We start from the raw sequence: 72089 nt of genomic DNA, 5'->3' as shown, positions 1-72089 counted from the left end.
ATTTCTTGTGCAAATTCAATATGATCAATGAAGTTTGATTTCATATTTTGTGTTCTGTTGCTTTTTGTTACAATAGATACTTAAAGAGCATTAACATGAAAAGTGAAAATACAATGTATTTCTTTCAATGAAAGAAAAAAAATCTGATCTAAGTTTTCTAATCACTCAAAAGGATAGATGTAGTTACTCTTTACTCATCTAAGCAGATGACTAGCGCAGCCAGAAATACCTTCTGGAGGGTTTTTTTTTTTTTTTTTTTTTTTTGATCAAAAATACCTTCTGAAGGGGTTTTTTCCTCCATCAAAACAGCCTTTTCATATGCATAAACTGCTGTATTATAATTTGCATTTTCATTAAAACCAATGCTTATGAGGGTTGTTTTCAGCCCCTCTCCCCCTTCGTCACGCCACTGAAGCACATATGAAGTAATATTTCTAAAATTTCTATTTTATGACATTTATAAAATGTGTAAAAAGAGTTTGGTACTTTCAAATTTAAAAAATTTTGGTATTTTTGTTTGGTATTCAAAATTCAAAGGAAAATGTTGCATTGTTCTGTAGAAATGTTTACAATAAATGCAATAAAAATAAATACTGCAGATAAAACACCTTATTTACATTCTTATTCAATAATAATAATTTCATCTTTCAAATGAAATTGCGAAATAAATAAAAAAATTAAAAATAAAATAGTAATAGAAATGTTTTCAATAAGAAAAGTGTATAAAAACATCTTTTGAAGAAGTAGTTTTGAAAATTTTTGGTGCGGATTTATTTCTAAAGTGGCTATTAAGCTAGAAATTTCTAAGCGTTGTTCTCCCTCTCCCCACCCCTGTAGTAGTAAGTATTGCCTTTGCTTTAAACTGGAAGACATTCTTGATTTGATTTTGAGTTTAACATTGATGATGGTGCCTGTTAGGTTTTTGCAATGTTAATGGCGTGGGAGGGGGGAGGGCAGATTCAGGAGAGGGTCTCTGTGACAGTAATTTGTTGTGATTGTTATTACTTCATTTTTTTCGATGTGAAAAATAGTACATGGAATGAATATTAACGTGTGTGTGTCCCCGTTCTGTAAGGTATTTCTTCTCAGGGCCTCATAATTCAAAGGAGTGACTGGGTTCGTTTACTGGGGTTATTGCTATTTTGAGTTTTCTAATTGTTCATTTTCAAAATAACAATCATGACTAATGAGTTCAACGGTTTTTTCAGAGCACTCTTCCACCTCAAACCACATGTGTGTCTATGCTTTTCCAATATTTTGTAAATTTAATGCCATATATTCAAAGCTTGTGGTAGCATGATCAGCCTATCTGCCAAAAGAAATATGACTTTTATGATGAAAATTTGAAAAAATATGATCTATGGTGCAGGTTGCGACATTGAAAAAAATAGGGGGTTGGTAGGGCATAATTGAAAGGATTTTGATCTCATTGGGTTAGGGGAGGGGGGGGGGGGGGGTGCCTTGTAGCATGTGAGGGGGTGCGCCATCATCCTTGGGGGATGGACTTAACTGATACTTTTTTACGTAGGTGGTACAACGTTCGACATTGAAACATGACTCCCTTTACAACAATTTCTGGATCCGCCCCTGTGAGAAGGGGGATGAATCTTTTGATTACTCATTTTACAGTGGGGACTAAAGGAATAGGACAATATTTTGACAAGCCAGGAATAAGAATTTTCTTAGTACAATAGCTTATAAAATCGCATGACTTTTTCCTGTATTGAGCAAGTAATGTTTTTCTTTATCTCCCCCCCCCCCCAACCCATTAATATTGTGCTGTCCTTTTTTGTGGTTTTTGAAAATATTCTGATTTTTTCTCTTCATTAATTCTTTTTCAGATGGTATTGGAAAAAACATGAAGGTAGCAGATGACCAAGGAAAAATGAAATCCTGGCTGAAGCATTCAGCAGACTAGCTGATAAGGGAAACAGCCAACAATTAAAGAAATCTATTGTATAAAATTTGTTAATAAAGGTGTTTCATTGTATTATTTTAGTACTGCTCTTTGTATCAAACTTCATGGAATCCATTAAATGAAATTCAGGTAAATTATATAAGAATGTTGTGCTACTTGTATTTCTTTTTTTCTTTTGCAAAACTAAGTCCTGGCTTAATGTATTTAATTATTTTCAGTTAGAATTTTATTGTGTATTGATAAGAACCAATTGTGCACTAGTTTTATCAACTTGGGGGGGGGGACTGTATTTCAGTTTAATATTGATTGCTTACATGCAGGGAATAAATTGAGAATAACTTGTTTAAATGTGAATGTTCATTTAGACAACTTTTTATATCGCGAATAAGAATTTTGAATTGTTTTTTAAATGGAAACAAAATTTGATTGCAATCTTAATATTATGTACTGGGCTAGAAGTTGTACTATGTATATTCAGGTTTTGGAAAGTTATTAAAAGGAATAAATAAAATACATGTGAAAATGTATAAGCAGTGCAGGAGCTGCTCCATTGTAGGCAAGATATTTTATTAACAGCTAGTTCAAGTAGTTCTAAATTGCATTACTAAGAGGATTTTTTCAAGCCACTTGCTATAAGAAAATTCAAAGCTGTTGCTTAAAACTTGAAAATCTCCAATTATATGTTTAATGAAAGGGCTACCTCTTTAAAGTTTTATCACAGTGAACTAAAATTTTGCATTTTAAATTCTTATAATAGCTATACTAAATTCTTATATTAGTAATTTTTTTAAAAAATGGAAAGTCATAAACATAAATAGACAAGTAAGAAGGTACATAAAATGATAATAAAAATTTTCATTCAAGGAATGCAATATGCCTAAACTGTATTTTTGTGTTTTTCAAGCTGCTTTAGGAAAATATTGTTGGACTTTCCATTCTCCAAAGAGCTTGGAAGAAATAATCAATAGAATACAATGCACCAAAACAATGAATGACAACTTTTTTAATTATCTGAGAGTGAAATTGATCTGAAAAAAAAAAACTGAAAGGCGTTCAATATATGTATTTTATAGTGATGATAAATATACTAAACTAAAATTGCTTTAATTGGCTTTTTTATTTTTTAATTTAATTTATATTTTTTAAAAATTAGTTTGCTTCATTTTGTCAAATAACATTGGGGCTGCAAACCTGATGAATTTTTAAGGGAAAAAAAATAATTGTAATAATAAAAATTTTCGTAGCTAAATGAGCTACAAAATGAAGTAAACTGAATTTTAAAAAAATAATAAGTTGAAATAAAAAATAAAATAGTCAAATAAAGCTCACTCTACACAATATAAAGCACTATAAACGGTCACCCGACGCCGAAGGGTGTGTCTGTGGACGACCCTAGGGCGCCGTGAGACCGTCGCTTTAATGTGGGTTAGTCCGCCCTAAGGCGATCCTGAGATGTCTCTGCGTCGTCCCTTAATAGTCGCAGTTCGTCTCCCGGACGGCAGAAGGTGCCCTTCTGGGGACGTCTGCAGACCGTTATTGAACCCGGACATGGGGGCAGACTTAGGACGCCGGGGAGTGGCGTTGCCAGGACGCTTCTATCGTCAGCAGATGACGTTCCAGTGACACCTGGGCGACGACATTATGCTGAGTGGGTGGTGACAGAATGAAGTCCTTGCCCCACCTCGAACAAAATAAGAAGATTAGGGCACTGTTGCTCCCCACTCACCTAAAAAATTGAAATTCCAAAAAAAAAGTGGAGGGGGGGAGCTAATCTTGGTCGTATGGGCCCCCTCCAAAATAAAAATATATATACGCCACTGATCAGTGGTTGGAAGTAGCGACGCTACTGTAGTAGCTACATTTTTTAGTAGTTTGTAGTGTAGCGCACTACTTTTTTAAAGAAGTAGAGTAGCGAGTAGTTCGCTACAAAAAAAAGTAGTTTGTAGCAATTTCTGGAAACTTCTTTTGAATAAAGTTTCAAAAAAAAGAAAAAAAAACGCATTTTCAAATGAATCTGACTGGTGCAAGTCTTACGCGAATAAAACTTGCACCAATCAGATTCGTACGAGCTGACCTCTGACATATAATTTTGACGCCATATGTTGTATCTGTTTGACGCCATTAGTTTGTTTAGCATAGAAACTTTCACGTTTTCCCAATATTCGCCTTGAATAGAGCATGGCTTAGAAAGAAAGAAACGTTTTTTTTTCCGTTTCATGCAAACTTTGCCCGTTAAGCAAAAAGCTTTCGGTATCAATGCCATTTGCATGTGCAGTCGAACTAATATTTAGTACCCAAGAAAGAATGTGATATAAGCCCTGCGCTTCCGCTCTGAAAATTTTCGTGTAGCGGGTAAGGAATTCGCTTCAGCTGCAAAATTCGTTTCTCGAGTAAAACTCGCTCTATAGACATTTCGCGTTAGTCGAATTGCCTTGTAGCCCGAGTGCACTGTTGTTAAAAATTGCACATTGAAGTAAAGTAAGTATTTTTAGTCATGTTTTGGATAATTAGTAGTACCATTTGGGATATTTTTCCCATTTCTTTATTTTGTCTTTTTTACTGATTGAGTGTTGATATATTAACAAATTAAAAGTCAATTATTAAATGTTGTGAGTTTTTAAGGTTGTTTGGTAAAATAGAAAAATGCTTTTATTTCATTTTATCAGGGGCGTAAGAAAAGAGATGGTGTCCAGGTCCGGAACCCTAGCTTGAAGCTCAAAAGCAATCAATTTCTATGAAATATAAGTTCCTTTAAAATTAACTCATATAATGAAAATTTAAGTTTTTCTCTTTTGTTTTAAAAGATGCATTTCACCATCTAAATCAATTTTATGTATCTGTATGTGTAGTCTATGTAAAATTTAAATCAAATTACGACTGGATTTATCTCAGTTTCAAGTAGCCGAGTTGCACTTCTTGAATGAAATACTATTTACTGTCAGGAAAGGATTAAAAATTTGAAGGTTGAATTCCTTTCACGTTTAAATTCTTTCTTGCAGGAAATATTCGTGCAAATGGTAAAAAATGTTTGGATTGCCGAATCGTTTCAATCGAATCGTTTAAAGGAAAGAAAGAATAAATAATTTATAGCAATATTCCATGTTCAAATGAGCCAATATATCAATCTGAACAATTTTTTTTAATTTTTTCATTCAATCTCAAACGGTGTGTATGTGTATGTTATTTATTTATTTATTTTTTAAAAAGTAGCGAAGTCTCTGCTGGTTTTGTCTTTCAAAGTCAACCAATTTTTCTGTTCTGTAACTGGAGTGTAATGAATGACATTAGGCAGTCACATTACAGTGACATTTGGTGATTATCCATCCCTCGGAAAAGCAGAAATGTTTCTTTTATGACCATACAAAACAACTGAAACAAACTTCACCCTTTCCCCTCTGAAATGGAGCGACATCCCTTTCAATTTTTTTCTGGCTACGCCAATGTTACAAGGACTTTATTTCTTGACAGTCGAAAAATTCAAACTGCAGTGAATGATGATAGCAGATCATTATCATTATCCCGCAGATTGTTTTTTGCTAAGCAATTTTCAATCTGTTGCGAGAACCCTCAGTTTTCTTGAATTTAATGTGGCTTATGTTTAGGCGAGCCAGATTTTTGTACTGTTCAAACGGAACATCGAAAAACTCCCCCCACCCTTCAGCGTAGCAAGTATTCAAAAGGGTAGGGATTTGTCGTTCATGAACAAACGAGTCAAAAAGAACGCACCCTTAAGGCCATATCACACGTAACGAAATTCGCTCAACCTACCCGTTCAACTTCAAGCTTTCATTCAACTTTCTCTTGGAGAAGTTGAACAGGGTTTCCAGGCTCTCAAATGAAGGGTTGATCCTAAACGTGGCTTCTGTCTACCACTTTAGGCGACTTAGCACAATGTACTCTGAGCGATGTTTTTTGGATTTAATGGGTTTTTTTTTCTCAATTTATTTCAAAACTGTAAATAAATTTCAGTTTTGAAAGTTGCAATCATTCGAAATTATGAAAAAGTGATTTATAAACATGTTAATTTTACTAGCTCAATACAGCGATAACAGCCCTTTTACCTAAAAACAATGAGTAAAAGCAGGCCTGGATCTGTAAGTTTTGATCCCCCCCTTCCCCGATAAGAATTGATTAAAACCATGGAAGCTTTTCTTCACTATTTTTTTTTTAAATTCAATATTATTATTTGTTTATGTTTTAAACGGCTATTTTAATTATCAGACAAAGTTTTTTTTTTTTTTTTTTGACTTATTTTGTTTTTGAGGGAGTTTGAAATTCTTAACTCCTGATTTTTTTTCCTCTCATTTTACGTATAAGTTCATTACAAAATCAATGGACCATAAGAAACTTTTTACAATAAAAAATTTTGTTTTATCCATCTTTCTGGGTCTTAGCAAGTTTTTTTTTTTTGCAAATGTAGGTAACTCTTATGTAACTATTACGTTTTTTACACTTTGATTAGTCTTGCTGCTTTTCATAATATATTTAAAGGTTTTTTTTAATAATTTTATTTGAAACGGACATTTTCGTGGCTCATATTAAGGTAATTCTATGTATTTATTTCACATTTGCTGATTTTCCCAAATAAAATCTTTTAATTATCCTGATACTTTACAGAAATTCCCAAATGTGTTTGCAACGTTGAAGGTTTAAGTGTATTCGTTTATCTAAAAAGTTTTCCAATTTCTCGGGTCGTTGCCCTGACCCCCCAACTGCGGGCATGTAGATCTGGACCTGAGTAAGAGTCGATGTTTATAAATAACTTGTCTAATTATGTAAAAGCTGTGATTTTTAAACCAGTAAACTTGTCTACCACTTTAAAATATGTGACAAAATTTAATAACAGCAATTATAAATCAAGTAAATGGACATTTCTGAGTTATTACTTTTAAACACTTATCTGCCCAAAACCTGACTAAAAAATTTGTATTTAGTATGAAATTGCTACAACAAATGATTCTCAGTTTAAAGTATTTTGATTTCATACACTAGAGGAAACTTTTCGACTCTTTTGGATTAAAAAAAATATATGTTTAGTAAAAAATCCCAAACAGAATGTTGATTCAACAAGCTGCTTGCCTGTAGAATGAGAGAGATGAATAAAAGAGCTACTATTAGTATAGGATAACAAGTAATGGAAATAGCAGTATATTGAATAGTAACAATAATAATGACTATTTATTCCTTAATTTTTTTTAAAGTTGAAAGTGAAAGGCAATGCATACATTTGTCTAGTTTAATTTTCAAACTTTAATAAAATTTGGATCTTTAGTCAACATTTACATTTATTCCCACTCTAAATCTTTTCTCCTCAAAGCATGCAGTGATAAAATACTAATTTCAAATCCTTTTGCACACCATGTCTATTTCTAAGTTTGGAATGGATCAATTCAAAACTGGAGAATATCCTCTCTATTGATGCTGAACAGGGGTATATTGTTTTGTCTAAAACTTTCCCATCATACTTTTGCTGGGACATCCTGAATTGAGAGATAACCGCTACAAAAGCTATTAGAGTTGGTATTTAAGTTTTTGACATTTATGTCTTTGGTTGTATCAAGCAACTATTAGTTCCTCTATAAACAGAGAATATTTATATTAGAGAAAAAATTAATAACATAAAAAAAAGTAAATATCACCATTCAAAATATTTAGATACTATTATACTTAACTATTGAGTTCTGATCAACTTAGTTTCATTTTTACTCAAAAGAAAAGAGACATTGCATAAATCCTTTCCCAGAAAGCCTTTTTGATTGATAAAATTAATTGTATCTAATTGTTACAAATGAATTAAGTTATTAAAAAGTTTAAAACAAAACTACTTTGAAAACAAGCTGTAACTGTTATCCATAACTACTTTTACAGTGTAACAAATTTACAAGAAAATTTATCAATTAATTTTAATCAAACTTATTAATTAAACTATTAATTTTAATGATATAATGTGAAATAATTTTTCAGCATCAGGAAACCATATGTGTTTATAAAAACTATCAATGTCAGTATTGGAGTTTTTAACAGGTCATTTCAAAAACAGTTTTTTTTTTTTTTGTCAAAAACCCAACCTCGTCTAAGTATTATTATTTTGCTATTGAATGTACACCAAGTTTAGTTGTTAAAATAGAAATCTTTTTAGCAATGCACAAAAAGTGGAATAACAAAATTTTCTACTTTTATATATACATGCTACTGTTTTTATATGAAACCTCTGTACATGACCCATTCTATTTTATCTTTCCAACACACGCACATAAAATTTATTACTTTTAAAAAAAATCAAAACTTAAATTTTTAAATAGTGAAGAGTATAAAGTACTTATTGCATAGATTACAAGTTACATAGAACGCAAGAATACCAACTTTTCTACTGATTTAGGCAGGTTTGTACTACTTTTCATAGTTTGAAAAATTGGACTTAAAATGGTTCTATTGATTTAATTGAGTCATGCAGGTACATTCAATTAAGTAAGAAATTGTGAGTTGTTTTACTTTTGTTCTCTGAGAAGAACAATGCTTCATAGATGTTTTTACAAAGCATACTGAAGGAACATTATCTTTTATAATATATACCAAGAAAGAAAAAAAAATTAAAAAAGTTCATTTTTTTCTAGTATTCTTTAGAGAAACTGACACATAAAATTTATACATAAACTTTATTTACAATAAATTCCATACACACACACACACTCATATGTATTAATACATAATTTCAATTACATTTCAAAGTTCAACAATAATTAACTTCGCCCTGAACAAACAGTTTTTGACTGCAACCTCTATAACTGCATCTGTAAACAATAACTTGAAATTCTTTCTCACATAATCTAAAATTAAGAAAACAAATTAGACAAGTATATATAACATGAATATTATACAGGGAGGAGGACAGGCAAAGTACCCCCTAGCTTTTATGAAATGTAAAATCAATGTATTTCGTAAAGTATAGGCATGGTGTGTGTGCTGTTTTTAAACAATCCACATGTTATACCAGACAGCCCGATTATCATATCCAGAGACTACAGTTTCGTTTTTATTGGAACTCATCAGTCCGGAAGAGCGAATAACCGAGCTGGAGGCAGATGTCATCTCAGCGATAACATCTGCCTCCAGCCTCTGAATGTGATAACCGGGTGTCTGGTATTTTACATACAGAAGAAAACTTAAGTAAAAGATGACAAATTGTAGCAAAAAAAAAAAAAATGTGTTGTTATTAATAACAATTGATTTATGATGTGTATATACTTAAATGTTTAGGACAAAGGAGCTAAACATTTATTTCATTTATTCATTTGCTTATTTTTTGTGCATAATTCTATTGCATGAATTTAATTTGCTAAAGAAGATGAACTTTTGTTTCTATTAAATGTTTGGAAAGTGAAGCTTATCTATGAATTAATATTTAACTTTGTGTATGTGTAATGCAATATTTGGCCAATTTTGATGCACTATAACTCTGACACCAGTTGAATCTCAGTCACCAAATTGTAATCATAGGTTCATATAATAAAACGGTGCTACCTGCTACCTGTATCAATTTCATTGTTTTTCACTCGTTCCCACTTGAAATAATTTGCTTTAAACTTTGCGAAAATGCAATATTTGGCCAACTTTAATGCTCTATAACTCTAGTACCAGTTGAGTCTCAGTCATCAAATTGTAATCATATTTTCATGTCATAAAAAAGGTGTTACCTGTATCAATTTCATAATTTTTCACTAGTCCCTTTTGAGATATTTTACTTTAAACTTAGTCAAAATTCGATTTTTTCAATTTTTGAAAAAGTTTGCAAAAAAAAAAAAAAAAAAGGACAAAGTTCTTAAGTTTAAAATTCCTACAACAAGTAGTCCTATATTATATCTACAGAAGAAAAAAAATATAGCTGAGACTCTCCTCCTTTTACTAATTTTGTTGCACTAAAACTCGTATTTTATGCTAATTTTCAGTTTGTAATTGTTATTTTTTTTCTTCACCTTTCTCACCATTTAAATAATATTTTGCAAGCAAATCGTATCTGGGGCATCCTTCTGGTGATGGATTTTGTTTTGTCCTGATAACTGTAAAATTGACCGAGTTAGATGCATTTACGTAAAACTTGTTTTTGGTCCAAAAACGGCAACTAAGCAAACTTAAAGTGGTGGGTTAAAAAAAAGTATGAGCTTAAAAAATTTTCTTTTAACACTTTTGAACTCACCTAGTAGTGAGAATTTACTAGTAAAAAAATTAGGAAAATCAAAAATGTCGAGCAACACGGCCTGGGTGATTTCTACGGATTGACCCATTACCGTTGCTCTTGCTTCAGATTGTTTATAAACATTCATTGATTTGGCAAGATTGCACACTACGAGATTGGCGAATTTGGCAAGGAAATTCTTACGACGACTTTGAACTAGAAATTAACCTTTTAACACAATAATAAGGTGGAGATTTATAAAATATTACGTTTTATATTTGTTTTTGACGAAAATATAGTACTAATAACTCACCTGAAGTTATTCTAGCAGTTTATTCCATTCCTTGCACACGCTGTTGATGTTGTTACAGGCGGCCATGTTGTATTTTGACGTAACAGGTCAGAGGATTGCTTCCTCCTGATTGGCTGAAAGTTGAGGTTGATCCAACTTTTTGGCCGAGAAGATAAAAAGTTGAATGGAATACGTTCAACCTCGGAAAGCATAGCACACGGGGATTTTCCGGTCGGAATTCGCTCTCGCGGTTGAGTCGAACCGAAGTTGATCGTCAGGTTGAACGAATTTCGCTACGTGTGATATGGCCTTTAAAATGAAAGATCCGTTCGTTAACTAAAAAATGAACAACCATTCCTTTGAACGGTGAGCATTTGGAAAATTTTATTGATGCACTTGTGATAAAATCGTATTTTTAAAAAAATACTTTCATCTTCAATTTTTTAATGGGCAATCAATTTCAAATTTCCTTTTTCTCAATGCAGTACAATATCTTCTTTTCGAACCTTTTTACTTTCTGCGTTATTCATCATTTTTCTTTAACCATTGCAGTTAATTTTCTATTTTCCAATGTAGTTAAATTTACATTAAGCAATGTTTTGTGTAACTGGTTTGGGCTACTAGCAAAATGTTTGGACATTCCACTTCTTGTCCCAAGCACCTGCTGAAATCCTTCTCACGCTTTCTGTCACCAAAGTTATTTCTAAAAATAATTTTTATCACTTTTCTAGTGATCATTTTATCTTCTATAACATTCCTATCAGCTACATTCTATATTGATTTTAATTTATTTTTAACTTGCTTGGCGATTTTGAAGTCGCTTATTTTACATTCAATATCCAGGGATTTTTAATAAAGATTGTCTAATTAGTCCCCCATTTAAAAAAGTGTTGTCTTTTTTTCTTCTGTTCTCATCGGTACTGTGGAATAATTTCGAAATTCTCTAATATTTAGGTGAGTACCTTTTTTTTAAATTAAGTTCTTCGGTACTCCGGCTGAGCTACCAATACATTTGTTGTTACTTTTTCGTTTCGGCAACTGAGACATGACTTACAAAAAAAAAAAAAACTATAATTGCTATATACATCTAAATCTGAATAAAAATTTTTGATCAATTTTTCATAGGCATTTTTTATTACTTTAAAATAATTTTAGTTATTTTTTCTTTAAGAATATTACTGATCTTATGAAACCTTTCGAGTCTAAGTGAGTATGTTGTGCAGAGATCATCTGCAATTTTTTCAAATGTACGAAGTAGTTCAAATGAACGAGTTGAATGAACAATCCTCTGATGTGTGTGTGTGTGAACAGAAATTAAATAGAATGACATTGCCCACCCCTGTTTTTTTTAAGAGTTTTAGAGGGTGGTTCATTCTCAATGCCAGGGGTGCCCATTCCCATCAAATTCAATGGCGCAAATTCCCCCCCCCCCCCCCCCCAATGTGACCAGACGTCCTGCTTTTTGTCTTAGCGGGAATGTCCCGCCAAAGTGTCTCGCTTTGTCGAAAAAGTCCTGCTTTTTTTGTTTAAATTCTGTCACACAAGAAATATAACATACAATCTAGATTTTTTAAATGCTTTTTCGATTTTTTGCTGTCAGTAAGCGTAAGAACGCCATGTAAAATGTTATTCTTTAATGTTTAATACGCTGCAAGTACAAATGAAAATAATTTTGATTAATAAATTTGTTGTGTGATGCAATATTCTTTACATCAATACTATTAAATTATTTTCAACTTGAGTTCTTTATTGGTACATTTGAGTTATTTCTTGGCATTTTTCTGTTACGTAAAATATTAAGCCTGTGGGAAAAAAAAGCTACTCAACCCCCCCCCCCCCATCATGTGTCCTGATATTTAACTTGAAAAATCTGGTCACATTCTCCCCCCCCCCCCCCAAATTTTCTCAACCCTCTTTCCCCCCTTTTTTTATTTTCTAGCTCTCTTTTTTATGTTTTATTTTTTAAAAATATGTTAATTTATTTTTTTAACATTTTTATTTAGTTGTTTATTTATTTTTAATCATTATTATCATCATTATTTTATTAGAAAAGTTCTGTGATATGCCAATGAAAACACACATACACATACAAACTAAATAAATAAATGAAATGAAATATAAACAAAATAAAATAAAATAAATAACTTGAATCAAAAATGAATCAATAAATAAATTTCAATAGAAAAATTAAAAAATCCCCTCCAAAAATTTTGATAGCGCAATTTGCGCCATAATCCCGCTCTGTGGGCACCCGTGCTCAATGCCATGAATAAATTGTAACTAATTTTAATGATAAATCAGGGGTAATAAATAATACATGATGCAATCAGATACATTTAAATATTTTATTTCCTACACGTTAATATTTTTAAGTTACTTTAGTAGGAAGGAAAGCTTTGAATGAGAAATAAAAATTTGAACGATATTTACGCATTCTTTGCATTGGCCAGGACTGTTTTAGAAAGTGTTTTTTGTTTTTAATCTCGCTGTAAAAATTCCTCACAAGCTAATCCAATATTAATTTTACAGGTCAACTTTACCTCAGAGCAAGACTAACTTATGTCCACAATCGCTACTTTATAGGAAAAAAAAAGGAACATTTGTCTGGATCATTCAAAGGATAAGGGGTGCCCTCTTTTAACACTGGTAAATAATTACAGTTGATTGTTTTTTTTTTTTAGAATTACGTTTGCATGACTCGATATGGACTAGGATTATACATACAATGCAGAAAATCGCAATTTATAGACTCGTGTCAGTCTGGCTCTGAGGTACAGAAATGAGTTTTTGGACTTTTTCGGTCATCTGTAATCAAATTTATCTTTTTCCGCTACGTGAAGTAAACCAGCCAGGACACCGAGATTTTGTTTGAAGACCGAGACTGTCATGGTCAAACCAGGACTTCTGGCAATCCTACTTATAGTCTACAATTTCACCATCCAATAATGACTTAACCTTCCGAAATGGCTACTGCATGATAGATTTTTCTGTATGTTGCAGTGTTATATTTTGTTGCTTTTATATTTTTCTTAAATCTTATAATACCACCAACTTTAATTTTAAAACTCATGAGTATTGGAAAATAAAAATCTGTTTATTGAAAACTAGTATTACATTAGTTTTTATGAATCATAAGGCAATCAAATGTAAAAATAGTACATGTCTGTATCATTTTATTGTTTAATAAAAATATTTGTTTGCATTTAATGAATTTATTTTTTCCATTTAAATCCATATTCACTTTAAAACAGCCTAGGCTGATACCACAAGAAGTTATGATTCATTAAGTTTGCTTCAGATATTGAACCAAAAGTGAAAACATATAAAATGCATTAAATTTGAACCGGAACAAAAGAGCTTAACTTTAAATTTACATTAATGTCATACTAAGTACTGGTTTCATTTCAATGTATATTGTGACTCTGATAAGTTTAAGCTTGACCTTGATAATGTTTATATTCTTTTGGGATATCAAGGAAGGGTAATTGGCACCAAATTGAGTTGGGTTGCTTTTGTAGAAGTTTCTCAAAAGTATTCCAACCCAAATCCATGCAGCAATTACACGTCCCTTTTTCATTGAAGTTCCCAAAAAGAAGTAGTCAAGGTCAAGCTTGCATTTATCAGAGCCACACTATAATTTTTCTTTCTCAACACCAACTTTTTAATTCATTTTATAACTTTTGATACTGGACCCAAAATTCATGATTTTTTGTATCATGATTTAATTTTTAATTGCATTAAAAAATTTAACTGCTACGTTACAGATTCATCATTTACACATATTACACATTTTATTTATTATTATATTTGAAAATTTTAATGTACTGAAAAAAGGTGGATAGGGCGGTTTTTCCCAGGGTGGACAAAATCTGACAACTTTGCCTTTCGGTGATATTCCGCATAGCTTTGAACCCGACATTTCTTTGAAGAAACTTCTCAAGATACCATTTAAGGATTTTTTTTCCTCTACTAAATGCTTTCACTTGATTCGTAGCATATTATAGGATTCTAATAGAGAATTTTATCAGTTTATATTGATTGTTTTCAGTTGTAAGACGTGAATTTTTTGATAAGTTGACCAAAAGTTTAAAAAGATGTGATATATGGAAATTCACTGTATAATATTGTTTACATTTTGTTTCACTAGCTGTGAAACTAGCTAGCAGACGAGTGACCGAAGCAATGGTTCGGTCACTCGTCTGGTCATCAGTGCTGATTCTACATTAGCTACCAGTTTGTTTGGCACTTTAGGCTTCCTTAAGAGGTTTTCCACCTCCATCTCACTCACTTCTTATGCCGGGCTGATGAGTGCTAATAAGCACGAAACTGCAGTCCTCGGCTGGAATTGACTGAGCTGGCGGTGTATTTCATGTATTTCCGCCTTAACCCTGGGTATAGGGCGGTAAGTTACTGAAAAGTATATATGGACTTTCAATATTTTACCCCGCCATGGAGAACAACATAGTGGCATGTTCTAAGTATGAAATCTCTCACTACACAGCAAATCATGGATTATACAAAGTATAGTTTTATCATATGGACACATCAAGCCATTGTTGCGTATATATAGATTATTGTGTGTGTGTGTTGTAATATTTTATTTTACTTTATCCTGGTAAACTTTGCTTCTTTAATACTAAATTGATAAAAATTACCCTCTTATCCATACTATTCACTACTAATCAGACTGCCTATTGTTTGGGAGGAAAACTTTTTGACGCTTAAAATACATATTACTCATTAGTCTTAAAACCAATTTTGAATGTTCAACAGTTTGTATAAAAAATAACAATGACACATTCAAATAAAATAATTTTATTTTCAAAAAAAAATCCATTGTTTTTATGAAAATCAGCCTTCTTGTGTGCAAAATTTTTCGCTATGCCAATGAATCTGATGGGATGTTAGCCACTTCAACTGTGATAACCTAGAAATATATGTTGCATGCAAATCCTTCTCATTTGAGTATGAAAGTTTTTTTAAGAAAAATAAAGTTCTGCATCAATTTCCACACTACCTTAAAGTGGCATCCAGACTGTAGCATCATAAAACAGCTTCTGAACATGACCTAAGATCAAAAGCACTATAGTGTGGATGCCACTTTGGAGGTATGATGCAATAAGCGCATTACCCCTTTTTGCAGAAGCAAGGCGGGTTCCCCAGGAGGTATATTTCCATCACAGAAAAGAAAAGCTATTTGCTACTATTTTTAAAATGTCATTAAGAATTGATGGTGTAATAATCATTTACAAGAGTTGTTAGATAGTTCTAACTAATGGGAAAATTTTATACCAGGTATGTATCCAATGAAGGTGTAAGAATTGGAACATTTCTCCATTTATAAATGTTCATCCATCTGAAAATGCAGCAGGAAACTAAAAAATACAAAATTGTGTTTGGAAAATCAATAATTTTATGTAAGGACATTACACAAATATTTTATTTACTTTGAAAAATAAAAAATCATTTATAAACAGAAAAGATATTAAAAGTAATACCTCTAGTGTGATACTTAAATGTCCAAAAGAAAAACAATTACTTGAATTGACTGGTTCTCAAAAATATTCATGGATGCAAGCCTTCATTGAGTTAGCACACTTTGTCCTTTGCCTAATATTTTAAATAAAAGAAATGAATAAAATTGTAGAAAAGTTATCAAAATTCAACATTTGACAAAAAAAAAGAAAAATTAATTTGAATTATGAAATTTTGAATCCAAATTATGTTTTTCACAATCATGCGTTGCGACAGGACCCTACTCATTGGAGTTATCGTTTCTGGAAACAGCTCCTGTCCCTCCAAGCCAGCCCCTTCTCCTGGGCCTGGGCGGTTACGTGTTTATAGTTTTGTGTATGTAGGCGCGCGTTCGTGCATGTGTCGGCTTGTGTGTGTGCGTAGACCTGTGTGTATGCATGAAGGCGCATGCGTATGTGTGTAAAAGCGTGTGTGAGTGTATGAGCGTGTGTGTAAGTAGGACATGAACACCACCGCCGAGCTGATTTTAGAGGACAGTGGTTAGGACCAGAAGAGCCGCGCCTGCAGAGGCTCCCGGTCCAAGCTGAAAAAGGAACCACAACGCTAAGGACGGTCAAATGAAAACAATTAGCAATCGTTATTGCTCAAAAAAAAAAACACAAATAAGCAATAGTTGAAAATGCAAGAATATTAATGAACAACAAATGAGCGATTTTCGGAAAAAATGTCCCGTTCGTAACGCTGGAGAATCAAAAATCAGGATACTACGTATAAAAAGCGAAAGAGATCCTTAAAGAGGCATAACAATTTTGTATCGGGATGGAAAAAAAAAAACTACGTTTTGTTACAAAAATTAGAATTGTTTACAAGACATTTAAAAACATATGAATAATTTTCCACATTACAGTCAAATCTCAATAACTCGAATATTCCTTTATCTCGAAGTTTTCATCAGATGCCAAACTTTTGAGACTGTTGTGAAAATTCCCCATAACTCGAAGTACCAATAACTCGAACGTTTTAGCCCATGGGACTTCGAGTTATCGAGAGTTGACTGTATTTCCCGACAAAGAATTAGTCTACTTATCTTCTGTTTCAAACACAAGTGACATTTCAATGAAGCACGGTCATGAAAATGCTTCATTAATAGATCAAAATATAAATGGAATCTTTCTTGCACTCAGAGTTATATTTTTACTTTCATAACTTAAAATTATATCTATGAAAAAACAGGATTTTTAAAGAAATTTTTAAATTTGATTAACGAGACTATTGTAATGTACATTGGTTTGAAATGCACTTCTTAATTTCACTTCAACAGCTTTGTCAAAAATGTTTGTATTCTCGTTGGGCCCTCACACCGAACATAGTATAACAGTAAAGCAGACCTGAAGGTACTCAGAAAGGTAATTTTGCATTGAAGGTGCACTGCTTGGCATTCAATTTATGGTACGAGATTTGGCGAATCACATAATATGTATACAGTATAGAAAATATGTTTAATCATCCAATGATAAATATAGAATGATAAGTGTTCTTCATCTCTTCAGCAGGAAATTACTAAGATTTAAAAGATATAAATACGGCACAGCTCCAAAGACTAGTTTTAATCATTAAAATTTTGTACAGTATTTATATTACTTGACAAATATCACATGAATTTACAATTAATATACCTGAATCAATGGAATGCATGAGCTGTATATGAATGTTGAAAATTTATTTAACCTGAGAACTAATGTTCGGGGATGAAGGAAATAAGAATAAATTCAGGTAATTGCAGGACTAGTAGAATAAACCTTTGTATTCAACAAGAGAAAATAATTTATAGTTTTTTTGCACTTGGTGGTATAGTTTTTTTTTTTTTTTTTTTGTACTAATAGTGAGACAAGTTTACAACATTTTTTAATACTCAAAGCTAAAAAAAAAAAAATAACTGAAAAAAAATAAATGATTTGTTTATAAAAATTCCATTATTTGATTTTTTTTAACAGGAATAAATGAAAATTCAAGAAGTATTATACATATCATTCAACTTTACATGGGCAAAACTGATGTAAACATAACGACTATAAAGTGGAAATTAATGACGAAATAACTTACTATGCTTCAGAAGCTCGAGGCATAAAATTTGTATTCCTCCTTCTTACAAGATGGCTTGCACAAAAAGAAAGAAAAAGTTGACACAGCATCAGTTTTCAGTACTCTTTTTTAGTCCGATAAAATCCTTGTGGTCATACATGGCCGTTGTGACAACCTTGAATATCGTGATTTGACATTGACAACCGATTTATTTTTTTAGCTCTGTAGTTGAATGTGGAAGGATTTTGAGGGATATTTCCTGCTCCTTGCATTCTTCTTTATCATCATTATTCGTTCATCTACACGCACAACCGCTTGTTAGCATTTTTCTTTACGAAAAAACCCGATTTCGACAGCTAACGCCACGCTCCCATTACCTTTAACATTACCATATGCGTTTGTTTTGCATAAGGAGCCGTATCCGCGGTGTTCTTCTTCTCGGCGTGAAAGTATCCCATTGTATTTGGTGGAGTTATGATCAATAACTTCTTTAACGCTACAATGCAAACATCAACAATTTCCCAGTTGTTTACCTCCGTGTATTCTACGCTCCAGCATTTAAATAATCGATAACGCCATGTTGTTTACATACTTAATTTGTTTGTTTGTTTTTTCATGCGTATTAACTTGAAATATTTTAACAGGCTTATATAGTTCCGAGAATATATCATCTTACTTCAACGAGAAATGTTCGGTGCATCATAAGGGAGTGTTTTGCGTAATTTAGTCAACAATGCCTCCAAAACAGAGGAAAATAGCGATTATGGGCTACCGCTCCGTAGGTAAGTTATAAAAGCACGACTTTGAATCCATCATTTAGAAATTAGAATAAGGAAGGAGCGAAAGATTTTTGTTATACTATAGGAATTCATTTATATTATAACGCATCTCACTTTTTCAAATTTGTTATATGTTTGATTAAGCATTTAACGATAACTTCAATGAACTGGTATGTATCTTGGTATTAAAAAAAATAAGAAAATTCAGTTCGTAAGTGACTTTATTTTAGCTCATGATGTATAATTACCTTTAATTGCCTGTGTTACAGTTGTTTAACTTTTATAGTTCAAGTTTCGGTTTTCCGACCCCTCCCACTTTTTATAAAACTTCCAGTTGTAAAAAGGGGAAAAAAAAACAACTTACCCCTTTGAAGTTCAAACAGCACTTTTTTACAAAAACAATTTTTTTTTTTATTTTTACTGAAAGGTAAAAAATCACACTAGTTTGATATTTTAACGTAACTTTTTCATTTCCCATGCCCAATAATTGAAATTCCATAAAATATTGAAAATAAATTTCTGATTTGAAAATGTGTTTCAAATTCTTCACAATTATTTTCATTTTTGCATATTCAATTTTTCAACATAACATTTACTAGTTTATCAAGCAAGGATCAATTTTCAAATTGATAAAATGATTTGAATATGAATGCAAATTTGCTGAGTTTTCAACATATTTTATTAAACTAGACTGGTTTGAAGTTTTAATTTTAGTTTTTGAGTGTGTAGTAAATGGAATACTATTTCTCACCTTAACAAGCTAATTAAGAAACATTTGTATTACAACAAAAACTTGATTTTAAAATTGTTGCATGAAGACTTATTCAAAGTTTTAAGTGTTGTGTCAATAAACCCCCCTTATAAGTCACCACCATTGATATTGGATCATTGTCAAATATGCTATTTGTATTTCAAAAAGTTATGTCTTATCACCACAATTTTCAATATTTTTGTACATTAATCATGAAGCAGTATAGATTGATAAGTAAATTTTCTTAGGAAAGTCATCATTAACTATACAATATGTGGAAGCACGATTTGTTGATTCTTATGAACCAACCATTGAAAACAGTAAGTTTTGTTTTGAAAGTTTTTTTATTTATTTTATTTTTTATGGTTGGTGAAAGAATGTTATTACATTTATCTTTTCATTTTACAGCTTTCACAAAGAATACTAAAGTTGGTGGCCAAGAGTATTTTCTCAAGCTTGTTGATACTGCTGGGCAGGTAGGTTGTGCATTTGAATTTTAAGTACTCAAAAACCTGAGTAATTTGTCTTACCTTATCGTTAGCATCATGCTAAACTAACGTGTGTGAAAGGTCGCGTTTTTCAATTGATGTTTGCTGTAGTACTAAAAAGGGCTACAGGGGGCTAGGGGGACAACTAAGTCTTTATAGTCTACTGTTTAAAACCCTAAAAGTCATCCCCAAGACCCATAATGTAGAGAGGGGCAGGGCAAGGGCGCCCATATAGGGGAGCAAGTGGGGGCTCAACCCCCCCCCCTTAGAAATGAGAACTTCCTTGCTTTTAGTGCTTTTTTCTTTGCAAAAATGCATAAAAAAAATTTCCAGTCATTAACGAATAAGTTATTAAAAATGTCAAATTTTAATATCTCTAATCTGTTCTAAAATCAGTTTCCATGGGGAAAATATCCTACTAAACCATGAGAAAAAATTTTGAGCCTCCCCCCCCCTTTAAATTTTGCACATGGGCGCCCTTAGGGCAGGGAGTTTATTCTCCCCCCCCCCCCCTCTCAGGCTTTGAAAAATTGTTTCTTTGACAGGTAAGTGAGCGTGTTTCAGTGGTGCAACCAGATAATAGTTTTAAGGGGGCACCCGTCAAGTTTTCCCCATTTGATAGAGGGTCCGGGGTTCTTCCTCTGAACGTCTTAAAAACGCGATTATAGGGGATATTTGTTGACATTAAGGTAAGGGATAGGACTAAAGGGCTGGCCCCGATTGAATGTTTTTTTTTTTTTTTTTTGGAAAAATAGAGCATAATTGATCACCCCTACCCCCAATTTTTCGAAATTGTCCTAAAGAATGAAGTGTCCTTTTTAAGCAATGTTCAGTGATATTAGGGGGAGGGGTTTAACCGCTCTCTGACTTACAATTTTCAAAATTGTAGTTTTTTCATTTTCAGATTTCATGCAAAAGCATCCGCTTACTATATTTAAAGAGGGCTGCATGCTAAGCCGGGTTGTATGATATTCCACCAAAAATTCCATTCTTATTTAAAATCAGCACTAAATGTACTCAAGCAAATCTACATCAAAAAAATTACATAATTTCTTTTCTTTTTGCACATGTAGCAGATATCTGAAACTGCCAAATGTCCCAATTCAAAGAAAAAAAATAAATGGTCACCTTAGGTGTCCTACATATTTTTATCACACAGGAGCTGTTACTAAAGTTAACTGATGTGACTACGGCCACCAAGAGCTCAACCAGGCAAGGGGGCAAAATACTGACTTGCATTCCCCCCTCCAATTACTAAAACAAAAAAAAAAAAAAAAATCCTGTTGACTGCCCTTACCTCTTATTTATATTTCAGTAATCTCAAGTTCGCCTTCTATACTGCGACATCTGCTTCATAGTAATCCTAAGCGTCATACCATGAGTCAGAATACAGTGTTGAAACAAAATCGTATTTCTTCGTAAAAAATATAAAAAAAATCTGGTAGAATATTAAAAAAAAGCTAACCACTCTAATGTTAAACAAATATCTCGACTCCAGGATTCAAGCTAAGTTCAAAAGTTCTATAGCATAACAGATAAAACCGAGGAAAAAAGTTTAGCAAAATGCTGAAATGTTACACGTTCTCATCTTTCAAAAGGCCTTCATCTCCAGTTAAAATTTCAATTCAAATTTCTTTTATGATATCTTTAAAGAAATACATACAGAATTAAATATTTTTATTTTAGCTAAAAAGCAAAAATGCATTGCGTTATTTACTTAGTTGAGATAGTACAGTTGGCTCTCTGTTTAACGACTTTCAAGGGACCACAAAAAATCATCCTTAAATAGAATGCTTTTAAAACTATAGTGGACCATCTGGGACCATGAAAAGCATTCTTTAAGCAGAGAAAGTCGTTAAATAGAGCGACATTAAACAGAGAATATTTTTACATTTTGCGAAAAATGCGACCGTAGAGGAAATCCTGCTCTACATTTTCAAAATTCTTGAAGTCATTCAATTTTTTTCAAACGTATATATAACAAGAGAGAGAGAGAGAGAGGGTATAGATTTTTGTTTGGAGGAGGGGGGGGGGGGACTATCATCACTAGTATCTCACAATCAAATTTTAAGAATTGCATCAAGCGAGGGAAGAGAAATAACCATATGAACCTACAGTCATAAGTGTAAACATTCGCAAAGGTCCCCCCTCACCCGGAAAATACTCGAAACTATAGTTCTAAAATTGCATTTTACATGAACACCAGTAATTTTGGGAAAAGCAGAGGTTCAGGGACTGTTCTGAAGGGTTAAAGCTCGTAGACTCTGCTTTTGAAATTTCTCAAAATTGAAGTTCTAAAAAAGAAGTTTTGACGATTTTTAACGAGGGGGAGGGGGAGAGGAGAATCGGGGATGCTCTCTAATACACTAAAAATGCTAAGTTATGAACCGTCTTTGTTAAATTTTGGAAACAGAAGAGGTTCGGTTCGGGCAACCTTTCCCCGGAAAAGTTTTGAATTTGAGGTCCTAAAAATGCAATTATAAGCCCTCTTTGTAAACGGTAGGGAAAAGGTTTGGATTCGGAGCCTCTTCGACTCTGCCGGAACAATTTCGGAATTGAAAAACCAAAAACAAAATTGTAGACAAGTTTTTGTGATGTGGAGGGACAGAGGATTGTGGTACTCTCAAGGATTTTTTTGGAAATTTAAGTCCCAATAACAGAGTAGTAAATTATCTTTGATGACAAGGAGAAATGTTCAGAGAACCTTCATCCAGAATTTCTTAGTTGACCCTCCTTTGAAATTGTTTTTTGACTTTAAAATCCTAAAAACCCATTTCTTGGCTATTTTCAATCAAGTTAGGAGATGGAATGGGGTTCAGGACTCTTTCTGGAATAGTCCCAAAATTAAGTCCTAAAAATGCAATTACAGGACATCTTTCAGGATAAAGGCTGGGAATTAGAGAATCTCTCACAGAAATTATTCAAAATTAAAATTCCAAAAACGGAATTTTAGACAATTTTAGATGATGTTAAAGGGAGGTGAATTCGGAACTCTTTCGTGGAAATTTGTTGACTTGGAAGTCGCTGAAAACCAAATGAAACCTAAACTTAGAGGATGTTGTGGGATCAGGTACTCTGGTATAAGGGGAAGGGGCGGGGTGCTGCAGTCCTATAGCTGTTCTGGATTCGCCACCACTCCCTATTGATACTACTCTAAAATGTTATTTTGTCCTATGTATTTTAATTTTTAACTATGCAGTCATATATTTTTAAATGTAAGGAACCCATGTTGCAAACCCATGAGAAATGCTTGGGGGTCCAGGCCCACAAGTTGGAAACCCCTAGCGTGATGTCACCCAACCATGTACCGGGCCCAGGTAAAAGGGGGAAAATGCACGACGAAAAGAGCGCTATTTGTCATGGTGGTTCTGCTACTATTTGTTTTCTTTCCCAATAGAAAGGTCTCTGCAAGATAGTCCGCTAAGGAACTGGTTCATAAGCACTTGATGCTGTAAACATGCAGATGTTGAATAATGGGCTAAAATGTTGAATGAGAGATGTTTGTTTTCCAACATCGAAAAGAAGTTCAGTTAGCAGCATACACTCTGGGGAGAAAAAAAAAAATCTCCTTTTTCAAGACGCGCCTGGACCCCTTTTCTGCTCTGGCCGGGGATTTTCTCCCTGCTGCCCCCCCCCCCTCTTGGCGGCCCTGAATGTGACTAATTTATTCTAATCATTTTGGTGTTTTAAGATACGTTTGAGTTGATTGTTGAATGCAGTGGAGCGGCTCCATGTTTCTTAAAACACCGGTGGCTATGCATTATGCATCTTAAAACACTGGGCCTTGAACCCAGTGGCTATAGTGGGGCTCCTCTGAACCCCCACTATAGCAAACCTTCTGCAGACCAGCTTAAGAGATCACTATAATTGGGAATTCACTAGTCACTACATCCTATTTAAAAAAGAAAAAATCCTTACTTGCTAAGATGCTCGAAAAAGAACATCTTTACTACACGATATTTCAATCAGTGGTTAGGACTGAATTAAGTAAAATTTTTACTGTTTTACTTGGTTACAAATGAACTAGAAAAGCGTTTTTTTTTAATAATTTTAATTTACCCACACTAACTATCAAAAAATGATGTTATTTTTGGTTGCAAGCTTATGGATTTTATGCACATTTAGTTGATTCTTCTTTTAATGTTGGAAAAAAAAAAACATATTTAAGTACAGTTTTGAAATTACTTTTAAAGGTGCCGTATTACCACTCATTAACCGCCATGCCGGAAAAAAGCAAGGTTGACTAGCATACCGGATAATTTTAGGTTTATTTTGCAACAAACAAAAGTAAATTTCCCCATTCAGTTCCAATCAGAAAGCAAACCACTGTAAGGAAAAAAATTAATGAATCCCGAAAGTAACCTTCTTTTTAAAAAATGTGTATTGCAAAAATATGTGTTTATTTATGGTGGGTGGCTTGTTATTTATGGTTATTAATAGATTAAATTATATGCCAATAAAGTAAACAATTCAGAAGCAATCATCGTTACTGCGATTTGTTCATAATTTTTTTAAAAATTATTTTAGGTTTCTTTTAGAGAGGCAAGTTTACTTTTTATTTATTTAACAGCTATAATAAATTCTTTAGCAATGGTTTAAGAGCGGTAATTTACTGCTTAAATGTTTGCTTACTTAGTTTTAATTTAATTTTTGTAAAATTATTGGTATTAAACAATATTTTTCTTGTTAAAATAACAAATGACATTGTTAGTAAATATTTTTACAAATTTAAACTGTTTATTAATACTAATAAAATATGTATAAAACTTATCTTTATTTTTAAGCTGAACATATATTTTTTACAGCATTATTTTTTTCCTAACCTCGATTTTTCCGGCATGCCGGAAAGGATCAGGCAAGTGTTATTGAAAATCTGGTGAGCCCCGAATTTTGCGGCATGCCGGATAATGCGGGGTAATACGGTAAGTATTTTTCGAAGAAAAATAGAACAGAATGTAGGCTCACAGCAAGTTTCAGATAATTGAAATGTTACTGTAATTAACATTGGTGACTCAGTGTTGATTATAATACATATGCATTTTTATCTATATTGCTTTTTCATGATCCTGCTTATTTTATGTAAGACTGCAAATTTTCTGTTGCATAGTGGAGATAATTATGACATTTTATCATTTAATTAATTTTGCTGGTATACATTCTTAATGCAGTGAAACCTGTGTAAGTTGACCACTTGCGGTGCACTACTTTAGTGGTCAACTTAAACAGGTGGTCAACTTACAAAGGTTTATTTATATGATAAGAGCTAATTCCGTGCCTGAAAAAAGCGGTCAGCTTAGACAGGTGGTCAACTTACATGGGTAATCAACTTCACAGGTTTTACTGTACAACTTTTGAGTATCTTGATGAAATAATCTGAATATAAATACTTTCATGAGAGTAAGACTTAAAGGCTAAAAAAATGCAAAAGCAACTAGTGTCTACAAAAATTACCGTTTCCATCAGCTGGCTCTGTCGTATATTCCTTTTTGTGCTGTGCATGCAATGTATGTTTCTATAAACTCATCATTCAAATGCATTAATATTGAAACTTTCTCTAATTAGAAAATTCTTTTCAGGATGAGTTTTCAATTTTCCCACAGTCGTACTCAATGGATATTCATGGCTATGTACTAGTTTATTCTATAACTTCCACAAGAAGGTAATATTTTATTCCTTAAAGTTTTGTTTTAAACAAGAGAATCAGAATTGGATTAATTTTAATTAACAGTCAATTTTTCTTAAAAAAATCATTAAGGAATCTTTTTATTTTATTTTCAACTTATTGCTATTTTTCTTTTAAGTAAAATTTTGAACTGTAGTCTATAAATTGTTTATTTTCCTTTTGTTCTCTTGAAATCGTTCGTTTTTGGCTTTCATATACTGTCCAACCACGGATTGCATGGAATTTTCAAACATCCAGATAAGACGAATCTATGTGAATAAGGGGGGGAAAATAAAAATTTGATGCGCTTATTCTGCTCATTTGAATGAGACTGCTTCTGCAAAAGTTAACATCGGTAAAAAATAATAGATTCGTCCATTTCCGGCTGTAAAACGGATGTTTGTCTTTCCATACAATCAGTGGTCAGACAGTATGTATATTTTTTACATTCAATGTTATTGAAAGCAAGGTAGAAATGTTTTTAGCTATAATTTGAATGTATGTGAGCGTTATTCATATTTTTTAGGTAAATAACAATACTACTGTATACAATAGCTATTACTCGGATTATCTGTGGTTTTTGCTTATCTGCGGTTATCATGCAACCCTACTCCATGGATAATCAGAAGATTACTGAATAAAGAGTTTCATATTTGTTTTGAATAGTAAATAAACGATAAAATGGTTGTTACTGAAGTAGGAAATTGCAAAATTTATTGCACATATGGTGTTTTGGAGTTATAAGGATCCCTATTTTCAAAGCACAAAAAGTTTTAGCTTCTCACGTTAAGTAACAGTGTAGCAGTCGCCAAAGAACCATAGAAAGATTGAATGAGCTCTATTTATAACTTATTGATTTTTAATTCTGTGCTTCTTTTAAAAGCTAATGCTTATCTTTGGAAGTTCACTTTTTATGCACCAAAAAAGAGGGGTTTTTTTGTAACCTTGTTTGTAAAACAATTTTTTGATAATTTTTGAATTTTTTGCTTAAACGTATTGTTTTTATCATTTATATATTTTATGTGCTGTGCGTAGTTAAGTTTTTCTCTTTATTGTCTATCGTTTCGGTTTTTTTTTTTTGTCTAAATAATTATATGCATTTAGATTGTTTTGATAATAAACCTTAATTTTGACTTCAAAACATTCACTGTAGTTTATTTTAAATTAATTTTTTATTAAAAAATACTTAGTGAAATGTTTATGTTAGCATAAGAGAAAAAATACATTTCAAAAAATATTTTTGTTCTTATATATATCTTTTACTTAGCATAGTAGCTTATTCCATACTGAACTCCTTTATGTGAATTTTGTACATGTACAAATGTTAATTTGTTTAAATTTAAAACTTTATTTTCTCTTTTTGCCCCAGTTTTGAAATTGTTGAAAAAATCTATCATCGCCTCCTGGATATGACTGGAAAAGTTCAGTAAGTTCATTTTTTGTTTAATTGACTGTGTAAGTTGAAATGTTAGTTTTAATTTATTTTATAGCTGCAGGCAATGTAACTGGATTTTTTTGCATTTTACTCTTTTCTTTATATATTTAAAAAGTTTTTTAGTCCTAATTTATAAAATATGATATATTTCTTGGAAACTAAAAGATGAATAAAATAATTGTTTGAAGTTAATACACTTTACTTTTTCAGCGTCCCAATTGTATTAGTTGGCAATAAAGTTGATTTACACATGGAAAGGTAAGATTATTTACTAATTTATAAATAGACATAAGCAATAAACATTTAATGGTCCAAAAATACCATTTAGGTTCAAATTTAGTTTTTCAAAAAAAAAAATGAATTGTAGACAATGGTTTAAATCTTGACGTGCATAAATGCAGTTTTTGTACTTAGTTCTACTTTGTACAGACAGGGGCATGCACCGGAGGGGGGGGGGGAGAAAAGTTACACCTGTTATCCCGAGCCTGAAGGGGGCTCGAGATCTCTAAAATGAGAGGTGAAATATATATGGAGACATAGGGTAAACATTATAGAGGGGGACCCGTAAAAGTCATTTGTGACAAGCCCCAAAATTTCTGTGCATGCCCATGCATTGGAGTTAACAGTGAAGAGCAGCGTAAAAGACATTTGTGACAGGCCCCTAAATTTCTGTGCATGCCCCTATATACAGTGCTTCATTTCCAAAAGTGCAAGAGCCCTACTTCACAGCCTTTTTTTTTTCAACATGTAGATAGCTTGAGTTTTCCTAAAATGTTAAAATATGCCTAAAATTGAAAAGAAGTACTGGAGCTTGGCTCTTGCAGGGTCGACAAGAGGCCATGTCAGCCTAGTCAGAAACTAGGGACACAGCCCTTGGGAGGGCCCGGCTTGGAATATGAGTAGTATGAGTTTTATGGTCTGGTATATCAGCAACCTGGGGCTTCTCTGAGCCCCTATAGAAAATAAGCCCTAACTATATTACAGGGCTCATAGTCCTCCTATATTTCCTATATTTTCACAATTTCTCAGATAGTCTCCTATGTTTCCTATATTTGTTTTGCCGGATGTGAAATGCAACTCGAAAATGCTAAAACCTTTGATCCATTTTTTTCTTCTTTCTCCCCTGCACTGTGCACTCTTACATCTTCAATGTTGGCATATATGTCATTCTCTAGGAAACATAACTTTTGAAAGCAAATATTTTTCAATTTTGAAGTCCTTTTGTTTTCTTTTTTTTCATTCTTACATGAAAGTGTTACCTACTAGAAGTAACCATAAACAATGGCCCAGCTAAGTTCCAAATATTTTATTCATAAATAAAAAAAATTAAAAAATGCCTTTTTCACGGAAATGAAAAAAAAAAAAAAGAAGAAACTTTTAATGTGTTTAAAAATTGAGACCAATTTAATATCAAAGTATTAATTTTGTTAATTGTGCAAACAATCAGCTATTTTAATGATTAGTGGGAGCATAATATTAAGCTCTCTTAATTCAAGTACGGCTTAATTAGTAGTTTCAAATGTATGTTAAAAAATTATTGATCTATTTCCCCTCCATCATTTATTTTCACCTCAGAAATAATGACATTGATAAGCTCTGTCATGGAGGTGAGGAATTTTCCATTAATATAGGCCTAATGGATCCATTTTTCAGGGAAATTTTTTTTTCTTTGTTACTTTAATCTGCACATGTTAAGCATATGAAAACATGTTCATTTCTTTTTTTACCTTCATTAACATCCCTGAAATTCAAGTTTATGGAGGTGAGAAGTCAGAATAACCACACTAAGTTTTTGAAGCAAAATCTATCTTCTTGTTTTTCGACAAAAATCTCACAACTTAAACTATGGCTGAAAATAAACAAGGGGAATCGCCGCCGTTGGTAATGGGATATTCATACCCTGAGATGAATTGAGAGGCAAGTGAACCTGCTTTTCATGCAGCAATCGTAGCTTTGCAGTTGCAAACTTTCCTAAAGGCGTGTTGATTTAGTTGATTTTTTTTTTGTGTGACAATATTATTTGAGTTTTAAAATGGCAACTAAAAGAAAGAGACTGACATTGACTCAGAAATAATGACATTGATAAGCTCTGTCACGGAGGTGAGGAATTTTCCATTAATATAGGCCTAATGGATCCATTTTTCAGGGAAATTTTTTTTTCTTTGTTACTTTAATCTGCACATGTTAAGCATATGAAAACATGTTCATTTCTTTTTTTACCTTCATTAACATCCCTGAAATTCAAGTTTATGGAGGTGAGAAGTCAGAATAACCACACTAAGTTTTTGAAGCAAAATCTATCTTCTTGTTTTTCGACAAAAATCTCACAACTTAAACTATGGCTGAAAATAAACAAGGGGAATCGCCGCCGTTGGTAATGGGATATTCATACCCTGAGATGAATTGAGAGGCAAGCGAACCTGCTTTTCATGCAGCAATCGTAGCTTTGCAGTTGCAAACTTTCCTAAAGGCGTGTTGATTTAGTTGATTTTTTTTTGTGTGACAATATTATTTGAGTTTTAAAATGGCAACTAAAAGAAAGAGACTGACATTGAAAGAAAAACTTAATGTTTTGGATGTTGCCGAAAAAGAAAAAATAAGTGTGCGTTGTCTTGCTAATCGTTTTCAAGTTGGGAAAATTTCGGCAAAATTTTAAAAGATAAAGTCGAAATTAGAAAATTATGGATTGTGAGTGCAAATGAAAATTTTAAAAATGTAAAGTTTCACAAAACAGAAACCAGTGAAATCAACGAGGTTGTCATGAAATGGTTCAGAGCTACTCGTGCAAAGAACGTCCCAATGAGCGGGGTATTACTCCAAGAGAAAGCCATAGAAGTCGGGAAAATGGGGATGGACTCTTTTAAGGCGTCAAATGGATGGCTTGAAAAATTCCGAACACGGCTCAACATTTCTTTTAAACCCATTTGAGGTGAAGAGAAGTCTGTAGACCCAGCTCATGTCATGGATAGGGTAGAGAAATTGAAATCGGTGTGCGAAGGATATGATGAGAAAAATATTTTCAATGCCGACGAAACTGGTCTTTGTTATCACATTCTTCCAAACAAAACCTTATGCTTAAAGGGAAACAAATGTAGCGGAGGAAAGATATCTAAAGAACGTCTCACTGTTTTGCTGTGTTGCAATATGATCACAGAGTTTGAAACTCCTCTTGTTATCGGAAAAGCGAGAAAACCGAGATGTTTCAAAAACATTGATGTAGATAAACTTAGGGTGTCCAAGAAATCAAATAAGAAAGCGTGGATGATGACTGAAATAATGAAAGATTGGTTAGTGGATTTGGATGAAAGGATGAAGAAGAAAGCTAGAAAAATAATTCTCTTTCTAGATAATGCCACATCTCATCCTGATGACTTAAAATTGCAAAATGTTAAGTTAGAATTTTTGCCACCGGACACCACCTCCGTATTACAACCCTTGGATCAAGGTATTATTCGGAGTTTTAAAGTAAGTTACAGAAAGATTTTACCTAGACACATTCTTTCGCAAATTTCTTCGTGTAAATCTAGTGAAGAATTAGCAAAATCTGTTACAGTTTTGGATGCTGTTTCGTGGATCACGTCAGCTCTCAAGAAAGTGAAACCTGGGAGCGTTTTAAAAAGGCAGGATTTTCGTTTAGGAGTGAAATGATATCTGACAGTGCATTAGGAGAAGCAGTTCATTTGGATTCAAAAGTCAGTGCTGAAGACTACGTTCAAATTGATGAAGACTTGTGGATTGAGGAAGAGAACTTGAACGTTTCAAATTTCATTTCTCACAACACAACTGAACTGTGTGTTCTTTCTGACGATGATGAAGATGAACTTCCTGTGATTAAAAATGATGTTTGCACAATTAGAGACTTTTTGGAAGCACTGAAATACAGTAAAGAATTGAAAAACTTTTTCCTGGGCAAAGGGGACATTGCAGGACTTGCTAAGGTGAATGATTTAAATATTTATATTAAAAAACAGATGTCAAACTGTTTTAACTGATTACTTTAAATGATTAAATGCTTTTTAAGACAAGTGTGCGCTGTTAGTATACCTTTATTAAGAAAAAACAGATTAATTACACTTGACGTAAAATGTAGTAAACCTTTCGCAGTTGTTTCGATCGTGTCCTACAAAGGGAACAACAACCCATTTTGAAAAAGGTAAATTAAGTAGTCCCTCCTAATGGCAGACACCTCCCAATAACGGACAAAACTTCTAGTCCTTTGACTGTCCGCTATTCGGAGGTTTCACTGTAGATATATTTTCGATGAAATTAAAAATCATTGGTAAATTGATTGTTCCTTAACGTTTTTACTGTAAAAGACGTGTGACAGAAAAGTTACACTTTTTGAAGAATGACTCACATGTACTAAACTTCTGTTTGATTATTTTTATGAAACAACATACAAAATATGCTTGCAACTTTTAACTTCTTTTCAATTAATTCTTTTTCTTTTTTAATGAGTTTACTTTGTAATAATAATAGTATAACATGTTAACATTCAGTGTACTGCTGTAAAGACTTTGAAAGCTTTTAATTTTGTCACATATAATCTTACATGTAGTTCAAATGACTGGTTGTTGCTCAAACGATTGTTTTTAAAAATGCCGTGCATAGATTTTGGTATAAATTCAACTTTGAGTTCTTCAAATGTTTCAAAGCTTGTAGCTCTCTGAAAAATGTAACAACTATCTCGATGAAAAAAAAAAGTCATTTTATGGGATTTTGTCTGCATTTTTCAAATATGTATTTATTTTGTGTGTAGATTTTCCAAGAAATTCAGAAATCGGTCTTAATTTCAGAAACTGTTCAAACACCCCTTTTCATTTGGCAGATAAGGTCAAATTCACCCTTTATACATGTGTGTACATATATATTCACACACATTAACTGTAAGTTATGGATAATGCCGTTAGAGTGATCGACGGGGAATTGAATCAGCCACTTTTTAAGAATCAATTCTTCGAAAACGAAATGAAATCCAGTTTTAACATAAAAAAATTGCGGAATATTTGAATCAAAAATGCCGCTTAAATGAATCAAGCATATGAGACTGACCATTTCCCACAAACATGATACACTGGCACCGTCTTTTTTTCTTCGCCTTCGTTTAGAAAAGTTTTTTTTTTTTTTTTTTTTTGTAAATTGTGAAACGAAGGGGAGGCAGAGTGTTGCACGCTTTTTGTAATGATTGTCTTATGATATGTCCAACAAAACCAGTGAGACGAGAGAGACATGGAGTTGACGGGACTTTTCATCGTTAGTGTTAGCATTGAAACAATGGGGGTACCAATGTGGGGGGGGGGGGAGACTAAGGGTAGATTTATGACATTGGAAAAAGAATGTCCATATTAATCATTACCTAGTTTTAGCCATCAATAAGAGGTGCATTTTTCGAAGCACATAAGTTAAAATCTAAAATTTGTAATTGTTTTTTAATCCAGTTTTGTGATTAAATTCTTTGTAGTCAGAGAACGGATAATTTGAATTCGTGGTATACTTCTAATGATATCTTGTTTGACCAAAAAGTTAATAAAGTTCCCTGAAATTGTATGAGAATCCCTCGTTAAAAAAAAAATGAAAAACACGCACACACAATTGTACTTAATTGACTCAAAATTGTCTTAAACAAACATAATTCATATAAGCAACCGTGGGTACAAACATTAATTTGCTCTCATATCTGTGACTCTTCACATTGCTATGACTTCATGCAAAATAGAATTATATTGATAATGGCACTTTTTTTTTTATACAGTGCTCCAAACATACCAGATGCTATACTTTTTCGAAATTCCTATATATTTTTCTACCTAACTTCTATATTTTTCCTTTTAAACTCTTATATATTTTGCTATTAAACTCCTATAGATTTTTTTCCACTTGCTAAGAGCACTGTATATATCAATATTTTTGCTCAGAAACGAACTTTAACTTTAAGATTAGCTAAACAAATTGATTAATAAAATATAGAATGATCAATATCTTCAAGATGATAACTATGTCAATAACATGTGATTTTGGTGACAACTCAGTGCTTTAGTTGTGGGAAAGTGAGGCAGCCCCCCTCCCCCAATTAATTGTCTGCGTAAAATTGCAAATCTAATGTTAATTGGTTTTGAATAATCTTTTTTTTTTTTTTTTTGGTGAGTCCCCCCGAACCCCAAGATGAGTTCTCCCCAAAAAAATTTCACAAATTTAGCACTCACTTATTGTTAAGTTGGCAACAAGTCCTTTCATTTTATTTTTCTATGCTTATAATGTAGGCGTCCATGTGCCTCAGAATCAAATTATTTACAAATTACTTTCTCAATTTTACTCCTTTTTATGCAAAAACAGTATCCAGCACACAACGTCCAGCCCCTGGCATTCATTTGAGTTTTGATCCTTTGAATTCAAGTTCTAGTTGCGATAAAAGCCAAAATAGAAACAAGAGACCCAACAAGTAGGGTCCCCTCGCAATTCATAATTGCAAAAAATATCATTTGAATTCAAAATCTAAAAATCCGAACTAGTTTTTAGGTTTTCCCCAACTATTTTTAAATTGGCTTTTCATGTCTGTTTGTGTCAAAAACATCTTATTTTGTACATCATAATTACAAGTTATAGGCTGTCATGAAAGTATAAAATGTGTAGATGAGTTTACATTACAAAGGTGAATGTTATAATAGGCCTATATAATGAAAGTTTGCACTAACATATATTATAAAATCCCTTGGCATGAGCAAATTTTTTATATATGCAGATTTTTTTTTGCTGAAAGTAATTTTACCTGAATCAAAACTAAATAAGCATTTGCATTCTCAACACTTCATTCTACATATCTTTTTATTTGTATACCAATTTTCTATTTATTGTTTGATGTTTCACTTGTTCAGAAAATGTCATTGCTTCTCTTATTCAAAGTGCAATAAATAAGAAAGTTATGTATATATATATATATATATATAACTTATATCTTAACTTTATAGTTATAATTAACTTTATAATACTATAAAGTTACCATACATATAAAAACAGTTGGGGATCATGTTCCCTTTTGGAGAAAGGGTGTCAACACAAAAATTTGACCGATGTGGTTTTCCAGGGAAACCAAAGACGCTCTAAATTACAAGCAAGCCGCTTTTCATAGGTTTAAAGAAACTGGTCACTGTGCAGATAGGCTCCAATATTGTAAGGCAAAGCATAAATTTAAGTATTTGGTACAGATTCAGAAAAGAGAGTTGGAGCGAATACTTGCAGATAACATTGACAGGAATCCTAAGAGGTTTTTTGCATACGCTAATTCGGGGAAAGTTCGAAATAGTCATATTGGGCCACTGCTTGATAAGCACGGAATTTTAATTTAGGACGATATTGCTAATGTTCTTAATAACTTTTTTTCGAGTGTTTTTAACGATAACTGTATTTCAACAGTTGACACCAACAAGACACAAGCTATAGTACAGCTTGAGGACTTTGTATTTTCCAGGGATGACGTTTTACTTCATTTGAAAAAAATTAAAGAGACTAAGGCTCCGGGACCTGATAATATTTATCCAAAAATTTTAGTTGAATGTGCGGAGGAATTAGCAAATGTAATTGTAAATATTTTCAATGCACTGTCCCCTTTTAGTCTCCTTATCTTAAGAAAGATATTAATGTTTTGGAAAGGGTTCAAAGGCGGGCTACAAGGCTAATAAATGGACTTTCTCATTTAGACTATGATTCCAGGCTTAAAATGCTAAAAATGTACAGTCTTGAGCAAAGAAAAGACCGAGGAGACGTGATTCAGTTGTTTAAATTTATTAAAATGAAAGATGTTACGGGGCTGAAGTTTAGCACTGAAAACAGGACAAGGGGTCATTGTTTTAAGCTATTTAAATCTCAGGCTAACATGGATATTAGGAAAAATTATTATATGAGCAGGCTAGTGGAACCTTGAAACAGCTTACCGGAAGAGGTGGTAATGAGCAAGGGAGTAGATAGTTTTAAGAGGGTCATTGATCTTCACTGGAGATTGTAAATTGACTAGGACCAGCCTAGTTGCGCCCAGAGCCTGTTGCTGGTTGTCACTTTTGTATTTGTATTATACTTAAATAAGAATTTAAGAATAATTTATTCTTTGTTTGTATCACATCTCTGTAATGTAACTAATAGCTTACAACTCTCACGTAATCGTTCATTTTATTGTGTTATTTTGTTACCTCAGAATTAAAAAATTTCTAAGGCTAAAATATTTGAAATCCAATTTTAGAAATTTGAATATTGAAGTTACTCTTGACAAAGATGACTTCCGATGATAAGCGTTTAAAATCTTACTAGATATTAGACTTATAAAACAAAAAAGCAGCTGAAAGAATATTGAAACCAATGTCCACTTAAATTGCCATTTTGGCAATCATATATGAAACCAGTAGTCATATGCTCTCAGCACTTAGCTGCCGTATAGTCAATGGTTTTCATCTGTAGATTATGTACAGTAGACCTCTGGTGATAGTGCTTGGTTCAATTGAATCCCCTTTTTCTCCATAGATAAGAGAAAACTTATGAAATATTCAAATGGAAATAGGTTTTGTTGAAACACGGAATCTTTCAAAGTAGGAAATTTATTACAGTACCAAATTCTTCAAACAATATTGATTAGTTATAAGGCGTATTTTCTCCTTTAGCTCTGGGAGAAACTCTGACTCTAAATTTTTTGCTATAAAATAAAGTTCTTTTACATTACATATTATCTTTTTTAATCTTTGTTAGAACAGTGTCATATGAAGAAGGGAAAAGGTGTGCAACTAGTATGAGAGCTGAATTTTTGGAAGCATCTGCGAAACAAAATGAGGTATGTTAAGAGTTTTTCTTATCTTGTGACATTGAAATGAATTTGTTAAAGTTGAATTCCATCTTTTTCTTTTAACATATTAAAATGACCCACATTTTCATTTAAGTTGCATTTATTCTGTCCCTGTGTACCATATTACCCCGCATTATCCGGCATGCCAGAAAAAAGCGACGTTGACCAGCATGCCGGATAATTTAAGGTTTATTTTGCAACAAAACAAAAGTAAATTTTCCCATTAATTTCCAATCAGAAGGAAAACCACTGTAAGGAAGAAAAATGGATAAATTCCGAAAGTAACCTTCTTTCAAAAAAATAAATAAAATAAAAATGTGTATTGCATATAATATGTTCTTGTTATTTATGGTAAGTTATTAATTATGGATTTAAGTATATGACAATAAAGTAATCAATTCAGAAGCAATCATTGTTTCTGCAATTTGTTCATAATTTTTTAAAATTGTTTTAGGTTGCTTTTAGGGAGGAAGTTTAATTTGTATTTATTGAATAGCTATGGTAAATTCTCTAGCACTGTTTTAGGGTTGGTAACTTACTGCTTAAATGTTTGCTTACTTAGTTTTAATTTAATTTTTATAAAATTATTCGTTATTAAACAATATTTTTCTTAAGATAAATAAATACCTTTGTGCTGAACAGTAAAGTAAGAAAAACAACTTTAAAAAAAGCACATATTTGCCAATTACAGCAGACACGTGTTTCGGCGTTACAGGGAACGCCTTTTTCAATGCAAAAAGTAATGAGCTTATGGATGAAAAGACATCCAACAAAAGCCAAGAGCAGATAAGCATGCAGCTTTTGTCGGATGTCTTTTCATCCATAAGCTCATTACTTTTTGCATTGAAAAAGGCGTTCCCTGTAACGCCGAAACACGTGTCTGCTGTAATTGGCAAATTTGTGCTTTTTTTAACGTTGTTTTTCTTACTTTAATATTTTTCTTGTTAAAATAACAAATGGCATTGTTAGTAAATACTTTTACAAAATTAAACTATTTATTTATTCTTATAAGATATGTATAGAACTTATATACATTTTTAAGCTGAATGTAATTTTTATCGTATTATTTTTTTCCCCTAACGATTTTTCTGGCATGCCAGATAATGCAGGGTAATACGGTATATTTTGTAAAGTCGTACTGAAGTGCATCTATATTTATATTTTAAGTTTGCCCTATATTTTTAAACGTACCCCAACCCCTCCTATCTCTGCTGCACTACAGCCCACAGCAGTATATTAGGGTTAGGCATCCTAAATTAACTGCCGATCTACTTTCCAAGTTTGGGTAAACACTAAGATTGACTTCAGATGCCTCACATACGAAGTTTATTTGTAGGTCTATAGTAACTTAATTGGACTATTTTCAAGAACAAAAGGTAATAAGATTGTTTTTCATGAAAATTAAAAATTGCAGCACATCCAATGATCATAAAAAAAATTTTGCAAAATATTTGAATAACTAAGGAATTGAGCATAATTTTTTTCCTAAAAATAAGGTTTATTATTAATTGTACTCTGACAAATAACATGGTGCAGAATGTTGTTGCAATCAATTAAAAATGAACTTGAGGTTGATCCCGTTGACGGGTTACATACTGCTAGTCTAAATGACCTTCCATGCAACACCATATAGAAATGACTGTTATTCAAGTATTGATAAATCATTAAAATGCAGTTCACTTTATTGGAGAACATATGCTAGAATTACATCCTCAAAACTGAGGGAAGGGGGGGGGGATAAAGCAATGGAAGTTGCCACAAAAATGAAAAGTAACAATTTGTGTTGTTAAAAAAAGCTATGAGAAAGTGCTAGGCATCAGAATTCGCCACTTGACGTTTCTTAGCTTTGAGAATGACTTTAAAATCCCCAAATTTTTATTTGCAAAAACTCTTGCAGTTTGGTACTTTTTTTTTTCTTAACTGTGGGTTTCCTTTTCAAAACTTTTTTTTTTCTCATTTAAAACATGTTGGTGTTAAAATTCATGTTTTTTTTTTTTTTTTTTTCCTTTCTTTCTTTTTATTTTGTTGATCTAGAGTGTTACTGATATCTTCAAAACAATCATCATGGAAATTGAAAAGGCCAATGGTAATGTCCAAGAAAAGAGTAATTGTTTGGTTTCATGATAAAAGTTTACTTTAAAACTTGCAAAAATGCCATGAAAGAAAGACAAGCTTGTTTAATACTTGGTGGGTGAATCGAGACTTATCTGTTAGAATTTGAATTGTTTTTGTATCCTTTTATGCTATTAATATTTTGTTGATGTCATTTTAAGATTTTACTTTTTGTTGAAAATACAATCAATTGTTGTTGACCTTTGTTTGATCATAGCTTAAAAATAAAAGACAATGATGTTATAAAAACTATGCATGTACATAACTTTTTAATTACAATAATGTTTAGTTTATGTGTACATAAAATGAATTGGTGCAAAGTACATAGTGAATTATATGTATCTTAGTAAAATGTTTCTTATTGTGGTTTTATCAAGGCATGGTAAAAATATCCCAAAACTTTATTACTCTACAAAACTTCAGCTTTTAGTTTAGCAGTAAAAGTTTTCTTTTATACTTGTGGAACAAATTGTGTAACTATTGTAATACATCTGTAAATTTCCTTTTTGTAGTTTGAAAAAAATATGTACAATAAAATCTTGAATATTAAAAACTCTTTTATCAATGATTCTTTTTTGACCAAATTTCTGGTTTTTTTTTTTTTTTCCCCTGCAGTGAAATTACTATTTATATGTGAAAGGCATGTTTCAATTTGCTTTTACTTTATTCCTTATTAAGTACATTTGTTAAGAGTAATAATTACTATCGAACACTAAAAAAAAAAAAAGATAAATTGATATGTTTTATCTCTTCCCCCCCCCCCCCCCTCTCTTTCATTTTTGGCCTTCCTGAAATTAAATCTTCGAAATTTTACTGACTACAGTTTTCTTTTTCCCTCTTTTTTAAGTAATAGAAATCCTTCTAATTATAGTTTGATGATTGATATATAGATCTAGAAACTTTAATATATTTTTTGTATGCATGTTTTTTTGTTACTTTTATCTTCTTATTATTATGTTAATATTTATTTTTTTATTGAACTTAGAGTATGATCGTTTGGAAATATAGTTTTAATTTAGTTTGAGTTACATGTAAAATTGGTTATGAATTTATTAAATTATACCATAACAATTAAAGATTACTTCATATTAGGTTTTTCTGTAACATTCTTATTACTTTGTTATTATTGATGTGATAACACTTAGATGGTTTGCCATTTAAAATAGGACTTCTTGTGTGAGAAATTGATTTTTTGATGTAGACTTTGCTTTATGTAATAAATCAACTGTATTTCAACATCAACTTAATTCTGATAGTTAGCTCAGCTTGAAAAACTTGGGATCTTATTTCTGTAGCGTGTTGGAATTGCTAACCATTTAAACTTTTTCTTTTTAGAATGGACCAATTTAATGTTAAATCTTCCTTTTTTAATGTTCAATATTTGCAAATATGCAAATCATGTTTTCTTGTATTGCCAGTATTTAGATAAATAGAATGAAATCCTTGAGAGAAATTATTGAATTTGTTTACTTATGAATTTTCATTTAGTAAAATTGCATTCAGAAGGGATTTGTGTGGCATGATATTTTATCTGAGTTGGTAAGAATGATGGAACCTTGATTATTGGCATTCCTATTCATGGCCAGTCTTGTTTAAATGCCAGCTGTACAGACCTTCTACTCTGCTTATCGGCATGCAGTACCCGCCACTAATAAAATCACTGGATTATAAAATCGGCCGCTTTTTAAAATCAAAACTGGAAGAACAGAATCATTGCAATATCAAAACATGCTAAAACCAACTTTAATAAAATCACTATTGCTGATTTATAAAATCAAACTTTTGGACATCATACGTCAAATAATGATAAAGAAGCACCAAGAAGTGAAGGAATCTCAGAAGGTGAGGAAATCTCAGTGTCTAATTTGCCCTTTCCAATAGACGTCAAAGAAGTGTTTGATGTACTCTGATGCACTATAGAGCAAAGAGGAAAAGATAACGTAGAAAGTTACAGAACATTTTGAACATTTTGTTAACTTTCAAATTATATTGAATCTTAAACTTTTCCATTATGGTAAAGTATTGCTGTATTGTTGTTTAATTAAAACTCTTGTGCAAATAAAAAGAAATATGTACCTCATGTTTATTTAAAATGTCAACTGTATTTTGGAACACTTCAAACAAAAATAAATGAAATAATTCATTTCGTTTTTAGAGTTGTATTTAAATTTCAAAACCTTTCATTTTTTAAGTGAGAGTAGGTATGCCCGTTTATAAAATCGGCCGTTTTACAAAATCAAGTGTCCTCAGAACGAATGTGATTTTAATAAGTGGCGGGCACTGCAATACCATCAAGCTCTGGTTGTGACCTTCAGCCTTAGTATGGTTCATGTAGTGTTTACCATGTGGCAGGATCAATTGCAATAGTCTGCAACAGACCTACAGCTGATTGGAAAAGATCTGCAGGCCATAACTCAAATTTGATAAATACAAAATAAAATTTAAATTTCTTTGAAGTATGAAATCAGTGGATTGTACTTAGTTTTGATTTTGTGCTTAGCAGGGCATATTTTAAGGAAATTTGACTGTCCAACTTCTGCGGAAAGGAGGGGGGGATTGTAAATATGCAGTTTATGTTCCACAAAACTCGGTTTACGTGTTACGTGCTGCCATCCATTTGGAGTGTGAGACATCATTCTTTAAGAGTTTTATTTATTCAAAAAACTTTTGCTTGTGGGAACTGTTAGGGGTCACGCTTCCATTTTTTTACAGAAAAATAAAAAATATATAGAAACACATAACCCATGGAAAAATTTAGGAAAATGTAGGTGGGCAATTTCCCCAAAAAACCCCATTAAAATATGCCCTGATGCTCAGTAGGTATTCAGTTGTCTTTTTCAACTGCTGTTCCAAGTACGACTTAGGGCCCATGCTTTCAAAACTCATGTTATTATGTCTATAGTGCCCCTTTTGGAAGGCATTTCTCCCCTCGACAAAAAAACTTATTTTTAACATTACGAAGCGTACCATGCGTCATGGATTAACTTAGACAGCCCTGGAATAGTGTTGTCGTGGGTAACATCTGGAATTGCTAAGATGTTCGAGGGTCTGGGAATATTATGACCAGAAAGGATTTTGTTTTTAAAACTTAAGATGTATTTGAGTCAGTTTGTTTTTCGACATATGTTCCACTTTTCAACATATTCTCATTTGGGGTTGTAATGGATAAACATTTCTTGGTTTTTAGCATACGAGGTTGCAGCACATGATAAACTATGTTGTAACATTTTCTCGTAGTTGCACATAATCATTTTTTTTAATGTCCCATCAATGCTTCAGCCCAATGACTAACAATTAATCAGGAATCTACTATATATATATATTTTTTTTTTTGCTTTTATAATTTTATCTCTGGTTTTTGTGCACAAATTGAGAACATTTATAATAATATGCTGCTCTGTGTTTTGTATGGTATTGGTTTCAATATTATTATGTGTACTGTATCATCTTGATGTAAAAATTTAATTCCAAATACTAATGAAAACATGTATGAAACTCATTTTGTTACTAACCTTAAAATAAACATTTTAAATTTCTGAAAACTGATTTGTTACTTTATTTGAAGATAAATCATTCAACCTGATTTAATAATGTTGAATTCAGCCAGCATATAATTTTCATAAATTGGAAGACTGGGATACATCTACAATTTGGAAGAAGTAAGAAAGAAAAAAACACTGTTCCACTTATACCCTTTTCAATGTCAACGCCTCAAATCATTTCAATAAATATTGAAGAAGAATTAACAAAATTTTTAAGAATATACAAAGCACTTTTCACAATGCACTCAAAAAGACAGTAACTTTTCTGGGTCAGAAAGGATAATTTAAGTATTCCTGTACTTTTAAAAATTCCAAGAAAATGACACCACAAACAAAGAAAGGTGCAGCTCAAGTCATGAAGAGAATTTCTTATCATTATCTAGCTTTCAATTATAAATTTGAGTGCGGGGGAACATGCGTATTTTTGGAAATTATGGTTTGAAATGACTAGAACCACACTTGTTTCTGGTGTCATTTTCTTGGAATTTTTGAAAACTAAGGGAATACTTAAATTGTCCTTTCTGACCCAGAAAAGTTATTTTGTCTTTTTGAGTGTATTATGAAAAGTGCTTAGCATTTTTTTTTTTTTAATTCTGTTATTTTATTCTTTTTAGTGTAAATGTATTTCAGAAATAAAACAATGTTACCATCACGAAACTTCACCTTATTTTTTCATATAAATTCTTCGTACTAATAGAAACAAAACCTATATACGTGTCTAAAACTTTAAGCAGTTGTCCCTAAAAATTAATCCTTGTTCCTCTCTAGGATATATTTGTTTGTTCATTTAAATAAAATCATTTAAATATTGAAGGTTTCTCAAACTAATTTATGTTTAAAAACATGCAAGTTACTCGTGATAAAGATCCTAATATGTCTCTTTACTTAGCCCCATTATCGATTATTGGCGTAGATGAAAGCAATGATGGGGATCAATTGCTTTGTATCAACAAAATACTATCAAGGTAGGAAATGAAAAACAACTTTGAAAATTCATAGATTGATCTGGTTTTTCAAATATAGTGTACCAACTTGAGTAAGTTGGCTAGTAAACCAACTTGAAATCTATATTTAAATATCTTATATAATGAAAATTGAGCGTATGTATCTATGTCCAAGTTTCTTCTCCCGAACGACAGTGAACTGACCATCGAACCAAGTATCGATGGATTCGTAATCTTCCCGTCTTTATGTTTGCCTATTTAACATAATCCTCCGACAATAATTAGCGGAGATATAAATTAAAAACTATTAATCATGACACTTAGATTTCGACATAAAATCCCCTATTTTTCAAAGGCTTTGGTCCATTCAAATTATTATTCAATGCTTCAGCTCAACTTTCCGCAACAATGCTTTTATTAAAATTTATAGCGGTGAAAAAAATCATTGAGATGAAAGATCTGTTGCCATTTTTTTTTTCTCGAATATGAACAGTTAAAATTCTTGTTTTTGTTTTGAGGCTTTTCCTGTAATTACACAAGGGATTTAAAATGTTTACTTTTTAAGGTTTGTTCTGCAATCTGCCGCAAAATTTCACTTACTTTTTTTTTGGTTTAAGCCTGAGTGTTGAACACGCCTCACTTGACATAACTTTTATTTTCTAGGTGGACCCTGCAAAGCCGGGCTACGCAGCTAGTGTTTTTATTAAAATTTGTCGTGTAAAGAAAATCATTGAGAAGAAAGATCTGTTGCCATTTTTTGTTTTGAATATGAGCAAATATAGTTCTGAGATTTGTTATAAAGACTTCTCCTGTAATCGGGGGATTTAAAATGTTTACTTTTTGTTTATTCTGCCGCAATCCGTGAGCTTTTTGCTCACCAAGCAACCACTTCACTTTGAAAAGCTTCCCGCCAAACAGGATAAACAATTTAAAGGATCTATCCATATTCCTGAGAAGTTGTAGGTGGGAGGAGATTCTGATGGAAGTAGGTGTGATGAAAGAGGGAGGATGATAGTTTGGCAGATACTTGGCGGGCAAACTAGATATCGTAACTTTTTAAGGCTGAGGGTTTTTGGGTTTAGGATGTGTGAAGGCCTTCTTCTTTGTGTGGAAAAGTTAAAGGTTTTCTTGGCGGGGAAATTTTTACAACAGGGTTGTTTTTGATAAGATATTTTTAACAGTTTAAAACATTTTGAATCCTGCATTTTTTTATAAGCATACACTGCTTTTCAAGTAGGGCAAAGAGAGGAAACCATTCTCAATGGCAACGTAAATTAGGAAAATTTGGTGAACATATCGGGGAAAAGTCAAGGACATTTTTTTTCACAGCTCCTGTCGCCACCCTGCAATACATGCAATCATGAAGGATCGTGCATTTACTAGCCAAACCTGAGCATGTTGACTACGTGTGTCAACGTGTGTTGACCCTGAGCAAGATACTCAATAAAAACAAAATCGCACCTTCCTTGAAAGATTTCCGAACGATAAGATAAAGTTCTGATTCGGGAATGCAATGATTTCGATGCGATAAGCACTAACGAAAGCAATACAGTAAAAACATTCTTTTATCAAATTATCATGAGTGCATATATAGGACAGAACATTCAGGACTGTCCAAACTGATTTTCGAAACGATAAGCTAGTGACTAGTAAAAGTTTTTTACGTCTTCTTTCTCATGATGTGTTTTTTTTCCCCATGCTATTTTTTGTTTTTATTCTCACAGATGCCCATTTAATTTCGTCGGAAAAATATTTTTTTGAACTGATTTCAGAAAAACTAATTTTGTACATTTTTTTTTTCAATGTAGCTATTTTTATAAATCTTAAAAGTTGTCTTTTTTGAGAGATTTTTTTTTTAAATTATACTCTCTTTTTACTTTCTTTTACATTGGAAAGGAAGTGTTATATTCGCAAAAAAAAAAAAAAAAAAAAAAAAATTCACTCAAATTTCGGCCTAAATTTCCATTTTGCTCACCCCCGAATGAATGTTGAGTTGTTTTTTGACATAATCGCACGTGCATATGTACCTAAGATCGTATGGACGCCCGAAATGTCCATTTTGACGATCCTCGAGTTAGTTACCACACGTTTTCTCGTGACATATGTATCGCGCATAACTCTAAAACGGTATGCAGTAGAAAGTTAAAATTTGATATGTAGACTCCTAGCGGGGTCTAGTTGTGCATTCGGATATTCCTAAAGGGGTCTTTTACTCCTTTTTGGGGGAAGATCATTGTTAATTTTAATGAAAACTCAAGTGATGTTATTATTTGGGGGACACTTGGCAATATATCGCTAAGCTTTTGTTCTCCGAATTTGATGGCAAATTTGGCGAAAAAAATTATTTTTTGAATCTAGTTTCAATTTGGCAACTTTTGAAGTTAACCACTGAAACACGGGAAAATTGCCGATATTGTAAAATTAATCTCTGTAAAACGCTTTTTTGCTTCGGTTCGTGACAAACTAGGAGTGAAAACATAACCATTCCATTTCAGTTCAGGCAGGGACTGTCATACGACCATCACCGAAGTTTTTGAAAAAATTACACTAGTCACAACTAAGGGACATATGAAATATCCCAAAACAAAAGGATTTGGAAGAATTTTTTTTTTCTTCAGTTACAGCCTACTAAAATTCTGCACAAAATCGACCATTTTGGAAAAACAATTTGAAATGGACACTATTTCAAAAGTATTTAACCTATTTGAATAAATTTTTTTTTTCTAAAAATAAATGAGGACTCATGTTACATCATCTAGACATCGTTTTTGAAAATTTAGTTAGGTTTTTTTTAAAAAGAAAAAAAAAATTTTTGTGGCGAAAAAACTGCATTTTTACTATAATCTTTCTAGGCACTATAATTTTTACTGATTTTATGATTTTTTTTTCTTTCATGAAAAAAATGTTTTTTTTTTTACTAAACGGAGATGGCAATTTCATAGCATATTTTATTATAATTCTTAGATGCATGCAGCCTTGGAAATAAAATTTGAAATTTTGAAAATTTTAAAAAATCAACGATTTTTTGAATTGAGATTTTTTTTAAATCTAAAAATTGGCTAATTTGAACCTCTTTTAATGCTTAACAAAGTGGATATACGCCGCATCCCATGTTTTTTCCCAGAAAATGTGTTATGATTTTTTGAAAGTGACCTTATCGACCATGGCATGCATGTAAAATGAAAATGTCTGATAATTTCATTCACTGGAATTATGATTATATTAATGCCTAACAGCTACAATAATTTTATCAGCAACAACTAAAATCTGACTGACTTTTAATAATATAGAGGAAGTGGTTTAAATACGGGCCACCGCTTTTATTTTCTACCTACTGATTTACCTGCTCACGCTAAAGAGAAAATTTTAGTGCCAATAAATCTTAAAAATATTCATGAAGGTCATCTTAGGATTCAAAAACCATTACACCAGTTTTAAGTGTTTTAAACTGCATAATTACGAAAAACGGCAAAGTCACGTTTTTCAAGAGGTGGTCCAAAAACAGGCCACTTGAGGAAAAACTATTTTCTCGCTTAAAAAATGAATAAAAAGCATAAAATTTTAATTCAAAAATTTTATCAAATATCATCTTAGATATTTTTATAAAAAATAAAAATCATTTATTTCATTTTTTAGTTGCAGAAGTTGTAAACTTTTTTTTTTCCATCCCACACACTAGGATGTCTAGCCTTGTAGCAGAGAATCCATGTTTCTCCTGTAATGTCATTTGAAAAGAATCTGTCGTGAAATAGGCATACTACATTGCCATCATCAGATTTATCAAAAACTAGTGGTACCCGCACCGCTTTGCCTGTAATAGAAAAATTAAAAGGTCTTTTGGTTCGCCTGTATATTTACAAATAACGTGTGGTGAATTTTCTCGCCAATTGACTTGTACCCATGTTACGGTTCCACGTTATGATAGTTTCGTAATTTACTCGTCCATCTTATGATAGTTTTGTTCTTAAAATTGGAATAGAAAAAGAACCAAATCGAATTTTCGAAAAATCGCTTCGAGGTGCACACTTCCATGCTACAAACTAATTCTGTGCCAAATTTCATGAAAATCGGCCGAATGGTCTAGGCGCTGTGCGCGTCAGAGATCTTGACAGACAGAGAGACTTACAACTTTATTATTAGTAAAGATAAAGATAAGAACCACTAGAGTCAACTCGCGTCATCCTTGTCGTTGCCATCAGTAGGAAGATCAGTGTGTCCTTTCGAGTCCGACCTCTGTCGTTGGGATTTCCTCTTTGACTTCTTGGCTTGACTTGGAAGATTTTGGCTGTCTCTTTTCACGGGCAACTGATTTCCCGCTCGCAATTTTCCGACTGTTGTTCAATGCACGCTCCACACTTTTCTTCAATTCGTCTTTATAAAGTCATCCAGTTATGATGCAAGTCTTGGCACTTTTGCGGCCACGATTGTACAGTTATTATATTAAGTCATTATATTAACTCAAAACTTTCACGTATCAAAAACAACGTGGTTCTTTTGTATTTATCTTTACTTCTGAGCATCCTGGAAACAGACAAAAAGAGAAAGAATCATTCATCTTTATGCGCCATAAAACCTATGGTGGAATGCGCACCATCAAAAGTTCCATGGACCAAAGAGTGGAATATCTGTAGAACTCAAAAAAACAAAAGTCTTTTTTTTTTTAACTTTTCCATTTTAACAAGTAAATAAAACTTAAGTTATAAAATATAATTCCAAAAACAAATCATAGAGAAATCAAGCTACATAGTATCACTGAAAGTAATAATAAATTGATCAGTCGTAATTTTTCTAGTCATATGGAGCAATTTTGCTTGCACTGGCACACTCAGAAACTTTTCTAAATCCAATGTCAAATAATTTAAGCTTAAAACACTTGTGAGCAGAAAGCATTCCACTGTTAATCGCAAGCAAGTAAATTCCCTATAAAATAAATCCGCCTAAAAAATCGCTTACACGGTTAGGAATATAGATATGTCCCACATCCTTTGTAGCAAAATATCAGCAAATTCTTCACTAACGTACAGCTGCAACTTAATACCAGTTTTGATGACCAAACACAAGTAGAAATTCAGCTACTGAATTTGGTAAGAAATTTCCGAATGCTAAGTTTGAGATTCTTTCCCTTTTTTCTAGCTCTGGAGTCTCTCTCCCCCCCCCCCTCCCCCAGTGCCTTACCACGAGTTAATTTAAGTCATTATATTAAGTCAAAGCTTTCAAGTATAAACCATTACTAAACAAACAAAGATTTCAAATCAAGTACACTGAAAGAAAGGTGTTTTAAGATAAAAATCACTTACTCACTGTACAAATTAGAAAGATATAAATTGACTTGTACAAGCTTCGAAAAGTTTTAAGTTCTTCAAAAGCGATCGTTTCTTAGAAAACAGTTCCTGACAAAGCACGTGCAGACTTGCATTGGCTATCAAGGACATCTGCTCACTACGCTTTTGCCTCTACCTGTTGATTCATTTGGTACCGTTTTTGCGACTGGGGAAACCCCCTTCCCTCATTTTGAGCGAGTGGCCCGTATTTAGACCACTTCCTCTACTTGTAACAAACCACTTCTGACGACCCAGTCAATTTGTCTGTTTTAGGACTCTATGTATCTTCAATTAATTACTTCTCTCATAGAACAGGTGGGTTTTTAAATTCTCAAACTATAGGTGAGTGTTGCGTTTTGAATTTAGTGTACCTATACTTATTTATAAAAGTAATCATCCGAGGTAGGATCCAAACATTCTGGGACAACAGTCACCAATGACAATCAATGCACGAAATTAAAATAATAAATCGTTTTAAATGCATTACTGCTTTTCACTTTGAGCTTGGATGGTTTCCCCTGTCATGTAATTGAGTTGCACGTTGTAATTGAAAGAGAAAAATTTGATTCGTTGCGGCATATGTAAGTAACTACGGTGAATGCATAGCTTTGGAGTCGAAATAAACTAATATTGAAACAAGAAAAAGGAAAGATTTCATCTATTACTGATAAAGTACGACACCATAGTTGTAGCTATTAACATAGTGATATGATCAGAAAATGTTAACCGAAAAATGTACCTCTCTGCAGTTCAAATGTTTCCCGTAACTTGAGAATTTCTCTTAACTAGAGCAAGTGGACCATAGGAGCTGGCACTGGGTCGGGAGGGGAGGGGGGGGTCGACTCCCGAAAAGTTGTTTTCGTTTTGTGAAAAATTGGGTTACATTATTGGATTTTAGCGTCAATACTGATTAAATTAATTCCACACTGCCTCAGAAATCTGTACAGATGTCCACAACAGACCGCTCTTTCCAATTCATATAGATCCGTTTTTAAAAATTTTCAAGTCATAACATGAGAAAAAAAAAATAATTCGCCTTTCTTTAAACGTGTAAATTCATCAATACTATCAGTTTTCGATCGAGCGTTAATTTTAAATTTAGGAAAGTGGAGGGTTATCATATATAGTATAGGCCCCTTTACTTTTGGAAGTGAGGGGACAATCCACCCGTAAGAGCCGCCAATGCTAGTTACACGTGAGCACGCATTCTCAAAGCTCCATTTTGAGAAAGGAAAGCCCAGATCGACTATGGAGTAAGACCGATTAGAAAATCTTCTCTTGCCTTATCGCATTAGATCTTTCTCTTGCAGGAAGTAATGCCGACATTACCGTTGCCAGGGGTGCTTCCCCCCCAAGAGCAAGGGCGCACCCCCCTAAATATATCCCAAACCCCCTAAAAGCAAGAGCCCCCCCCCCCCCAAATGAGAAAAATACCCGTTAAAACACCCCCTCCTAAAATTTCAATGGCCCAGTCTGCGTCATGACCCCCCCCCCCCTTAGGTGGGCACCCCTGCCATTGCTGATAAAGTTCATAATAATGCCTCTAAAAATTGTAGCCGTTGTGACATAGGTGTATTGCATTAATTATATATTGTACAATATAATATGACTAAAACTCTTTTTTTTTTGAGCAATCACGATTGCTTATTGCTTTTATTTGACTGTTTTGATGTCCTATCATTTTATTTTTCCCACCAGCACCCTCTGCAGCATCACCGTCGACCGGCTCCTCACGATGCTGCTCCTATAGCGAAAATCGCCTCCAGGTTGCGTCCATGTCCTACACACACGCGCATACATACACAACTACACACACAAACACATACACACATATACACCTACACACACCTACACACACAAACACCTACACACACATACACACAACTACCCACACATTCATGCCTGCACACAGACACAAACACATATGCCTACATACACATACCCCCCCCCCCACACACACACATTCATACACACAACTACCCACACACTTGTGCCAGCACACAGACACAAACACACATGCCTACACACACATACACATACCCCGCCCCCACGCACACAAACACTCATACACACAACTACCAACACTCATACCTGCACACAGACACAAACACACATGCCTACACATACATACCCCCTACAAACAAACACACATACCCCCACACAAACAAACACGCCTACATACACACATACACACTCGTGATTGCGAAAAACATAATTTGAATTCAAGATAACAAAATTCAAATTATTATTTATTTATTTATTTATTAATATTTGCGTTCAAAGTTGCATACCTTTCTAAGCAAAATTCATTTTATTTTTGTTTCCCACTGTTATTGACAGTTGTTATTTTATCCACCTTTATGTCCACTTCAGTACCAGAGAGACGTAGATGACGTACTTTCAATTCTTATCTCTGTTACGGGAGATATTTTTGGCTCAGAGAGTAAGATAGTTTTCATTCTGCAGTGGCGTACCTAGCATGGGTGACACCCGGGGCGGTAATTTGGTGTCACCCGCCCCTACAAACCGCAAAAAAAAGGAAAAAAAATGGTTTTAATGTTCTATAAAAACATGAAATTCAGAATGAATTTCAGAAACAACTTCATTTGTGTATATTACGAAATTTTAAGTATGTTAATGCACAAAAGACAAATAAAAATTATGAACGCATTTTATATAACTTTCTCTAGACGCATAAGAGTAGAGCTAGAGCCGCTATATAGATATAGCGTATAGATACAGGGCGTATATATAGGGGCCTTAAGTAGAGCCGTTGCAAGGTCTAAAAAGTAAAGGAATGAATGAAATTGATGGTCCCTTAATAGGTCTGAAATAGACCTATCTCAAACACAAGGGAAAATAATGGATTTCAGATTTTTGGTTTATGAGGAAGTCACTAAGAGATCTTAGTTTTGACAATATACTAAATCTAATCCTGAGTATACTATTTGCTACATGATGTGGGGTAGGGGTAAGCAGGGTCCGGGAGTCCTTCACTCCGGAAAATGTTCAAATTTGTAGTTTTAAAATGGATTTCAGCTTTATATTTTTCAAAAACTTGTAATTCCACTATGGGTGTCATCCCCGAAATGAGTGACACCCGGGCGGTCCGCCCCTCCCCCCGTAGTGACGTCACTGCATTCTGTTACTGCTAACAGGTGCGGGGGACTTCGGGGTGTCATGTCATACATTCTGTTACTTTTACTTTTATTGCTTTCACTCTTTCAAAACGTTTCCGTAGTAGAGCACATGTCCTCCCCCCCCCCTCTTCTAGTAGAATTTTGAAGTCCTAGTCTCCCTGCTACAGTGGTACCCCATTACTGAAATTCTGCGCACGTTTATGATTACATGTTATAGAATTTTTATTCGTTTAGCTTTAAATTTTAGTTCACAAAAAACAAAATAATTATTTTAACGTTTTTGTTTCTTTTCTTTATTTGTTTATTAGTGGTACCCCCACGATTTTGCCCGTAATAGAAAAATTAAAAGCTCTTTTGGTTCGCCTGTACATTTACAAATAATGTATGGTGGATTTTCTCGCCAATTGGCTTATACCAATGTTACGGTTCCACGTTGTGATAATTTCGTATCTTGCCACTGGCTTGTGCCCATGTTACGGTTCCACGTTATGATAATTTCGTAATTTACGCGTCCGTCTTATGATAATTTTGTTCTTAAAATTGGAATAGAAAAAGAACCACTTCGAATTTTCGAAATATCGCTTCGAGGTGCACACCGCCATGCTACAAACTAACTTTGTGCCAAATTTCATGAAAATCGGCCGAACGGTCTAGGCGCTATGAGCGTCACAGAGATCCGGGCAGAGAGACTTTCAGCTTTATTATTAGTAAAGATTTACATCTTATTTATTCATTTATTATTTATTTATTTATTTGTTTTTGTTTATTGTAGTTTAAAAATTTAATGTCATTCAGTTTATTTTCGTTGCAAGTTAGCGTACGGTATTGCATTTAGAATTTATTACAGTTTGTACAAACAGAGCAAATATTACATTTAAGTAAGAAACAGCTTTTTCGGGACAGTTTTTTAGTTGTATTGATATGACTAATTTTCACAATTTTGAATTTTATCATTTGAAAAGAAAGCTACTTTCGATATTTCTGTTTGAAATTAACGGCAGAAATACAAATACAGGGATGCTCATTCCCAGTGTTGCCAGATTGGGGGAAATTTCCCCATTTTGGGGAAATCTGGTGCTTTCCGGGGAAATTCTGGGGAAATGGGTTTTGAGGGGAATTCTTTGGGGAAAAATTTTTTCCTTGGGGAAAACCTGGGGGAAAAAACTTTTTTTTTTCGTATTTAAATTCGCGTCAAGAAGTAGTGGGAACATTGTTTGTATCAAACAGCGTTGGGTTAGCTTTGCTAAACTTTATGGATTTCGCATTATGTGGAATATTATGCTACGGAATTCGCATTAATAGTTCTGCGTGAGTAACTAGTTGATACGTGAAACAGGTAAAAATAAGTGTGATGAAGAGTGTTCTTGATTAAATATATACAAAAATCATAGTTTAATTGTACATATAGAAGCAGTACTAGTGGCACTCGCACGGTTTTGCCCGTAGTAGAAAATTAAAAGGTCTTTTGGTCCCCTTGTATATTTACAAATAATGCATGATGAATTTCTCGCCAATTGGCTTGCCCACGTTACGGTTCCACGTTATGATAACTTGGTAATTTACTCGTCCATCTTATGATAATTTTGCTCGGGAAAATGTTCTTAAAATTGGAATAGAAAAAGAACAAAATCAAATTTTCCAAAAATCGCTTAAAGATGCACATCCCTATGCTTCAAACTAATTCTTTGCCAAATTTCATGAAAATCAGCCGAACGGTCTTGGCGCTATATGCGCGTTAGAGATCCTGACAGACAGAAAGAGATCCAGACAGAGAGATATCCAGACAGAGACTTTCAGCTTTATTATTAGTAAAGATAAAGAAAGATTAAGTTAAAGAAGACAAAAAAAAAGCGAAAATGTGGAGAAAAAAGAGTTGGGGAATTTTATAAGAAAATTTGACTATTTGGGGAAAAATATTTTTTTAAGAGACAAAAATATTAGAGGAAGTCGATTCATTTTATGAAAATATTAGTGGAAAAATAATTTTTGCATTTGGGAATTTTGGTAGAAAACATCGCTTTTTGGGAAAAAGTTGGAAGGGAATTGGGGAAATCTGGATTTGACCATCTGGCAACACTGCCCATTCCCCCAAGAGCAATGGCATGATGATGAGGGCTCACATAAGGTGTAAAGGGGAAATGTGGTAAGGATCCGCATAAACTCCAGATCTAGGGGCCTATTGAAACTCAGTCGGGCCCTTATGGAAAGATAATTTTTAAAAATAATAACACATGAATAAAATAAACAAAAGTAAGCAATTAATTCAATAGCGTCACTTCCGGGGAAGGGGACGGTTCGTCCCGAGTGTGACCCTTCTGGAGGGTGACACTCAAAGTGGATTCCAGAGTTCAAAAAAATATATAAACACTTCAATTCCTATTCTTTTTTTCACGGGGGGAGCGTGAAAGTCATTTGTAACGGGCCCTAAAATTTAGGTGCACGCCCCTGGAGGTGGTTACATATGCATCTAGGGAAAATTTTACATAAAATGCTTTTGTAATTGATATTTTTGTATCTATTTTAATGTAAACTTTCATGACACCACTTAAATAAAAACTAGTTTCCGAAAATTGTATGAACATGTTTACATTAAACATTTTTAAGTTTTTCTTTTTTAGGGGGAGGGAGGGGGGCTACCAAATTGCCACCCCTGTTGTCACCCATGCTAGGAACACCAGTGCTTAGTTTCAATTCATCGTCATTTTTTATGTAATAACTAGCAAAAATACCCGGCGTTGCCTGGGTCAGAAATAAATGTAAGAAACAATCGCTACTTCCTTTCGTTTTCTGTTTTAACTGAAAGAACTCAAAACATATCACTTTGACGTGATTAAAAATCGAGCTTCTTCCTTACCCATTAAAGTAAAATAGCAATAAGTATAAAGAACGAACGAATATTCATTTAGAAACGAAAGCACAAATTTAAACATATAAAAATTTGAAGAATTTCCAAAATATGAAATAACAAAAACAAAGATCACTGAAAAAACCGTGCGCTTTATTTAATTAAATAATACACACACAAAAGGAAAAAAAAGCTCTCTACTATGTTTCTTTAAGGATGCAAAAAGTAAAGTCTCCAAATGTTTAAACGACTTTAAACTCATTTCTGCTCCGAAGAAGCCTTGATTCAAAAATTTCATTATGATTACTTTTATTACTGCTGTTGTTAGGCAACGAATTTTTGTAACAATGGGTTTTATATTCGCAACTTCAAAGCTCGGATACGCTACCTTGCGGTGATTACCAATACTAAAGAAAAAGGTAAAACATTCCATTCCACGAGTTTTCTTTAGGGTAAATTTCCGGCTTCAAGCAGTTTGTGGTGTAATATAATTTCAGAAGAATAAAAAAGAAAGCTTCGTACAAATACGATGAAAAAGTACTGTCATTCACTAAACGTCAAAGCAAGTTATAAGTTATTGCATTTGTTTGTTTCACCTTTTTTCATCCGCCATTAGACAGTGGCTGCTGCGCTCCCTATAATTTATTGGAGTTGCGAATTTAATTATTTAATGGGGAAATGATATGAAATTTAATGTTTTCCACCATAACTTTTTACAACTAAGTTTTTAAGGAATAAATTACAGCCTAAGTTGCTCCCTCATAATGTATCTATCTATGGTGAAAAAATGTTTAAAATCCGTCCAGTAGTTTTGAAGTTTACCCCGGACATCCGGACAGAGATCAGCCCTTTATGTATAAAGATTAAAGAAAGCCCTCTTGAGTTTTGAGACAAAGACTTTGATATTACAATTCATTTTCTCTCTTGAAAATAAAAAACTTACCTGTCGATATTTGTTTTCCAAGATAAAGGCAAGAAATAAGTTTTACTTCATTTTATCTGGAATCGAGAAGGTACTCTTTTCTTCGTTGTGTTTGTTTGCTAAGCACCGGTTTAAACCGGCTATTGCAAGTTCTAGCTAGCTCAATGTGTAGAGTTCCATTTAAAAATTTTACTAGAACGAAACTTAACGCCATGTGCTTTTAGTCGGAGGAAAGATATTTGTTTGGATACTCGTCCGAAGGAGGTAAACAATTTTTTTTAATTGCTTTTGTAAAAAAGTTATGCATTTTCTGTTCATTATTTTTATGATTCTTTTGTGAAAACTGTTGAGAAATTGTGAATACTTAAATGTGAAATATTTTGCATAATTTTTGGCTTGCCATATTTTTTCCCTAAACTGTTTTCATAAACAAATGAGATCTTGAAAGATGGCTTAATATTCCACACAAATATGTATAGATAGAACGCGTAAATGAGTTATATTTTATAAATTCTGGAAAATATTGAAAAGTTGGAAGAAAGATTATTAGATTTAACTTTACAGTTTTTAATTCAAAATATCAAAAGAATAAAATCATTCTGCGCATCTCTTCACGTGACCTGTTTTTACTCTCTTTCAACAACAAAAAAAAAAAAAGTACTTCCGTCAAAAGCTTTTTTTTTTTTTTTTTTTTAAAGGCATTTGTCGGATTTGGCAGTTTTTTGCCCTTTATTGCGTTGTGTATAATCTATTCACGTACACTTGTTATTAGGAGGACCAGCTTACTGAAAATGCCAACTAGGCCGTGGCCAAGGGCCCCCATTTTTAGAGGTCCCCAAATATACTTTAACCAATGTCGAAAATTGTAAGGTTTGATTACAAAAAAGGACGGTTTTGATGATTTAAAAAATATTTTAAGGTGAATACCCTCTTGAGTTTCCCAACTTGCTCCTGCTTTTGCACTTTACACCTCTCTAGCACCTCAGGAGTGTTAATGGCTGTTATAATGCTTCCCTTCCCTCCAAATAAAAATAATAGCTATAAAACTGTCGAAAACTGAAAAAAAATTGAGGGCGCGATTTCCAAAAAGTGGGACATGATGGGAGAAAATAATGGTCATATTTGGATTTAAGAGGTCATTTTACATAAGAATCTGCAAAAACTATGTCAGAATCTTGTATTTTTCTCCGCGCAGTGTTATCTTTACGTGAAGTGCCAGCTTACTACTATAATGCAATAGCGAGAGCAGGCTGTTTTCCCTGCTGTAGGACTGTACTGGCAAAGAAACAACTTTTACAGAATCGTCGTTCATTTGCAAAAGCGATGTGAAGAATAGCAAATCCCGGCGATATCGAACTCGTTTAATTCAGAATTGTTATTCGTACTATGCCTTTTTGTAAATTTTATAAATACATTAGTGTCTTTTATGAATTGCATTTAGTGCTGCTTTTAAATAGTACAGTCGACTCTCGTTACAACGCGATTCGACTTACGCAAAATGGCTATAACGCGAGTTTTTTTGTTTTTTTTTTTTTTTTTTACAAGCAGAGAATTTTAGAGCTAAAGCGAATTTCTCTCTCGCAACACGAAAATATTGGAAAGGAATCGTGGTGCTTCGTAATTGACTACTAAATATTGACTTAGTGAATGTACTTTCATCCTTTTCGCATGACTGAATACGCAAGTTCTCACACACCACACTAATCCAAACATTAGTGTGTGTAAATAAGCATTGTTAGTGTGTATAAATAACCACTCCACATTTTTAATTTTTTTATTCTAAACATGAAAGGTGATGAAATATTGTGACACCTAAGTTTGTGAAGATGGAAACAAAAAGCGAAAGTTTGTGGCAATTTAAGAAAAGGTAGATTCTTAATACGTTTGAGCAACTAAAAAGTGTTTCGAAGGTAGCACGACAATTAGTAGTTATGAGTGAATCCTCCATATGTACAATGAAAAGTCAATAAAAGGCAATCCGTATAAGTACAGAACTTAGTTTTAATATAAAGCTCGTGTAGTAGTGTCTAAGCTAAATGCAAACAGTAGTAGTACAATTGTATCTACTATACAGTACAATTATAATACAGCGCTTTATTATTACTACAGCTTACTGTATGTACTGTACTAGTTTGTTTTATATTTCGTTCTCTTCCATTGATAATTGGTTTTGTACATCGTAACTGTGTTTTATGTTGAATAATGCAGAATTTAAAAAAAAAATATAGTAAAAATCCAGCTCTTTAAGTAAGAAACGTAATGTATAGTAAAAAAAAATGGTCTAAAACAGTTTAAAAGGTGTTTTAAAATGTCTAAAATAGTTGGATAAGTTAATAAACAAAATCATTTACATAACCTTTTCCACAACGCGAAATTTCGACTTACGCGAAGAGTCTTGGAACGCATCCCCATCGTACAGTCGGGATCCGACTGTAAATGTATGATTAAAATGTTTGAATTTATCGCAGTTTGATCCTTGTAGCAAACATACTAACTAAACTAACATATAACTGAAGTTATTTTTTTGGGAAATTTTTAAGTTGTCAAAATAAAACCGTAATTAAATTAATTCCTCTTTAAACTAGCTGTTAGTCAACAAAAGTTTAAAAAAAAAAAGCAAACCAAGTGAAATTCGAAGTAATTGGAATTATATAAGGTTTTTTATAAGAAATCAAACCAGCTTGTTGCCAAATGAAGCCTTTTTGCTAATGAGTTTACAGAGCTTACAAGTAATCGAAAGAACTGGTTGCAGTGTCGGATCTAGGGGGGAGCAAACCGGAGTCTTTGCACCGGGATGCAACTTCTGGCTTCTGGCTGGGGGGGCAGCAAATTCATTCCATTTCTGTATGTGGGAAGCGGTGGCTGGTTCCGATAAAAACTTGAAGAAAGATGGGTAAAGGCAGAAATTTCAAGTTTTTGTCCGGATCAGATAAATTGAAGCTTGGCACTGACTAGAAAAAGTGTTTAGTTAAAAATAAAAGAAAATATTCTGTAGTCATAGTCGACGTGTCTTTTTGACGACTCCGACTCTTATCCTGAAAATCTGCCTGATACCAACCCTAACTCCACAGCCCTGCTTTTTAACTCATCAAAATGTTCTCAAAACAGTTTTATCATATCTTCTTCAAACTTTTTTTTCTTTCTTTCTTTCTTACGCCAGAGTAATTTTTTTTTAATTTTATTTTTTGCATTTAAAGATGACTTTTATTTCAATAACTAGCCACCTGCGGCGACCAGCTGGTTCGCCTTTTTACGCCATTACCCTTTCTATGCAAGCAGCCGTTGGCTTACTTGTCATTCACCGTTTTACGCCAAGATTGCCGCCTTTGGCGGCTGTTAAAATAAAATTGGCTGCGGCATTAATCAATCTATATCTTACTTTATCAATATGAATATGAAAAAAAAACATATTTTCTATTTCTATATCTATCTCCAGTTCGGTTTTGTGCCATTCACCGTTTTACGCCAAGAATGCCGCCTGCGGAGACTTCTATATACTTATACGACTATTTCAAAATTTTGTAATCCATCCATTTATATTTTAACCTAATCGCCCATTCTCTAACAAAAATAAGGATGCAAAAAAAATCTCTCCTATGTGTATTTATCCACCGTAGTTTGCAAAAAGTAGCGTTTACAAAAGAAAAAAAAATTACTATTTTTATTGAATTCAATAAAAATAGTGCCCGGGCAGCGCCTGTGACGGTAACGTAGGTATCCGGCTAGTAATGAACAAATTTCATGCTTGCTTCCCGAGAACTACTATTAATATTGCTGTTGTGAGGCAACGAATTGTTGCAACAATGGATTTTATATTTAATCATTTAATAGGGAAATTGCATGACATTTACTGTTTTCCATGTAATAACTTTCTTTAACTAAGTTTTTTTGAACTAAATTATAGCCTATGTTTCTTCCTGATAATGTAGCTATCTAGAAAAATATTTAAAATCGGTTCAGTAGTTTTGAAGCTTAGGACATACTTGCATACAGAAGTAACCATTTATTGTGGGTGTGACGGTGCTATTCTGCCGTGGGCAGCTAAATGGCAGTACCTTCAGAAATGAGTTTTCGAGATATTTGATGAAACACATTTTGGATTCAATACTAACAACAGGGAAACTTTTTTTTTTTTTTTTGAGCAATCACGATTGCTTATTGTTTTCATTTGACTGTTTCGAATTCCTATCATTTTATTTTCCCGCCAGCACCCTCTGCTGCATCACCGTCGACCAGCTCCTCACGATGCTGCTCCTATAGCGAAAACCGTCTCCAGGTTGCATCCATGTCCTACACACACGCGCATACATACACAACTACACACACATACACACACTCATGCCTGCGCACAGACACAAACACATACTCCTACACACACACAGACACAAACACATACTCCTACACACACACACAGACACAAACACATACTCCTACACACACACACAGACACAAACACATACTCCTACACACACACACACTCATGCCTGCACACAGACACAAACACATATGCCTACATACACACACGAACGCCTACACACACAGCACTGCATACACAACACGCACACACATGCATACATACACACACACACTCACACACATGCGCCTGCACAAACACACACGCGCATTCATACACACACACACGCTCATGATTGTGAAAAACATAATTTGAATTCAAGATGCCAAAAATTCATATTAATATTTTTTTTCCTTCGGAAACCAAATAAGATTACCATACAGGTAACGTACAATAGATAACAAAAATGAAAAAGTTTTTTTTAAGTCTCTGCCTTCCGCCCACGGTTGTATCATAGATCGATGTGTCAGCGAGCCGTTGCAAGATTTTTTTTAAGGGACAAATTTCATGCTGAATATGCTTTGCACTTAAAAAAAAATGAACAAATTTTCTTGATTCATTTAAAAATCAGTCGATCTTCTAGAATTTTTGAAAAAATTAGAAATTGGTGAAACAAAAAGATTTTCACAAAGAGCGTTACTTGTTCATTCTGTCTGACTTTAATTGTATTTCATTATATAGCAACTAGTAGCACCAGTGCATATCCTTATGGGATCCATCATAAGAGTTCTATTGACAATGTGGCTTTAAATGGCTTGGGGCAGGATTTACTCCTCCAAACACCCCTTTGTTCCTCTCCTGTGAAGTAAAATTGTAATTACAGTAGAACTTCAATTATCCGAGCTAATTGGGACCGCTAGTGCCTTGGATGTCGGAAATCTCGGTTGATAGAAACTTCGTATAAAAACTCTGTCAGGATCTCAAATTTTTAAAAAGTATTAATTTAAATAGAATAGAATATTTATTTTTAAAAGATAGAAATGACCATGAAGAAAACAATGTTTTACAATTAAAAAACTAATATAGAAAATAACTTGTAGTAAGTTTAAAAAGAAAAGTTTTTTATGTTTTACAATGCCAAGTGAAACATTCAAAAATGCATTTAAAGAAATAAACTTCTTGAAAATATTCTTATTTTCACATTGAAAACTCTTCACTTAATGTTAAACTAAAATTCTTTTTAAAAATTAGACTTCATTATCGGCTCGGTTAACAGAAACCTCGGTTAATCAAAGCTCGGTTAATCGAGGTTCTACTGAATTTACAACTAGAAAGTCGCCCGTCAAGGTATGACGGTTGAAAATTGCTTCTCTTCTTCTACATTTTAACGAAGCCATTGCCTGTTTGGTGATATTTTGATCGTTGAAATGGTAACCCTAACTCCAGTGGATGAACCCTAAACTCCAGTAGATAGCGTTCATTGCTGACAATTCTTTCGTTTCTTCATTCCCCTGAAATGACACAGTCTTTCCAGTAAAACAGTTAAGTTACCAGATCGAGTTCAGCCTTATCACAATAAAGCCTTTCCCTGCACGTTAAACATTACCAAACCAAATTATCATGTCGTGGCGCGAGTTTCATTGTTGAAACACGCGGGTTACTCGATCATCGGCTGTAATATATATGAGGATTATTAAAGACTGCCAAGTGTTCAACGATTTGCTCTTACTTTAGTTTGCTCAGACTATTGTTATGACGACCTTCGAAGTAGTGGGGGGAAAAAACAAGATCATCGCTGGAATAGAATAATATTATCTTTGAATATGACATTGACATTTTATGCTTTGGCTAATAGCATCTTGTTAATATGTATGATGTATATATATTATGGGAGAATAATCGATGTCAAAAAAACATTAACGGAACAACTTTTTTTTTGTGCTAATGTTTATTTCCACTAAATTTCTTTAAAAAGATTAAAATATGATCTTTTCTTGCTCTTCTAACGATTTTTCTTATTTCCATTGAGGCATGAGGTTTAAAGATGTAAAAAAGGAACGGATGACTCATATGTACATTAAATTTTCATCTAACAACCTTGACCTTGAACCGTTGTAGAATCAGAACGCAATCGGGCTCCGTTGCCAGTTTCCTCTTCATGTAATAGGAAGAAGAGTGAAGAGACCTCTTCCAAGGACAAGTCACGGGACAAACGATTGCATCGCAGAAATAAAAACAACTCTCAGTCATTCTCCCATTAATCAGACGCGGAATCAAAATTACCGGAATGGGCGACGGGAAATCCACCCAAACCTGTCTGAAATGAAACTGATTGTAATTGACTGGAAGTTTAGTGGCTCGTGATTTTTTTTCCCTCGAAAAGTCATGTGTCAGAAAAGAAAAACTTTTTCCTTCCTTTATCCGTATGAAATTAATCTCAATTTCCTGCATTTCCAGACGGGATACATGGAATGAATGTGCAACAGTGTGACGCAGACTCCGAAAAAGTCCGCAGACTATTTCTTAGTTTGTTGGGGGGGGGGGTAAAACTTATTTTGGCCTAAAGTATATTTCAACGAAGATTAGAACTACATTTTCTCGAAAAAAGACGAGCTGATGTGTGCATCACATGACTTCCTTTTACTCCAATTTAATGTCATTTACCCATTATCCGCTATTTTAATGTGATTCAATTGTTTACTCTCTAAATATCATCAGCAGTGGCCAAATTGAAACCAAATTTAAAAAAAAGAAAAAAAATCCGCCAAATTCGTCGCCAAGTTGGCGACAAAACTTGGCGACCAAAAGACTGGCGATATATCGCCAAGTGTCTGACAAATTATAGCACTACTTGAGTTTACATCGAAATTAACGATGATTTCCCCCCCAAAAAGGGCATAAGACCCCCTTTGGAGCATCCGAATACAACCAAAAATGAAGGTGCATAACTAGACCCCACTAGGAGTCTACGTACCAAATTTCAACTTTCTAGGACATTCCGTTCTTGAGTTATGCGACATACATACACACATACGCACATACATACGTACATACAGACGTCACGAGAGAACTCGTAATTAACTCGGGGATCGTCAAAATGGATATTTCGGGTGTCTGTACGTTCCTAGGCACATATCCACGTGTGGTCGGGTTGAAAAAAAAACTCAACATTCATTTGGGGGTGAGCAAAATGAAAATTAAGGCCGATTTTTGGGTGAAAATTTTTTCGCGAATACAATATTTCCTTTTTTGTAAAAGGAAGTAAAAAGCACCGTTCATCGAAAAAGAAAAGCACTTACATCAACTGAACTCCCAGGTAGTGCCCATCAAGGACGGATCCAGCTTCTGGTTTTGGAGGGGTCATTATCGAAAGAATGGGCTCCGAGAACAATATCCGGATGTAGCTAGCGGATCTGAGGCCAATTTTTTGAAATTTAAATCTCCAAAATGCAGTTTTTTGGCTACATTTGATCATTTAAGCGGGAGTTGCGACTCCAATGAGCCATGACCGGATTCTGGATCCACCTCTAGCTCTCGAGCAAATAAAGTCCTGGTGTTCGTTTTTATCATGTGTATAATTGCAGAACCTCAAGTAGTCATTGCTTCTCACAACTATTTCTGACCCACGGGACTAGGACGGATATTTTTGCTAGCTTCCTTGTAAATGTGATATTTTGAACTGCGTCACACTGTTTTTCGTTTACACTGCTAGTACACGTACTTAACGCAATAATCAGAACTATTTCTTTAAAAACGAGCTGATGTGTGCATCACATGACTTCCTTTTACTCCAATTTAATGTCATACTCTCATTATTGGCAGTTTTAATGTGATTCAAACGTTTACTCTCTAAATATCACCAAAAGTGGCCAATTGAAAACAGATTTAAAAAAAAAAAAAAAATTAAAAAATCGCCAAACTTATCGCCAAGTTCGCGACAAAACTTGGCGACCAATAGACTGGCGATATATCACCAAGTGTCCGCCAAATGATAACACCACTTGAGTTTACATCGAAATTAACAATGATGTCTCCCCAAAAAGGGGCAAAAGACCCCCTTTGGAGCATCCGAATGCAACCAAAAACGAGGGTGCACAACTAGACCCCACTAGGAGTCTAAGTATCAAATTTCAACTTTCTAGGACATTCCGTTCTTGAGTTATGCGATATACATACACACATACGCACATATATACACACATACGCACATACATACGTACATACAGACGTCACACGAAAACTCGTTGTAATTGACTCGGGGATCGTCAAAATGGATATTTCGGGTGTCTGTACGTTCCTAGGCATATATCCACGTGTGGTCGGGTTAAAAAATAAACTCAACATTCATTCGGGGGTGAGCAAAATAGAAATTAAGGCCGATTTTTGAGTGAAATTTTTTTCGCAAATACAATACTTCCTTTTTTGTAAAAGGAAGTAAAAATACTTAAGGTATCCGACTGCGTTAAAATCGACATTTTCAATGAAATATTCGTAATTGTTTTTATGATTTCATTTTGTAGTCTGATTCATTAGCTTTTCAAAACTGTCTTAGTTTTTACTCTACGTGAATTACAACTGGAGTTATAGCTGTATTATTACAGAGTCGTACACTGAACTCCAGACCGGAAGTTGCATCTAAACGCATTTTCTGAAGAACGATATTTTTAAAGAAAGCAGTCTACTGTAACAATGATACCTCAAAAAGTTATTCATTCGAGTATTGATGCGAAATTTTCTGAGATACTGTAGTTCTCTGTGATATGCTTGATGTTTTCCTCTAAAAGCTATAAGCTGAATTTCATTATTAAGTAATATTTTCATGCGGAAAAGTTTAAACAAAGGCGTTCGTTTACGAAAAAATACCAGTATAAGAACTTTGTTCGGCTATATTTCAGTACTTTTTTACTTCCTTTTACAAAAAAGGAAGTATTGTATTCGCGAAAAAAAATTCGCCCAAAAATCGGCCTTAATTTCCATTTTGCTTACCCCAAATGAATGTTGAGTTTTTTTTTTCAACCTGACCACACGTGGATATGTGCCTAGGAACGTACAGATCCCCGATATATCCATTTTGACGATCCCCGAGTTAATTACAACGAGTTTTCTCGTGACGTCTGTATGTACGTATATGTATGTGCGTATGTGTGTATGTATGTCGCATAACTCAAGAACGGAATGTCCTAGAAAGTTGAAATTTGGTACGTAGACTCCTAGTGGGGTCTAGTTAAGCACCTTCATTTTTGGTTGTATTCGGATGCTCCAAAGGGGGTCTTTTGCCCCTTTTTGGGGGGAAATCATTGTTAATTTCGATGTAAACTCAAGTGGTGTTATAATTTGGCGGACACTTACTTGGCGATATATCGCCAGTCTTTTGGTCACCAAGTTTTGTCGCCAACAAATTTGGCGATTTTTTAATATTTTTTTTATTTTTCTATTTTTAAATCTGGTTTCAATTTGGCTACTGTTGGTGATATTTAGAGAATAAACTATTGAATCATATTAAAACTGCCAATAATGAGAAAATGACATTAAATTGGAGTAAAAGGAAGTCATATGATGCACACATCAGCTCGTTTTAAAATAATAAAACTTTTAGAGCAAAACACACATTAATGTCATACAAATGTATTACTACAAGGGTTTGTGTGTGATTAGAACCAAATTCTGTCCATAGCTGTTAGCGTACGTTTTTTCGCTATTTTTCTTCAAATTTGTCCATTTTTTTAAAAAAATAATATTTTAAAAGCTTGTTTTTACTTTTTTTTCTTAGTTTTGAAACATATGTAGTTAAAAAAAATTTTAAAAAATGTGCAGGTTATTTTAAAAAAAAAATGTCTTCGAACGCAGTCGGATACCTTGAATCTTTTTAAATAAAACTCTCTTGCTGTAGATGAAGGCCTGGTCTTTATCAACAATTCCGGATAAATTGTTTCAATAACGACAATAGCAATAAATTTTGAGAAGGCGATCTATGATCTTGAAATTTGACAAGAAATTCTTTCGTTATCAAATGATGATTCATCAAACAGAATTGTAAAAAATAAAAACACACTGTTATTTAATTGTTTTTCAATCCTCATGACTTAAACTTTTTTTCTTTTTTTTTTTCAAATGGATTGTCTGGTTGGTAGCAATTGTCCTTCTTTGCACACCCCGGCCCAGTGGGCAGGACCGTTTCATGATTCCAAATTTCGGAAACTTCGTTCGAACGCTACTTATCAGTTATTTGTGAAACACGGAGTGATCGAAGGTCGTAAAATTCTATTTTCGTCATTTTTGTTTTTTCGTTTACGTAATGACAACGATTCGAGAGCGCCAGGATTCTTTAAACACTCTCGATCTACATGAATCTCTGACTTAATTGTTCTCACTCCTTTATCAAGGGCGTCTGCGGCGTTACAATTAGCAATTTTTATTAATTTCTCTCGATTGCTACAGGTGGCACATGCAATCACTGAAAAGAGTCTGCGTATAGTGATTGAAATTACAGTAGAATTTCATTAATCTGGATTAGTAGGGGTTCAAAATTATTTAAAGTACGGATTAAAAAAAAATACTCTACAAATTGAGCCGATGAACATAAACTAATGAACACGGTAAAAATTGCATTTTGAATGAGGTCTTTTCCAAAATTTTAAAAGTATTTTTTTCGGAAAGAGCCTGCTTAAAAACATAGAATCTGAGCATTTTTTAAATAATTTCTTTAAGTTTAATATTTTTAAAAAATTACTTAAATCGGTGCTCTTTCATCGTTTAACGCTTCTGCCGATGACATCACAAATGATGAAATGCCATTCAGTGTTGCCATTCACGGTCCAAAATATTTAATTCGTATCTTTACTCACGTGTAGTGGCAACAATATGGTTGGTAGCAAATCTCCATGCATAGAGCGCAATTTTAATTTGCTGCTTGATTATCATAACGTGGAAACGTAGTAGAAAGATGCGGCAAAGTGCATCATTTGTGACGTCATAAAGACCACGCCTTGTTTGAAAAATTGGACATTTAAAAAATTAATTTAAAAAAACTGTTGGGAAAATGAAAGTATTTTCTGGGTCCATGTTTCTTTTTTGCTCATTCTATCCATTTCAATGACTAAAAGTAGTACTTTTGACTGAAGGAAACCACCCCATTCAAGAGAATGAAATGCAAAACTGCTTGAGATAAAATTAAGTATAGTGTGTACAAAAAACACATAACACAGGTCAACAAAAATACATTGTTGCACAAACTAACCTTTTATTTTTACAGTATGCAGATCTTTATGGCTTTCCGGATTAAACGCAGTCCGGCTCAATAGGGTCTGGATTAATGAAGGTTTATTGAATGAAAAGTTTTGTATTGGAAATCATTTTTTTATACCAGAAGCTAATCAACTTCACCAGAGCAGTCATTTCAAATTTTTCGGGGGGGGGGGGGACAAAGGGCAATACAGTTGACCTCGCTTATAACTTAGCGAGGAAATCAGAAATACTTGGTTGGCACAATGTTAAGTCTATGAGGCTTTCAACGAGGAAACCCCAGTTTAAGCGAGCAATATTTTTGTGATTCGTAAAATTTCTATTGACTTCCAGCTCATCTTATCCTTTTCTTGGTAAATTTTTCTCAACATTCCAAAGTCAACCAAAGTTAGTAATAAATCATTAATCCTGAGAACAAGCGATGACAGCACTTTTTTTATTTGTAGAGTAAAGAAACGTATAAAAATTATAAATTTGTGTATATGTGCGTTTCTCAAAAACAATAACATGAGAAAGAGACATTCAGACAGTTCAAAGCAAAGTAACCAACTTATTTGGGACTGTACCGTGATAAAAAAGAAGAAAGCAACTACGATGAATTTAAATGATTTTTTTCACAGACTCGCATTTTACAAACACTCGGTTATAACGAACAAATAACGTAGTCCCATAGCACTCGTTATAAAGCGAGTTCGACAGTATACTCAATGCAAGTTTTCCAAGAAACAGCAAAAAACACACCCACTTACATGTAAACACATTAATTTATTAAAGTCGGGGCAATACCCCCCCCCCCCCCCCCCCCATAAATGACAGAACTGAGGAATGTAAGCAAAAAACGTTTCCCTCTGGAAAACACAGGAAAGATTTTACAACACAAAGAGGGGGGGGGGAATGACACTGAGCACCCCTGGGAATCGATTCCACGACGACGAAGTGAAGTTTCTACAACGGATACCCTCTGAAAAGAAATGTGTAAAGCTTTCATTCTTTTTCCTCAAGTCTCTTGTAAACCTTCAACAATTTCTAACGGAAGAAATATTTAAATTAAATTAATAATGGGTCGTTTCCAAAATTTTAAAAGTATTTTTTCCTGAAAGAGCATGCTTTAAAACATAGGAATTAACACTTTTTTTTAAATAATTTGACCAAGTTTAATATTAAAAAAAAAATTACTTTAATTGGTGCGCTTTCATTGTTTACGCTTCTGCCGGTGACGTCACAAACTAGTGAAGTGTCATTCAATGTTGCCATTCACAGAGCGCAATATTTAATTCGCAACTTTACTTATTTAGTCATTGAAAAGGATAGAATGAGCAAAAAAAAAAAAAGATGGACCCAGAAAATACTTTTATTTTCCCAACAGTTTTTTTAAATTAATTTTTTAAACGGTCCGATTTTTCAAACAAGGCGTGGTCTTGATGACGTCACAAATGACGCAATTTGCCCCATCTTTCTACTACGTTTCTATGTTATGATAATCAAGCAGCGAATTAAAATTGCTCTCTACGCTTGCTATCAACCATATCGTTGCCAATACACGTGAGTAAAGACGCGAATTAAATATTTTGCACTGTAAATGGCAACACAGAAAGGCATTTCATCATTTGTGATGTCATCGGCAGAAGCTGTAAACAATGAAAGCGCTTGGATTTAAGTAATTTTTTAAAAATATTAAAGGTAAACAAATTTAATCAAAAAATGGTGAGATCCTATGTTTTTAAGCATGTTCTTTCAGAAAAAAAATGCTTTTAAAATTTTGGAAACGATCCCTCTCTGTGCCTCAGAGGCAGACTGACGAAGTCCAAAAATTGCGATTTTTCGTTTATCAGTGCATTGTATGTAGAAGCCTATTCCGCATCGAGCCCATGTGAACGTAGGGGAATGTGGGGCAAAGTGAAATGGTTAAGATGACTGAAATTTTTCAAAATGAACAAATCGGAAATTTGTTTTGAAAATTACAGTACATAAAGGAAGAACATTCTATTTTAAGATAAAACTTGCGTTGAAACAATATTTTTTATTTTTGGCAGTAAATTTGAGTCTTCAAAAAAAAAAAAAGTGGAAAATTTTCACTTTTTTTATGGCGCAAAGTGAAAAATGAAATATTTTTCTAATGAAATATTTTCTATTCGAATTCAGTCGACGCTCTTTACAACGATCCCTGTCAAACAAAATCGGTCGCTATAACGAGAGGTCGTTACAACGTATTGCATGTTATTTAGTCATTTTTATTTAAATGCACGAATCTTTCTCATAGTTGTGCTTCTTTTTAAAAAGAGAATCAAGAAAGTTACAAAATAACAACATAGTTTTTTTTTTTTTAACTTGGTTAGTTTCTTTATCTTTTTAACCGACTTCAAAAAGGAGGCGGTTATCAGTTCATACCGTATGTATGTTTTTTTTTTTTTTTTTGTCCACTCATAGCATCTCACCTAGTGAACCGATTTTGATGATCCTTTTTTTAATGGAAAGGGGATGGCTCAACTTAGGTCGCATTACTTTGTTTGACCATATGTGTCCTTTAGAAAAAAAGTTATGGGCAAAAACCATAAATTTCATGCAATTTCCCTATTAAATGATTAAATTTAAAACCCATTGTTGTGAAAGTTTGGTGCCATACGACAGTAACATTAATAGTAATTGTAATGATAATTTTGAATGAAGGCTTCTCTGAAGCAATCATCAAGTTTCTTCAGGGGGATATTACGATAATAATCGGGAATCTGGCGCTGTCGTCTCATTTTTGGCGTAAATAATTTTATTTTGGTAACCTTGCTGATTTATAGTAACAATGGTGAATTATCGAAATCTTCCCTTCTTCAGTGCTATTGCTCCATAGTGGGGGTAAACCTAACCTGGAAGCGAGGTGATGCAGTGATTAGGATCTGCTTAGCCTTCAAAATGCTACGATTAGGTTTGCCTCAACTACAGTCATTGAGAAGGAATACTATTCCTTCTCAATGACTACAGTAGTATTTTTTTCGTTATCATCTATGCCAATAACAAATGATGGGGGGCTAAGTAAGAAAATACAGAATTGCATCATGAGCAACTTAAATGCTGTGAAATGTAAATTAGTTAGGAAAAACGTAATACTTAAACGGTTATAATTAAATTAACTACACATTAATTCCAAAGAGAAACGAAGATAAGTTTTTAGTGCCAATCGCTTAAAGTTTAACGCGTGTTTATAGTTTTTTTTTTCCTATGAAGCATTTTTATGAAAAAAATAAGGTGAAGTTTCGTGATGGTAACTTCTTACTATTTCTGAAATACCTACATTTACACTAAAAAGAATGAAATAAAAAAATTTTGAAAAAAAAAAAAAAAATAGAACCGATTTCAAAATTGCTCTAAAAAGTGAAAAATAATTTTATTCTTTAAACACCATCGATAATGCTTTTGAACATAATTTTTGAAGTTGGCGCAAAAACGATAGATAAAATCATTCACAGCCATAACTCAACTACAACTATAAATTTAACCAGGCCCAGTTTCTTCACTATCACATAAAGTATGTATTGATGACATTGATGACAACATATTTGAATAACGATATAAATGTTTCGTTCGTAACTTTGGATACTTTTCTGAAAAAAATATGAACGAAGCATGGTTACACTGGATTTTACGTTTTGTTTTTTCGCCAACTTCAAAAATTATGTTTAAAAGCATTATTGATGGTGTTTAAAGAATAAAATTATTTTTCACTTTTTAGAGCAAATTTGAAGTCGGTTCTATTTTTTTTTCAAAATTTTTTTATTTAAATTGTTATGCTGCAATTGCAGAAGCTTTCCGCTTGTTTGAGTTTTTAAAAAACATATAATTCGTAACGTCTACCATTTACAGGGGCGGCATTTCAGCATTTCATTTGGGGGGTCGAGTTTCTTCAATATGAGTTACCTCAGTATGGTAGGGTACGAAACACACACTAACAAGAGGTGGTCATAAAACGGGTCTAATATTAACAAAAAATAATGTTTAAAAACATGATAACTTATAAAATGAATTAAAATTTATGACAAAATTTCAATTCGTTTTTTATGAAACACCTTGATACAACAGTTTTTACCTTTTTAGTGAATTTTTAATGCATACTTTTCAGAATACAGAAGAACAGGATACCATGCACTAATCCATCAATGCCTATGTTAGCGCTCTTTTGCCATTAGAGATAAGATAAAAAAAATTTTGACCCATGGTGCTTCGAAAGTAATTCTCTAAGCACCTGAGACATAAAAATGATCTTGCTCAACTAGCGGAGCTATTGGAATGGTTAAGCAAATAATTGAGGGAACAAAGTTATGCTTAAAAATAAACTTTTCAGATCTTATTCTTCAAAACCACCCAGGCAACTTTAAAAATTGTAAGGGGCTTCATTTTTCATCATTGAATAATCTAGTCTCTATCTAAAAAACCATGCTATCTGACTCATTGGAATATTTTATTTTTTATTTTCAACATCTAATTCAGATAATATAGAGCAAACAATACAGAAACATATTCATCAAATCTTGGGTTAATTTCATTAAAAACTGAATCTATTAGTTTATACAAAATATTAAATCAATGTTTGACTTTTCATCATCATGTAGATATCTTTCACGTATTCTAAATTCATTTTTTTTTTTTTTAAATTGGCGCAGAGAGAAATTTTTTTGAAAAGTTGCACGTTTGGTTGAAATAAACATCCAAGTTAAAATCATTTACAGTTTCAATTGTAGACTGAACTAGAGCTTGAATATCCTAAAAATAAAGGTAACGGATTGAAGATGTTTTGATAGAGTAAAGCATTGTTCAAAAACTTTCCACGCTATAAATAAATTAAATAAAATTTAAACGCAGCCATTTATGTTTAGAGGGCACCACCTTTCTCACCACTGAAAGAATCGTTTTGCAATAATTCTGCCAGGCGTCAAATCACTGCTTTGAAATTGTCGAGAAATGCTTTTGGTTTAACTATTGAAGTCACAATCAATAACTATTGAAGTCACAGTTTCACTCAAGTCACAGTTAAAGAACCCCAGAAGAGAAATTTTTTGATGCGCGATATTTTTTTTTTCAAAAATAGCATGTATTTTTAGAAGTTTCTGCAAAAGAAGGCTATACGTTGAGTAGCTGTAATGTTTCTACTTGAAGAAAGCAATACATACTCAATAAATAAACATACACTTAAAATATAAGGGTAACAATCAATGTGAAGTCCCAAAGAATTTTCATTTGAAAATCATGCATACCACTTACTTGCACGAGCCGCTCATACTGTACATACCATCGGTCCAGATCCAGGCCCGGATCTGCGTTCCCATACATCCCGCAACGAGGGGTGGGGCAAGTCCTTAAGGGGCCCAACGGCCCAAGATATTGAAAAAGAAGAAAAGAAAAGAAACTAACACTAAGGCTTATTAACGTTGCAAATATACACTGATGGCCTTTGGGGAGAGCCCCTACAGATTTTATTGCAGGGGATCCGAAATTTATAGATCCGGGCCTGATGGGTGTTTTGTGTATCCCATTGGACACACAAAATGAAGAATTTAGCCTATATATAGGAAAATTACTTCTTTAGTTAAAGCTCACCATGGTTCTACGTCAGTTTTTCTGTACTGAAAAGGCCAGAAAGTGCTCCATGAATTCAACGGAGAACACATGCTTGTGCCTGGAAATGTGTCAAGTTTCACCAACTAATACTGAGAACGAGAGAGATTTTTTTTAATGAACGTTAATTTGGAATTTACAAAGATTGAATTTAGCTATTTTTTATCATTCTGCTCAAACAATTTGGGGGTGCGATCGCCCCCTCTTGCCCCCCCTATTTGCCGCCCCTGACCATTTATGTGCAGTT

At 33.3% G+C, this 72089-nt stretch overlaps 1 protein-coding gene and 2 long non-coding RNA genes across 4 annotated transcripts in view; 2 read left to right on the top strand and 1 right to left on the bottom strand.

Moving 5' to 3' along the window:
• Positions 1–1990, top strand: part of LOC129233443 (uncharacterized) — a 5978-nt gene extending 3988 nt beyond the window's left edge. Inside the window, exon 4 of the long non-coding RNA XR_008581461.1 lies at positions 1842–1990. This is a non-coding gene — a long non-coding RNA (uncharacterized LOC129233443). The remainder of the gene's footprint in view (positions 1–1841) is intronic.
• A 13608-nt stretch (positions 1991–15598) lies between these two features.
• LOC129233440 (uncharacterized) lies at positions 15599–18253 on the bottom strand. Its single transcript, XR_008581460.1, has 3 exons — positions 17962–18253; positions 15882–15993; positions 15599–15758 (listed from the first exon to the last, which is right to left on the bottom strand). It is a non-coding gene; the product is annotated as an uncharacterized LOC129233440 (long non-coding RNA).
• A 255-nt stretch (positions 18254–18508) lies between these two features.
• Positions 18509–41530, top strand: LOC129233444 (GTP-binding protein Rheb homolog). 2 transcript variants are annotated; one of them, XR_008581462.1, is made up of 9 exons: positions 18509–18722; positions 19719–19790; positions 19879–19946; positions 25535–25617; positions 26990–27046; positions 27266–27313; positions 35786–35867; positions 37914–38428; positions 38607–41530. XR_008581462.1 is itself a non-coding variant. In XM_054867469.1 (8 exons), exons 1-8 carry the CDS (start codon positions 18674–18676, stop codon positions 38001–38003), a joined length of 549 nt encoding a protein of 182 aa, XP_054723444.1. In that variant the 5' UTR covers positions 18509–18673; the 3' UTR covers positions 38004–41530. The 2 variants fall into 2 exon arrangements, 1 of the variants encoding a protein (XP_054723444.1); XM_054867469.1 differs by having other exon boundaries at positions 37914–41530.
• The last annotated feature ends 30559 nt before the right edge of the window (positions 41531–72089 follow it).

Source organism: Uloborus diversus, unplaced genomic scaffold, assembly GCF_026930045.1.
Source record: "Uloborus diversus isolate 005 unplaced genomic scaffold, Udiv.v.3.1 scaffold_420, whole genome shotgun sequence".
Taxonomy (NCBI): domain Eukaryota; kingdom Metazoa; phylum Arthropoda; class Arachnida; order Araneae; family Uloboridae; genus Uloborus; species Uloborus diversus.
The sequence above is the reverse complement of the archived record's forward strand: the minus strand, read 5'-3'. Positions and strand labels throughout refer to the sequence as shown.

Coding starts and splice junctions, on each gene's coding strand:
- LOC129233444 (XM_054867469.1), top strand. CDS start 18,674: ATGCCTCCAAAACAGAGGAAAATAGCGATTATGGGCTACCGCTCCGTA. Junction 18,723..19,718: donor TATGGGCTACCGCTCCGTAG/GTAAGTTATAAA, acceptor AAATTTTCTTAG/GAAAGTCATCATTAACTATA. Junction 27,314..35,785: donor GTTGATTTACACATGGAAAG/GTAAGATTATTT, acceptor AATCTTTGTTAG/AACAGTGTCATATGAAGAAG.